At 62.1% G+C, this 66,271-nt stretch overlaps 6 protein-coding genes and 1 long non-coding RNA gene across 14 annotated transcripts; 5 read left to right on the plus strand and 2 right to left on the minus strand.

The window, feature by feature from the left end:
• The first annotated feature begins 846 nt into the window (after window positions 1-846).
• ACKR1 (atypical chemokine receptor 1 (Duffy blood group)) lies at window positions 847-4,051 on the plus strand. Its single transcript, XM_077192170.1, has 2 exons — window positions 847-933; window positions 2,641-4,051. Exons 1-2 carry the CDS (start codon window positions 913-915, stop codon window positions 3,565-3,567), a joined length of 948 nt encoding a protein of 315 aa, XP_077048285.1. The 5' UTR covers window positions 847-912; the 3' UTR covers window positions 3,568-4,051.
• A 714-nt stretch (window positions 4,052-4,765) lies between these two features.
• On the plus strand, window positions 4,766-6,468 carry LOC143696262 (serum amyloid P-component-like). Its single transcript, XM_077192171.1, has 2 exons — window positions 4,766-5,666; window positions 5,848-6,468. Exons 1-2 carry the CDS (start codon window positions 5,603-5,605, stop codon window positions 6,465-6,467), a joined length of 684 nt encoding a protein of 227 aa, XP_077048286.1. The 5' UTR covers window positions 4,766-5,602; the 3' UTR covers window position 6,468.
• A 489-nt stretch (window positions 6,469-6,957) lies between these two features.
• Window positions 6,958-8,083, plus strand: LOC143696263 (C-reactive protein-like). Its single transcript, XM_077192172.1, has 2 exons — window positions 6,958-7,035; window positions 7,406-8,083. The coding sequence occupies exons 1-2, from the start codon at window positions 6,972-6,974 to the stop codon at window positions 7,999-8,001; spliced, it is 660 nt and encodes a 219-aa protein (XP_077048287.1). The 5' UTR covers window positions 6,958-6,971; the 3' UTR covers window positions 8,002-8,083.
• Window positions 8,084-9,495: 1,412 nt separating this feature from the next.
• DUSP23 (dual specificity phosphatase 23) lies at window positions 9,496-11,814 on the plus strand. The gene is made up of 2 exons (XM_077191985.1): window positions 9,496-10,887; window positions 11,629-11,814. The coding sequence occupies exons 1-2, from the start codon at window positions 10,618-10,620 to the stop codon at window positions 11,812-11,814; spliced, it is 456 nt and encodes a 151-aa protein (XP_077048100.1). The 5' UTR covers window positions 9,496-10,617.
• On the plus strand, window positions 11,674-32,650 carry LOC143696231 (transgelin-2-like). Of its 7 annotated transcripts, XM_077191978.1 has the most exons (24): window positions 11,674-11,810; window positions 11,916-12,039; window positions 15,292-15,483; window positions 18,854-19,006; window positions 19,135-19,286; window positions 19,441-19,558; window positions 19,669-19,810; window positions 19,949-20,094; window positions 20,200-20,342; window positions 20,616-20,756; window positions 20,834-20,950; window positions 21,314-21,464; window positions 21,556-21,679; window positions 21,751-21,926; window positions 22,000-22,250; window positions 22,322-22,406; window positions 22,852-23,022; window positions 23,160-23,205; window positions 23,920-25,140; window positions 25,761-25,906; window positions 31,523-31,731; window positions 31,814-31,988; window positions 32,065-32,167; window positions 32,247-32,650. In XM_077191978.1, the coding sequence occupies exons 2-24, from the start codon at window positions 11,943-11,945 to the stop codon at window positions 32,386-32,388; spliced, it is 4,401 nt and encodes a 1,466-aa protein (XP_077048093.1). In that variant the 5' UTR covers window positions 11,674-11,810; window positions 11,916-11,942; the 3' UTR covers window positions 32,389-32,650. The 7 variants fall into 7 exon arrangements, with proteins under 7 accessions (XP_077048093.1, XP_077048095.1, XP_077048096.1 ...); XM_077191980.1 differs by lacking the exon at window positions 15,292-15,483; XM_077191979.1 differs by lacking the exon at window positions 11,674-11,810 and having other exon boundaries at window positions 11,935-14,902.
• A 3,574-nt stretch (window positions 32,651-36,224) lies between these two features.
• On the minus strand, window positions 36,225-46,136 carry LOC143696205 (low affinity immunoglobulin gamma Fc region receptor II-like). Its single transcript, XM_077191904.1, has 7 exons — window positions 46,016-46,136; window positions 44,679-44,836; window positions 44,119-44,139; window positions 43,650-44,030; window positions 42,485-42,714; window positions 42,184-42,297; window positions 36,225-36,953 (listed from the first exon to the last, which is right to left on the minus strand). The coding sequence occupies exons 2-7, from the start codon at window positions 44,725-44,727 to the stop codon at window positions 36,726-36,728; spliced, it is 1,023 nt and encodes a 340-aa protein (XP_077048019.1). The 5' UTR covers window positions 44,728-44,836; window positions 46,016-46,136; the 3' UTR covers window positions 36,225-36,725.
• Window positions 41,097-42,079, minus strand: LOC143696240 (uncharacterized). 2 transcript variants are annotated; one of them, XR_013185665.1, is made up of 3 exons: window positions 41,990-42,079; window positions 41,383-41,404; window positions 41,097-41,155 (listed from the first exon to the last, which is right to left on the minus strand). It is a non-coding gene; the product is annotated as an uncharacterized LOC143696240 (long non-coding RNA). The 2 variants fall into 2 exon arrangements; XR_013185664.1 differs by having other exon boundaries at window positions 41,098-41,183; window positions 41,990-42,062.
• Window positions 46,137-66,271: the final 20,135 nt, after the last annotated feature.

Raw genomic sequence — 66,271 nt, forward strand, 5'->3', positions numbered from 1 at the left:
CCCCCCAACCTTTTTACTCCCAAATGCTCTCCCAGCCCTCCAGAGCCCCCCCAGCCCTGACCCTCAGCCCCTCTCAAATTCCCAGTTCCCCCCAAAGAACAATAAATCCCCAATCCCTGGAGGCTCCCAGCCCTTTTACCCCCAAATCTGCCCCTCAGAGACCCCCAAATCCTGGCCCCCAGCCCTCCCCAAACAGCAGCGACCCCAATTCCCAACCCCTGGAGCTCCCCAGGCCTTTCACCCCTAAAATTGCTCCACAGCCCCTCCCAAACTGTCACTTCCCAGCACTTTCACCCCCAAATATCCTCCCAAATTACCACCAGAACCCCAATTCCCAACCCCTGAGCCCCCCAGCCCTGCTCCTCTCCAGGGACGTTCCTATAAGGATGTCCCTGAAGGCACCAAGGCCACCAGCCCTGTCACCAAGCTGCTCCAATGCCACAGGGTGACCCCCGGGAGCCCTTCCTTCCTCCCAGGGAAAAAACCGGGAAATTCCAGATTCCAGCAGGAGAGGGGGGGTCCCCTCAATGCCCACCCCCATCCTGCACCCCAAACCCCTCCCTGGAGCTGGCACACCCCACCGCCATCCCCGGAGCGCTTGGAAAGACAATTAATCCCTAATTAATTTCACTTGTCCTGCCAAGAACTGATGGTTTCCTGCTCGAGAAATTGTGGCGGCTCCGCGGCTTTCCGGGCAGCGCCATTCCCCGTTTTCCGCCGGCTGCCAGGGCCGGGAGAGGGCAGGGCCGGCCCTGGGGCACCTCTTATCTCCTGCCCGCAGTGCTCGGAGCGGAGAAGTCACCCCCAGACACCTCCTGGCACGTGGGTGCCCTGCCCGAGTGCCCCCCCCCCGGTGCCACCCCCGGTGCCACCCCCAGCACCCAGCAGAGCCCCCAGCCTCGGAGGAGCATCATGGGCAACTGTGTCCCCGCGGTGAGTGACCCAACCCGCCCCAAATTCCTGTCCCTGGTGGTGTCACATCCCCGAGGAGGGCAGGGCTGGGGGGGTCCTTGGTGTGAGGAGGAATATGGGGGTCCCCCTGTGCTGAGGAGGATCACAGGAATCTCCTCCTGAGGGGTTTAGGGGTGTTCAGTGGGGTTTAGGGGATCCCTGGTGATGAGTGGGGTCACAGTTCTGGGCATGATCGTGGGGGTCCCCGGTGCTCAGTGGGGTTTAGGGGATTTTAGGGGTTTAGGAGTCCCCCAGAACTGAACAGAGCTGTGAGAGTCCCCAGTTCTGAGCAGGAATCCCCAGTGCTCAGTGGGGTTTAGGGGATTTTGGGGGTTTAGGAGTCCCCAGAACTGAGCAGAGATGTGAGAGTCCCCAGTTCTGGACAGGATCATGGGAATCCCCAGTGGGATTTAGGGGAATTGAGTGAGGTTTAGGGGATCCCTGCTGCTGAGTGGGGTCACAGGGGGTTCCCAGTTCTGAGCAGAACTGTGAGGGTCCCGAGTTCTGAGCAGGATCATGGGAATCTCCAGTGGGATTTAGGGGTGTTCAGTGGGGTTTAGGGGATCCCTGGTGACGAGTGGGGTCACAGGAGTCCTCAGTTCTGGGCATGATCGTGGGGGTCCCCGGTGCTCAGTGGGGTTTAGGGGATTTTAGGGGTTTAGGAGTCCCCAGAACTGAACAGAGCTGTGAAAGTCCCCAGTTCTGAGCAGGAATCCCCAGTGCTCAGTGGGGTTTAGGGGATTTTAGGGGTTTAGGAGTCCCCAGAACTGAGCAGAGCCATGGGGGTCCCCAGTTCTGGACAGGATCATGGGAATCCCCAGTGGGATTTAGGGGAATTGAGTGGGGTTTAGGGGATCCCTGCTGCTGAGTGGGGTCACAGGGGGTTCCCAGTTCTGAGCAGAGCTGTGAGGGTCCCCAGCTCTGAGCAGGATCATGGGGGGGGTCCCTGGTGCTGAGCAGGACCATGGGAATCCCCAGCGCTCAGTGGAGTTTAGGGGATTTTAGGGGTTTAGGAGTCCCCGGCACTGAGCAGAGCCATGGGGGTCCCTCAGTTCTGAGCAGGACCATGGGTATCCCCAGTGGGATTTAGGGGAGTTGAGTGGGGTTTAGGGGATCCCTGGGGACCCTAAGAGGGATGACAGGGAGTCCCCCATTCTGAGCAAGATCATGGGAGTCCCTGGTGCTGAGCAGGACCACAGGAATCCCCAGTGCCAAGTGGGGTTTAGGGGATTTTAGGGCTTTAAGAGTCCCCAGAACTGAGTAGAGATGTGAGGGTCCCCAGTTCTGAGCAGGGTCATAGGGGTCCCCAGTGGGATTTAGGGGAGTTGAGTGGGGTTTAGGGGATCCCGGAGTGGGGTCACAGGAGTCCCCAGCACCGAGCAGAGCTGTGAAGGTCCCCATTCTGAGTAGGATCATGGGTGTCCGTGTCCCCACATCACCACCGTGCAGGGTCTGTGTCCATCCTCGGGCTCTGCATCCTCCCCGTGTCCCTCCTGACAGAAAACGGCCCCATCCCGGCCCCACCCCGCACCCTGGCTGTCCCCAGCCATGTCCCCCGTGTGTCCCTCCCTGATAATCCGCCCTGCCCTGCCCTGCCCAGCCCTGCCCGCGATCCCGCACCAGGGGCAGCCCCACAGCCGGCACCAGGGCGATGTGGCACCTGCCCGATGCCCACCCCCTCACCCACAGACCCCCGGCATCCTGGAGACCCCGGGCTCCCTGGACCTGGAGGAAATCATGGGCGACCTCTCATACGACAACGACAACGCTTACAGCAACGACACCCTCCTGGACTACGACGCCGCTCCCTGCCACAACAGCTTCTGTCCCCTCTTCCAGAGCGTGGCCCCCCCTTTCCTGGCCGCCACCAGCGTCGCGGCCGCGCTGGCCACCGGCGCCTTGCTGGTGGCCCTGGCCAAGCGTCCCCAAGCGTGGCAGTGGCCGCAGAGCCGAGCGCTGGTGGCGCAGCTGGCGCTGGGCACGGCGCTGTTCGCGGCGCTGCTGCCGGCGCTGGCCGCGGGCGTGGCGCGGGGCTGGCACCTGGGCACGGGGCTGTGTCGCCTCACGCACCTCCTGTGGCACTGGAGCGTCTTCGCCCAGGCGCTGCTGGTGGCCAGCGGCTCCTGCGGCACCGCCTGGGCTCGCTGGGACCCCCGGAGCCGCCGCCTGGCCGTGGCCCTGTGGGCAGCGGCGCTGCTCTTGGCCACTCCGGCCGCGCTGGTCAGCGGTGTGGCGGCGGGCACCGCCTGCGTCCGGCGCAGCGTGGGCATCCTGGCACCGCTGTACCTGCTGCACCTGGCCCTGTGCCTGCTGCTGCTGCTGCTGCTGCCCGCGGGGCTGCTGCTGGCCGCGCTGGCCGTGCCGCGCCTCAGGGCGAGCGGAGCCGGGCTCGCCTGGCTCTTCCTGGGGCTCTGGGGGCCCTACGGAGCGGGGCTGGCCGGGGAGTTCCTGCTGCAGGCCGGGCTGCTGGAGCCCACCTGCGGCTCCTTCCAGCACTTCGACATCGCGCTGGGGCTGAGCGAGGGGCTGGGGGTGCTGCACTGCGGCCTCGGGCCCCTGGCGCTGCTGCTCGCCCGCAGCTGCCGCCGCGATGCCGGCGCTGCCGGGGGCTGCTGAGCGCCGGGGGCTACGGAGCTCCAGGGGATACAGAGCTCCCGGGATTGCCGAGCTCCGGGACTGCCGAGCTCCCGGGAATGCTGAGCTCCCGGGAATGCCGAGCTCCCGGGAATGCCGAGCTCCGGGAATGCCGCGATCTGGGGCTGCCGAGCTCCGGGGGCTGCCCAGCTCCGGGACTGCCGAGCTCCGGGAATGCCGAGCTCTGGGATCGCCGAGCTCCCGGGAATGCTGAGCTCCCGGGATTGCTGAGCTCCCGGGAATGCCGAGCTTTGGGATTGCCGAGCTCCCGGGACTGCCGAGCTCCGGGAATGCCGAGCTCCGGGACTGCCGAGCTCCGGGAATGCCGCGATCTGGGGCTGCCGAGCTCCCGGGAATGCTGAGCTCCCGGGAATGCTGAGCTCCGGGAATGCCGAGCTCCCGGGAATGCTGAGCTCTGGTATTGCTGAGCTCTGGGTAGTACGAAGCTCCGGGACTGCTGAGCTCCCGGTATTGCTGAGCTCTGGGGAGTACGAAGCTCCGGGTCTACGGAGCTCCAGGGACTGCCAGGCTCTGGGCGCTGCCGAGCTCCGGGGCTGCACCGCAGAGCCAAACGGACACCCGGCAGTCAGCCCCGGCCCCTTGGCGCTGGACTAGGACCCCTGGCACCAGACTTGGCACCCTGGATCCTGGGCACCAGCCTGGGCCGCCCAGCACTGACCCCTGGCCACCTGGCACGAGCCTTGGCACCCTGGCATCTGTCCCACAGTGCCCCCACAGCCTCTGTCCCCTCTGTCCCACACGCAACACTGCCCCAGGACCCCCCGTTCCGTGCCCTCTGTCCCTTCCCTTGGGGTCTCAGCCCCCTCTTTGGGGCCGGACCCCCCGACTGCCCAGCACAGAAAGCCCTGGGGTGCCTCAGGCTGCCCGGGGGGGTCACCCCAGACTCCAGGGGGATCCCCGAGGCTCAGCCCCGGCCCCCCCTCCCCAGCTCCGGGGGGGGATTTCGGAAGTGATGGGATTTTTCCATCTCTCCTGACAAGCCAAGAGGATGCAGTGGGAATTAAACACAACAAACACAACTGCCAGAGGCACTCGTCCAGCCCAGTTAATGCCCTGGATGGGACCGGGAGGTGATGGGGGAGACGGGAAATGGGGGGTGTGTGCTCCTCATGCCTCCAAATTGGCAGGAGAAGTTCCTAAGGAAGCTGTGGAGCCTGCGGGGGGGAGTGGGGGCATTTTTGCCCAGAGCCCACGAGGGCAGGGCGCGTGCAGTCACGGGTGTGACACGGGCACAGCAGTGGGGACAATGGGGCTGCTCTGCCTGAGCCAAGCCCTGGAGGAGCTGGGGGCTCATCCCCGCTAAACTGGGGGACTGATCAGTGGGGAATGAGCCCACATCGTCCCCAAAATTGGGGATCCATCAAACCCCTGCAGGGACTCTACACCCCCAGCCCAGCACCATCATCTGGGGCAGGCAAAACTTTCCCCCTTCCCATCTGCCTGTCCCCTTGGGTCACCATGGTCACCCCAGGACACTCGGCCACCCGGTGTCACAGCTCCATCTCTGTCCCCTCGGGCAGGACAGACAGAGCAGAGCCCAGGGTGTGGCCCCGAGCTGTGGCTCAGGGCAGGGGGGCCAGGGGAACCTTTCCTTGCACCCCTCGGATGACCCCAAATCAAACCACATCCCTCCAATGGGGGTTTGCCCTGAGCAGGCACACCTGGGGATGGAGTGTCCAGGGTGTCCCTGTCACACGGGTGGACACATGGCTGGGGTGTCCCTGTCACCCGGGGGGACAACACGCCCAGAACCAAGCTCCGAGGGGAGCCCCGTGCAGGCGGGTGACCCCAGGTCTTGTGGCACGGCCGCGTGATGGCATGAAATCACCCATGCCGGGCATGAAATCACCCACCCTGGGCGTGTCATCGCCCCTCCCGGGCCCGCCAGGCTCCTGAGGATGGGATTGGGTGGGGACATCCCCCCGGCAGTCCCCTCCCCTCCTCGGCCACATAAACCCGGCGGCAGCGCCGCGCCCGCCCGGCTCCAGCACCGACCATGGGCCACCTGCAGCTCTGGCTGCCCGTCCTGGCTGTGCTCACAGGGATCGTGGCCCAGGAAGGTAGGGGGGACACCGGGGTGGGGGGGACAGGAGCCAGCACGGGGCAGGGTCCCAAGGGGACGTGGCAGCAGCTCTCGGATCACTCTCGGCCAGCCGGGCTGGAGGATGCTGGAGCAGGGGACAGCCAGAGAGGGCTGTGGGACACGCCAGCCTCCCAGCAGGTCCCCTGTGTTGTCCCCAGACCTGTACCGAAAGGTGTTCGTGTTCCGGAAGGATCCCAGCGACGCCTTCGTGGTGCTGCAGGCGCAGCTGGAGCAGCCCCTGCGCAACTTCACCGTGTGCCTGCGCTCCTACACCGACCTCAGCCGGCCCCACAGCCTCTTCTCCTACGCCACCAAAGCCCAGGACAACGAGATCCTGCTCTTCAAGCCCAAACCCGAGGAGTACCGCTTCTACGTGGGGGGAAAGTTTGTCACCTTCCGTGTCCCCGAGGGCCGCAGGGACTGGGAGCACGTCTGTGCCAGCTGGGAATCCTCCACGGGCATCGCCGAGTTCTGGCTCAACGGGAAGCCTTGGCCGAGGAAGGGGCTGCAGAGGGGCTACACGGTGGGGGCCACGGCTGCCATCCTGCTGGGACAGGAGCAGGACAGCTTCGGGGGTGGCTTTGACCTCTACAACTCCTTCTCGGGGGAGCTGACCGACGTCTACCTGTGGGACACGGGGCTGTCCCCGGAGAAGATGCGCGCGGCTTTCCTGTCCCTGCGCCTGCCGCCCGCGCTGCTGGCCTGGAACAGCCTCAGCTACGAGGTCAAGGGAGATGTGGTGGTGAAACCCCGGCTCCGGGAGGTGCTGGGGGCCTGAGGGCTGTGGGCTGTGGGGCAGGGGTGGCCTCGGTCCCCGCTGTCCCCTCCTCACCCCTGTCAGTCACACCCATCTCCCCAGCAGCCAGCACCCCTTCACCTCTGCAACCCACCACGAGGAAGGTTCCCCAGCTGGGGACAGGGTCCCCCTGAGTGCCACCAACACCCAGGGCACCCATTCCCCATCCCACACCCCCCAAGCTGCCCCACGGCCGTCCCTGCACAGGCAGGACACGGATCCAGCGGCTCTGGCGCTGCCCAGCCCCATGCAGAGTCAGGAAGGGGAAGGCCCCTCCCCTGGGGACAGGGGGACTGTCCCCAAAGCCAGTCCCCACCACGCTCACACGCCATTTCCCAACAGTCCTGGGGCTTGGGGACGAAGGTCAGTGTCACCACCAGTCACTGTCACTCTTGGGTGTCCTCGGAGCAGCCTCTGAGCAGCTCCAGGTGGCTCCGAGCTCTCCCCTTTCCCACGGTGGTGACAGTGGCCGGGTTCGACGGTGCCATGGGGCCCCTGTGGCTCTGCCTCCTCATCCTCACTGCACTCTTTGGTCCCACAGCCCAGCAAGGTAATGGCACAGGGACACCCTGGGGGGCATGGGGACATGCAGGGGGGGTTATGGGGTCACTGGGGCACCCTGAGTGCTCCCAAAGGGTGAGGGGTGGGGGCAAAGGGGGCATGGGGGAACCCGCAAGGGGCACCCTGAGCTCTGCAAGGGGGGGCCGTGCAGGGCACAGGGGTCTTGGCAAGGGTGGCAGGAGGGGGCACAATGGCAAAGGGGCACCCTGAGGACTGAAATGGGGGTGGGGGGGACAGTGGGGGGTGGCAGGGACTTGACATTCAACACCCTGTGCCATAGCTGGTGGTGTGGCACCCACCCTGGGTGCTAGGTGCCACCTCTGTGGCAGGAACAGCCACCTGTGAGTCACCTCCTGCAGACCTGGGCAGCTCGGTGTTCGTGTTCCCCCGAGAGTCCCAAAGCGCCCACGTGCTGGTGACAGCAAAGCTGGAGAAGCCCCTGAACAACTTCACCGTGTGCCTCAAGTCCTACACCGACCTCACCCGGCCCTACAGCCTCTTCTCCTACGCCACCAGAAAACAGAGCAACGAGATCCTGCTCTTCAAGCCCAAACCTGGACAGTATGACTTCAACGTGGGCAACCAGTTCTTGTCCTTCACGGTGCCTGAAACTCTCGGAGGGGTCGAGCACGTCTGCGTCAGCTGGGAATCCTCCACGGGCATCGTGAGCTTCTGGTTCAATGGGAAGCCCTGGCCCAGGAAGGGGCTGCAGAAGGGCTACACGGTGGGAGTGCCAGCATCCATCCTGCTGGGGCAGGACCAGGACAGCTTTGGGGGTGGTTTTGATGCCAAGCAGTCCTTTGTGGGGGAGATTTCATCCGTGTACATGTGGGACATGGGGATCTCCAGCATGGAGGTCGTGTCAGCCATGTATGACACACCTGGCCAAACCCCCATTTTTGGCTGGAACAATTTCCCCTACAAGATCGTGGGTGAGGTGTACCTGAAGCCCTGAGGTTGTGGGGGGTGTCCCCAATCCCTGCTGTGTAACCCCTTCCCCTAAAGCCACCCAACATTGTATAAATGGAGAAATGTGCTTTTAGGGTTCTGGTGGTCTTTAGGGGCGGGGGAGTGGATTGAGGCCCACCAAGGCACGGCAGGCCTCAGGTGATGGATCCAGGCTCAGAAGCTCCCTAGGGTGAGGATGGAATGGGGGAAGGAACTCCCAGCTCAGGGCCTTGCTCTGGTTTGGAGACATGGGGCTGAGCTGGGGACAGGGCAGTCCTGGGGGTATGTGCACCCCTGGCAGCCCCCAGGCATGGTGGGGCTGGGCTGGGGGCAGAACCCAGGGACCCAGGACTGTTGGGGGGCAGCCCTGGGACAGCCCAGTGTCCCCAAGCTTGGGGAGGTTCAGTCCCACGACCCAGAGCCCTGGGGGTGCAGTCCTGGAGCTCTTGGGGGGTTCAGTCCCATGTCCCTGGGGGTTTAGCCCCATGTCCAGGTAGGGCATAGTCCCACATTCTGGTGGGGGACAGTCCCATGCCCAGGTGGGGCATAGTCCCATGTCCTGCGGGATTCAGACCCAGAGCCCTGGGGGTGCAGTTCTGGAGCCCTCGGGGGGGTTCAGCCCTGGAGCTCCAGGGTTCCATCTCTGTATACTGGGGATTCAGCCCTACAGCCCCGTGTGCCACACAGATCCGGAGGGTCCAGCCTTGAGTCCCACTGGTGCAGTCCTGGAGTCCCGACATGTTCAGTCCTGGATCCCCTGAGGGTCAGTCCCAGAGCCCCGGGCGGCAATCCCGTGTCCCGGGGGCCTCAGTCCCAGAGCCCTGGGGGGCTCAGTCCCCTGTCCTGGGGGATTCAGCCCCCCTGTCCTGGGGGATTCAGCCTCCTGTCCTGGGGGACTCAGCCCCCACTCCTGCAGCCCCCTGTCCCGGGGGTTCCAGCTCGCTGTCCCGGAGGTTCAGCCCCGTGTCCCAAAGCCCCGCGTCCCGGCGCGGCCTCGCAGCCGCGGGTTCCCTCCTCGTCCCCCCGACACCCATCCGACCTCCCCCGTGTCCCCATTGTCCCCTGTGTCACCGCTGCGCCACCTCCGTCGCTCGCTGCGGCCTCTCCCGGCCCAGCTCCGCCTCAGCTCGGGCCCAGCTCCGCCTCAGCTCGGGCCCCGCTCCGCCTCAGCTCCGCCTCAGCTCGGACCCCGCTCCGCCTCAGCTCCGCCTCAGCTCGGACCCCGCTCCGCCTCAGCTCCGCCTCAGCCCGGGCCCCGCTCCGCCTCAGCTCTGCCTCAGCTCGGGCCCGGCCCCTTCTCGCTCCGCCCCGCGCGGCCTCCCCGGTACGGCGGGGCCGGGGGGACACCGGGGCGGAGGGAACGGAGCGAGGCCGGGGCCCAGCGGGGCCCAGCGGGGCCCGGAGCTGCGGCCTGTGGGGACAGGGGGGGCCCGAGCTGGGCCCGGGGCGCTGAACGGGGGTCCCGGGGGGCTGATGGGGTGGGGGGCTCTGAATTGGGGCACCCGGTTAAACTCTGCTGAGGGGGTGGGTGTGAGGGTCCTGACATGAGGGGTGTCGATTGAAGGGTCTGAAATTGGGGTTTGGGGTGCAGGGGATTTTGGGGCATCCTGGTCATGTTCTCTAGGGTGTGGTTTTGGGGGACCCGGGGGTCCTGACATGGGGGTGTCAATTGAGGGGTCTGAATTTGGGGTTTATTTGAGAGTCCTGGCCAGGGGGTACAGGAGAGTTTGGGGTACCCTGGCCACGTTCTCCAGGGTGTGGTTTTGGGGGGCCCGGGGGTCCTGACATGGGGGTGTCAATTGAGGGGTCTGGGGGCTTTATTTGGTGGTCCCAGGAGTCTTGGCAAGGGGGTGCAGGGGACTTTGGGGTACTCTGGCCATGTTCTCCAGGGTGTGGTTTTGAGGGTCCTGACATAGGGGGTCTGAATTGGGGAGTATGGGGGTCTTGACCTGGGGGTCCTGGGGATCTGGCCGGGTTCTCCACGGGGTTGGTTTTGGGGTACCAGGGGTCCTGATGGGCAGGATCTGAGCTGGAGGTCTGGGGGCTTTATTTAGGGCTCCCAAGGGTCTTGGCCAGAGAGTTTTGGGGATGGTGCTGGGGTTTCTGGAGGTGTGGAGGGTTTTCCAGGGGGATGGTGTTGGGGGGCATTAATTTGGAGTCTCAGGGGTCCTGGCTGGAGGCCCTGGGGAAGTGGTAATGGGGTCTGGGGCCCTGAGATGGGGGTCCCAGGGAGTCTGACTTTGTGGGTCTGTCAGGAGGTCCCAGGGGACTGAATTGGGGGTCCCACGGGGCCTGGCCATGTTCCTGGGGGGAGAGGGAGTTGTATTGGGGTTCCTGAGATCCTGGAGGCTTGGCCACGTTTAATGAGGGGGGGGGGGGGGGTTCCTGGGGGTCTCTGGGGACCTGATTTGGGGGCCTGGCCACGTTCTCCTGAGGGTGATTTTGGGGGTCCTGGAGGTGCTGTCCTGGGGGTCCTGGCCAGGGGATCCCAGGGGATCTTTCCTGGGGTCACAGCATCTGAAATGGAGGTTCCAAGGGTCCTGACTTGGGGCTCCTGTGGGATCTCACCTGAGGGATCCGTGGGGTCCCCAGAGCAGCAGTGTCCCCTGTCCCCCCACAGGCGATGGGTGCATTGGAGCCCCCCAATTTCTCATGGGTGGTCGAGGGGCGGCTGGCGGGGCTGGCGATGCCGCGGGAACCGGGGCACTACCGGTACCTGCGGGAGCGCGGCGTGCGACACCTGGTGTCCCTGACCGAGCGGGCCCCGCCCCACCACGGCTGCTGTCCCCAAATCCAGCTACACCGGCTCCGCATCGCCGACTTCACCCCCCCGAGCCCCGAGCAGATCCAGAGCTTCCTGCAGATCGTGGAGGAGGCCAATGGCCGCGGGGAGGTATGGCCGGGGACACCTGGGGGAGAGGACAGCGAGGGGACACCTGGGGGACAGCTGGGGGGTGATACCTGAGGGATACCTGGGGGACAACTGTGGGAAGACACTGGGAGGGGCAGCTGGAGGAGTCTAGAGGGGACAATTGAGGTGGTGACACTGGAGGCAGGGAGATCTAGGGGGATACCTGGGGGAGGACACCAGGAGAGGCACCAGGGGAGGGGACACTAGAGAAGACATCTGGGGGAACAATTCAGGGACACCTCGAGGGTTGGGGGGAGAGCTCAGCAGGGTGACACCTCAGGGGGGTGACGCCTCAGGGGGGAGGAACACCTTGAGGTGGGATTTTTGGAAAGATGGCACCTTGGTGGTGGGGGACACTTTGGAGGGGGTGACATCTTGACAAGATGACACCGTGGTGGGGGGACACCTTGGGAGTGGGGGGAGATGACATCTCAGGGGAATGGCACCTTAGTGGGGGATGGACTCCCCTTGAATGACACCTTGGGAGGGTTACACCTGGAGGGGAACACACACCTGAGGTAGGGCTGTGACACCTGCTGGCTGTGAAATCTCAGGGAGTTGTCACTTCAAGAAGGGACACCTAGGAAGATGAGGGGAGGGGGTGACAGAAGGTGACACCAGGCAGAAATCCCATGAAGGCAGCACCAAAATGGGCATCACCTGTCACTCAGAGGGGCACGTGGGCATCCAGCAGTGCCACCCACTGCTGTGTCCCTGTGCCAGGCCGTGGCAGTGCACTGCATGCTGGGCCATGGCCGGACTGGCACGCTGCTGGCCTGTTACCTGTGCAAGGAGCAGCACCTGGCAGCTGGTGACGCCATCCGCGAGATCCGACGCCTCCGGCCCGGCTCCATCGAGACTGCAGAGCAGGAACAGGCCGTGCTCCGCTTCTGCCAGTGCCTGAGGTAGGTGCCACTGTCCCCAGGGTGTCTCCACGGGGGTCCCCTCCCCATCTGTGGCTCCCAAATGTCCCCAGTCCTCGCTCACTGGTGGCTTTTTCCCCTCCACAGCACTAGCAAGGAGAGCTGAGGACATGGATGGCATCCGTGGAATTGGGCACCCTGAAGTGCCAGGCATGCCCAGCCCTGTCTCTCCACTCCTGCATTAAAGGACTGGCCTGTGGCTTCTCTCCAGGTCTGGTTTTGGGGTACACATTGGGGGGATGCCTGGTCATGGCTCTGCTGGGCACCCCCAGACCCGGCTTCGTTGGCAGCTGCATCTTGGGATTTGGGGTCCTGGCTCTGGGGTCTTGGGTTTGGGGTTCCTCAGGGTTCTGGTTCTGGATCCTGGCTTTGAGCTCCCTCAGGGCCCTGAATTTGGGGTCAGTCAGGGTCCCACTTCTGGGGTTGTTTGGGATCCTGGATCTGGGGTCCCTTGGGTTCCCAGCTCTTGGTTCCTGGCTTTGGATCCTGGCTTTGGGATCCCAGCCCTGCGTCCTGACTCAGGGGTTCCTCAGAGTCCTGGTTCCAGGATCATGGGTCTGGGGTCTCTCAGCGTTGTGGTTCTGGGATTCCTTGGTGTCCCAGCTCTGGGGTCTCGTTCTGGCTTTGGGGTCCCAAGTCTGGGTTCTGGCTCTGGGATCCTTTATGATTCTCATTCTGGGCACTCTCAGGGTCCTGGTTCTGGGGTCATCTGGGGTCCCAGCTCTGGGTCCTGGCTCTGGGTTCTGGCTTTGGGGTTCTGCTTTGGAGTCCTGGCTTTGGGACCTTGGCTTTGGGGTCCCAGCTCTGGGTCCTGGCTCTGGGTTCTGGCTTTGGGACCTTGGCTTTGGGGTCCCAAATCTGGGTCCTGGCTCTGGGGGCCCTCAGGGTGCTGTTTGTGGGGTCCCATGGGATCCCAGCTCTGGGGTGGTTCTGTCTCTGGGGTCCTTCAGGGACCATGAGCAGCCCCCCCAGAGCTGTCACCCGCCAGTGCCCGATGCCACGTGGAGGGTGACAACCGTGTCAGCGCCCGGGGGCCGACCCGGGACGTTGGTGCTTAAAGTGTAGCTTAGCCGGAATTGAGGCATCTCCATCCAAAAATCCAATCCTGGAAATCTCTTCTCAGCTGCTCCTAACCTTGGTGGCATTTAAATCCTGGTTGGAAGCAGTGTCACCGTCCCCGTTTCCGGGCGGGTGGCACATGGCTGGGAGCGCCCCGAGCACAGCTGGGGCCAGCGCCTCAACCAGCAGCTCCACAGTCCCTAAAAGTTCCTTTGGAATGCCACAATGTCACCATCCTCCTTTGGGGACAAGGTGCCAGGGTGGTGACACCGGGGTGGTGACATTGGCATGGTGACACTGGGCACTGCTGGCAATCCAGCTGTGCCCTGCCCAGATGTGACCACTATTGGGAAGGGGGCTCACCACAGGGTATGAGGTCACTCCAAAACTCCAGGGCCACCCAGCTAGCCCTGGTGGCCCATGGTGGGGTTTTGGGGACACCAATGTCCCCCAGGTGATGCCACAGCAAGGCCACGCCAGCGCACGGAGCCATGCGGGGGGCACATACCCAGGGCACAGCCAGTTTGGGGTGCCCAGCCCTGTGTGGGGGCCAGCTCGGGGACAATGGGGACACAGTGGGGACGATGTGGCCGCGGTGGGGACGCTGTGGCCGTGGTGGCAGTGCCGGACAGCGATGTCCAGCCTAAGCTCACATGGGCCAGAGCGGCCCAAAGCTGCTTACGGCAGAATTATTGCCCTTAACCCCGCTGACTCCACGCTGTCCTCAGAGTCCCCTGGGCTCAGGGGGCCAGGCCGGGCCGGGGGGGCTCCATGGACCCCCCACCCCCTCCAAGGAGGGCTGGGCTGGGGGGGCATTGCCCCAGAGCCGCTCCCGGGGCTCCCGTGTGGCCGGGCCGGTGTCACACGTGCGGGGTTTGCTCGTCCCTCGATCCTGGCTCTGAGCCGGGGACACATCCTGGATGTCCCCTCTGTGTCCCCTCCTGTCCCCCCAGGCTGGCGAGTGGCCCAGCTCCGGCTCAGCCTGCAGGATGGGGACATGGCACTGGTGGCTGTCCCCGTGTGGGGACACATTTAGGGTGGGATTAGAGAGCGGGAGCTGGGATGGGGAAGGGCGAGCGGGGAGCACTGGCTCAGGCGGACACACAGAGGGGACATAGGGCTGAACTGCCCCCAGTGCCACCCACCTGTCCCTGTGTCCCACCCAAACCCCACCCACGTGTCCTGTCCATGTCCCATCCATGTGTCCCATTCATGTCCCACCCGTGTGTCCCCTCTTTGACCCACCACAGTCCCACCCTTGTGTCCCATCTGTGTCCCCTGGTTCCATCTCTGTCCCAGCAATGTTTTCCCTGCGTGTCTTGCCCATGTGTCCCACTCGTGTCCCATCTGTGTCCCCTCCATGGTCCCACCTGTGTATCCCACTCGTGTGTCCCACTCATGTCCTCCCTCTATGTGCCCCTCCTGTAGCCCTCCGTGCTTTTCCCGATCCCACCCGTGATCCCCCATGTGTCCCCCCGTGTCTCCCTCGCTTTCCCCCCCATATCCCCCCTCCATGTCACCCACACGCCCCCCGGTCCCCCTGCCCCCCCTCTGGGTACTACATTTCCCAGCATCCCTCGCTCCCCGCTGCCTCGCTCCGCCATTGGCCGCCTCCAGAAGCGCTCAGCGGCGTCTCCTGATTGGCTGTCGCCGCGGCAACGGGCGGCGGGGGGCGTGGCCGGGGCGGCCCCTCCCGCCGTCGCGGGTTTGTTTGCGGCCGCCCGGCGGCGGCGGCCGGAGCCGAGCGGACCCGGACGGACCCGAACCGAGCCGGAAAGAGCCGAAAGCAGGCGGAAAGAGCCGAGCGCAACCGAGCGCGGCCGGCCGGGCATGAGGAGCGGCGGGACGCGGAGCCTCCCGCGCCCCCCGCCCGGGGCCGGTGCCCCCGGGGCTGCCCGGCCGAGCCCGCCGGTCCGCGGGCCCCGGTGACGCCGCGGGAGCCGCCGCAGGGGGGACCTGGGCTATGCGGTGGTGGCTGCGCGCCGCCGTCCTCAGCCTGCTCGCCGGAGCCGGGGGTGAGGGGCCGCCCCGGGGAGCTGGGGGGGTGGCGGCGGGGCCGGTCTGGCCGGTGCCGGGCGGCGGGGCTCGGGGGCGGGAAAAGGGTCCCGGTGTGTTCCGGTATGTCCCGGTGTGTCCCGGCGGGACCGGTCCGTCTAGTGCCGGGTGCCGGGAAAGCGGGAGGAGGCGGGGGACAGCTGGGGACAGCGGGGGCGGGAGGAAGGTCCCGGTGTGTCCCGGTGGGATTGGTTTGGCCAGCACCGGGTCCCGGAGAGACGGGGGCGGGAGGTTCCGTGGGCAGGGGAAGGGTCCCGATGTGTCCCGGTGTGTCCCGTGCCGTCCCGCCCCCATCCCGGTTCATCCCGGTTCGTTCCGTCTCACCCGTGTCCCGGTGCCGGTCCCGCAGGCAGCGGCCGGAGCGAGCCCCGGGCCGTGGTGGGGCGCGTCGGGGGCAGCGCGGTGCTGTCCTGCGGGCTCCTGGGCGCACACGAGGCGCGCCCGCCGCTCTACGTGATCGAGTGGGTCCGGTTCGGCTTCGTCCTCCCCATCTTCATCAAGTTCGGGCTCTACTCGCCGCGCGTGGACCCCGAGTACGCGGGTGAGTGGCGGGGAAGGGGCGGGCGGGGGTTCCCGGGACTCCCGTGGGCTGTCCCGTGTCTCCACTCGCTGTGGTTGGGTCGAACCGGGTGCTGCTGCTGTTGGACCACCTTAATCCCACTCCCGGGGAAGTCGGGGGGCTCTTGCGGGGGTCTCGGGGGGCCAGGGAGGTCCCTGCAGCAGGTGAGTGCCAATCTCCGTCCCCAGGGATAGCAGGAGGGATTGGGGTGCCCAGCCTGGCAGCGGGAGGGATCCCCACAGGGTGAGATCTGGGAGAAACCCCCCAAACCCACCCCCGTGGCTGCTGGGGCATCTCCTGCAGGGTGGCACGGCCGAGCCCCGCCGGTGCCACCGGGGTGCCCCGGGGGCTGCGGGCGCTGCCTCGGCCCGTGCGGGTCGCCTGAAGGTTGAGGCTGGGGAGGGGATTTCGGGGGAGCTGCTAATTGGAGCAAAGCTGGGCCGGGGACGGGCTGGGCGTGGGAGGGGGATATTCGCTGCTTTAGCGGGTATTTAAAGTGAGCGGTGGCAGGGCCAGAGGAATCCCAGCGAGAGGATCCCTGAGAGCACGAGGGGAAAGCCACAAGAGTGTCCCCTGGGCATGGGAAGAGCTGGCAGCCCGTGGGTGATTTGGGCTGAGCCCAACCCCGACGTTCTGTGCCAGAATCCGTGCTCCGACCCTTCCTCGGGGGGCCGGATCATGCTCAGATCACAACCCAAACGCTGCTGCCAAAATTACCCCTTGCTGGGGACAAAAATCCCCTCGGCTGGGACACCCCACTCTCCTGCTGCCCTTTCCCACGAGGGTGCAGATTTTGGGGGATGCTTTCAGCAGCTCCGCCTTGGCTCTGAGGGACCAGCGGTGACAACGAACGCCCCGGGCAGGACAAGGCACCTGCTCTGCTGGGAGGCCGGGCTGAGCTCCTGTTACCTGAGCGCCGAGGGGCCCCGGGGCTGCCGCGGCTCCGGTTACCCAGGAAGGGGCTGGCAGTGCTCTCCCCCGTGTCCCCTCGCCGCCGAGGGCTGCGGGAGCAGATTGGGATCAGCGCTGGGGGAAGGGGCTGCTGGCTGGAATGAGGGCGAGCTGGGTGGGTGGGCAGGGGGGGCTGGCGGCCGTCGCCATGGCAGCGGGGCGGCTCGGTCTTGTTTTCCATCGGCCGGGAAGGGCAGGGGAGGTGGGTGCAGGGCGATGCCAGCCCCTCTCTCCGCCGCTTCCCAGGTGGATCAGATCAGGTGTCACCGCTGCTGTCACCAGTGTCACTCCTGGGGAGATCGGGGGGGGTCCTGGGGACAGGGTGGGCTGCAGCTCCTTCTGTGACAGCACGTGGTGGGAGGGGGTCAGCTCTCCCCTGGGTGCCACCGCCACCCACGGTGACACGAACCACTGTCCCCTGCCCTAGAAGAGGGTCGGTGGTCTCCGGGCTGGCTCAGGCCCCCCCTCCCTGGCTCCGGCCGCGTGGCGGGGGCTGCAGCCCCCTTTGTGTCCCCTCCCCTCCTTTGTGTCCCGCTGAATGTCGGTTGCCAGGCGCGGGGGGATGCTGGGCCACAGGGTTTTGTTTTTGCAGGGCGGTGGAGGAGGAGGAGGGAGCTGGGGCCGGCACAGGGGGATTAGGGGGAGGCTGAGGGGCGTCCCCAGACCGCTCTGATCCCTTCCAAAGGGACCTTTGTTCGGGAGCCGGCTGCTCCCGCCGTGCCTGGGGCTGGGGGCTGGCAGCTGCTGGGGCTTCCCAGAGCTTCCCAAAGCTTCCCAGAGCTGTCCCAATTCCCAGGGCTCGGCGTGGGAGCCAGATCTGGGGTGAAGGCTGGCGGACCCCTCATCCCACAGCTGTGGAGTGAAGGCAGAGGGGTGGGAGACAGCTCTGGGCGCTGCGGGAAAGGTTTGCACGTGTTTGTGTGCGGGGTTCGCACGGCTCAGGGCGAATCTCGGTGCCCAAACCCGCCTGCCCGGCTCCTGCCACTCCTCCTCCTCATCATCCTTGCCAGGCTCGTCTGGCGGGACACGGAATCCGGCGGGACACGGAATCCCAATCCCGCTGCCAGCCGGGGCTCCGGTGCCTCGGGCACTGCGTGGGGACCGTCTGTGACACCGGCTGGGGCTGGCAGCGGGGTTCCCCAAAACTTCCCGTGTCGGGAACCCCTCGGGAAGCTGCAGGTCCTGGGATGCTGATGGAGCATCATGGGCTGCTCCGGTGCTGCCCGTGCCGTGTCCCTGCCGCGGTGTCTCGGGAGCAGGGTCACCTGGAATGGCCCAGGGGTGCCCGGGGTGGCAGTGCCGGGCAGGGGGTGTCAGGGTGGCAGGGAAAGATGGATGCCCACGGAAGGGGGTGCTCTGGACAGTGGGTGCCCAGGGAAGGGGATGCTCAGGATGGTGGGTGCCCCAGACAGGGGGTGCCCAGGATGGTGGGTGCCCCAGACAGGGGGTGCCCAGGACAGGGGGTGCCGGTGCGTTCCTTGGGGGCCGCTGGCCGCGCACCCCAGCCTGGGCTGAGCCAATTGCCCACTGCACCCTGAGCCGATTATGGCTCTGATAATAGCCCGGGGGATTAGCGGGCTGCGGTCGCTCTCGCTGCGGCCCTTATCCCTCTCCTCATCAAAGAGGCCGCGGGGCGTGGGGCTGGCGCGGGGCGAGGACCCCACGGCCTGGGCGAGCCCCGGTCACCGTGTCCCCCCGGGAAGCTGCAGCGAGGCGGGCGAGGGTTCACCGTGACCGGGGCTTAGCAAGGCTCCCAAGGGTGAGAGCGCCGGGGGAGCACCCAGGGGGAGGGAGAGTCCTCGGGAAGGGGGAAAAGGGGCCGGGGGAGGGGTGCTGGGACCAGCGATGCTCCAAGTGCGTGGACCCGCCGTGCTGGGGGACCCCGCCAAGGCCACTCTGCGCGAGGGCGGGTGACAGAGCCACTGTCGCCTCCTCTGCGTTGTCACCCATGTGTGTAGAGTGCTGAACGTCGCTGGGACCAACCTCTGGCACCGCCATTCCCAGCCCCCCGCGGGGCCAGCGTGGGCGGGCGCCCTGGGGAGGGGGTGGCCCCAGGGAGGGGGTGACCCGGGGATAGGGTGGCCCCAGAGAGGGGGTGACCCGAGAGAGGGGTGGCCCCAGAGGGGGTGACCCGAGAGAGGGGTGGCCCCAGAGGGGGTGACCCGAGAAAGGGGTGGCCCCAGGGAAGGGGTGAGCCGGGAGAGGGGGTGGCCCCAGAGAGGGTGACCCGAGAGAGGGGGTGGCCCCAGGGAAGGTGTGAGCTGGGAGAGGGGTGGCCCCAGAGGGGGTGGCCCCAGAGGGGGTGGCCCGAGGAGGGCGTGACCCGGGGATAGGGTGGCCCCAGGGAGGGGATGGCCTGGGGACGTGGCTGTCCCTGAGCCGCTGCCGGTGGCACACACAGGTCGTGTGCGGCTGGAGGAAGGTGCCTCGCTGCGCCTGGACCTGCTGCGTGCCGAGGACCAGGGCTGGTACGAGTGCCGGGTGCTCTTCCTCGACCGGCACAGCACCGACGCCGACTTCCAGAACGGCACCTGGATCCACCTCACCGTCAACGGTACCGGCCCGTCCCACCCTCAGCTGCTCTGCCCGCATCTCCCAGGGCTGGCACTGGAAACGCTGGGCTTCCACACTGAGTTGAGCCAGATCGAAGGGTGAGGGTTTGGATCGGGATTTGCCTTTCAGCACCTCCCACCTTCCTGGAGACCCCCCCTGCGTTCGTGGAGGTGCGGGACCAGGCTGCACTGAGCCTCACCTGCAGGGCTGTCGGCAACCCCCAGCCTGTTGTCACCTGGAAGAGGAGTGACCTGCCTGTGCAGAGCGGGGACACGGTGCAGGTGAGGGTGACAACCCCCCAGTCACCCCTCTGTGGGGTGTGGCCAGGCTCTGCTGCCCATCCCCAGTGTGGTGGCACCTCCTTGCTGCCACCACCCGGTTCACGGGGCACGTTGCCGTCCCTCGGTGGCCGTGCCACAGCTGGTGCCATTGCAGGTGAGCAACGGGACGCTGAGCATTGCCACCGTGGAGCGTGCCAGCGCGGGCACCTACACGTGCCACGCCTCCAGCAAGGAGGGCACCGTCACCCACACCACCCGTGTGCTCGTGCAGGGTAAGGACAGGTGTGGGCACACACAGGGAGCCATGGCATGGTCGGTTTTGGGAGCAGCTGGGGCTGTCCCCTGTGCCCAGCCCTCAGTGCCACTCTGCCCCACACCCCAGGGCCACCCATCATCGTGGTGCCACCCCAGAACGTCACTGTCAACATCTCCCAAGATGCCTTTTTGGCGTGCCAGGCTGAGGCATACCCAGGGAACCTCACCTACACCTGGTTCCAGGGCAGCAGCAACGTCTTCCACCTCAGGTATGGGCTGGCACTGGGGCTGCTGTGCCTCCAAACCTGCCCCCGAGTGCCAGGGACGTGCTGGGGGCAAATCCATCACCCCAGGGCAGCAGGAACAGTCCCAGCTGTGCCACTCCCTGCTGTGCCATCCCTTCCCAGCCACCTCCAGGCTCGGGTCCGTGTCCTGGTGGACGGGAGCCTCCTGCTGCAGCGAACGACCCCGGACGACGCTGGGAAATACACGTGCACCCCCAGCAACGGGCTCTGGAAGCCACCTTCCGCCTCAGCCTTCGTCACAGTGCTCTGTAAGACCCCCTCCTGCACCCCCAGGCCGTAGGGAGCCCTGCTGTGGGGGCTGTGGTGGGAACAGGGGTGCCCCATGGGGACCCCAGCCCCGTGTGTCCCCACAGACCCGGCGCAGGTGACCACCATGCTCCCGGAGACTCACCTGCCCAAGGGCATGAGGGGCGTGATCCGCTGCCCCTCCAGGGCCAACCCCCCGCTGCTCTCTGTCACATGGACGAGGGACGGGCGCCCGCTGGAGCTGGACAAGGTAGGGCCACTCCCACCAGCCTTCCCAAATCCCTCCTGCTCACCCATTCCCCTGTCCCAGCTCCTTCCTAAACCCCTCCTCCTCACCTATTCCTCACTCCCAGCTCCTTCCCACCTCCCCAAATCCCTCCTGCTCACCCATTCCGCTCTCCCAGCTCCTTCCTGCTCACCCATTCCCTTCTCTCAGCTCCTTCCCACCTCCCCAAATCCCTCCTACGGCCACTCCCACTCCCACCACCCTTCCCACCTTCCCAAATCCCTCCTCCTTTCCCAGCTCCCCGGCTGGTCCGTTCGTCCGGACGGCTCCATCGTCATCGCCACGGGCAACGACGACGCGCTGGGGCTGTACCGCTGCACGCCCTACAACAGCTACGGCACCGCCGGCGAGTCCCGGCCCACGCGGGTCCTGCTGAAGGTGAGGAGCCCCTCGGGGTCCCCTCCTGGCTCTGCACCCCCTGCCAAGCCCCCCCAAACTGCCCCTCTGCCTTGCAGGACCCTCCTGCCTTCACGGTGCGGCCCAAGGAGGAATATTTCCAGGAGGTGGGCCGGGAGCTGGTGATCCCCTGCGTGGCTCAAGGGGATCCCCCACCCACCATCACCTGGGTGAAGGTAGGGGCTGCTGCTTTGGGGGGTCAGCTGAGCCCCCCTACCCGGGGCAGAGATTGTTTTTGGCCTCCAGGGTATCATTTCTGGGGCAGTGTCCTTGTCCCCACATCACTCCTGGGGCTGTGTCCCTGTCCCCACTGGGTTCCGTCCCATCACATGATTCCTGGAGGGCCTCAGGTCACTTTGCTTGGCTGTTCTCTAAAACACTGACAAAACCCTGCCCCTTGGTGTCCAAACCAGCCCCAGGGTGGTGGGCCATGTCCCCCTTTTCAAGTCCCCTTGTCCCCCGTGTGGCAGTGTCACAGTCCCAGCCCTGCAGGGGCCAGGTTGGTGGGTACCAACCATTAGCATGTCCATGCCCCACAGGTGGGTAGCATGGGGAAGAGCAGTGCCCAGGTGGATGGGAACAGCAGCCTTGTCCTCCACCCCCTCATCAAGGAGCAGCACGGAGTCTGGGAATGCACGGCCACCAACCAGGTGGCCAGTGTCACCACTGCCACCTCTGTCCACGTACTGGGTGAGCTGCCTGTCACTGGGACGGTCCTGGGGTGGGCAACGTGCTGGCAAGGGTGGTCCAAGCCCCCCAGTGTGACACTGCTGCCCACCAGGTACCAGTCCCCACGCTGTCACCAACGTCTCTGTGCTCCCACTGCTGCTGGCAGCCAACATCTCCTGGGAGCCAGGCTTTGATGGAGGCTACTTCCAGAGGTTCAGCGTCTGGTACACCCCTCTGTGAGTGCCCACCCCTGCTGTGTCCCCCCCAGGGGCCTCAGCTCCCTCTCACGGGTCCCTCCTGTCCCCAGGGTGAGGTACCCACCGCGGGCACACCATGACTGGGTGTCCCTGTCGGTGCCAGCGGGGGCTCAGCACCTTCTGGTGGAGAACCTGCAGCCAGACACCAGTTACCAGTTCAGCGTCCTGGCCCAGAACAAGCTGGGCAGTGGCCCCTTCAGCCAGATTGTCACCTCCGTGCCCAGGGGTAAGGGCAGCTCCCCAGAACACGCCCGGTGCCCCCGTGCCCACCTCGTGCCAACCTCTGCTTTCTCCCCAAGGCTTCCCAGTGACCACAGTGCCTCCGGAGCCACCGGCCATGACCGTGCACGTCTTCCTGTCCCCACCCCGGGCTCTGACTGCCAACGAGACCGTGAGGGGGGTCCTGCTGCGCTGGGACCCCCCTGCCCGTGCCTCGGTGGCCCTGAGCGGGTACGCGCTGGAGCTGCGGCAGGACAAGGGCGGCTGGGAGGTGCTGGAGCGCTCCATCCCCGGCACTGACACCCAGGTGCTGGTGCCAGGGCTCATCAAGGTGAGGTCTGGCTGGGTTAGGGCTTGGTGGTTGCTGTGGCAGCGTGGCTCATGGCTCTGTGTCCTCCCCAGGACGCCTTCTATGAGTTCCGACTGGTGGCCTTTGCTGGCAGCTACATCAGCGACCCCAGCAACACGGTGAACGTGTCCACTGCAGGTGAGGCTGGGCTGCCACGTGGGGACAGAAACCAGAGGTGGGAAACATCCAGATTCCCAAAGGAGAATCCCCTTCATGCTGCTCCCACCACCCTGTCCCTACTGCTAAACTGGGGGCACGGACAGAGCAGGACCCCCAAGGCTAAACCTGGGGCAACAGCCAGAGTGGCTTCAGCCTCAGGAACCAGAGCCTCTCCTCTCCTGGTGCCCATGGCAGTGGGCAGAGCAGCCCTGGTGGGGCAAGACTGTGAGCCCTTGCTGTGTCCCCGTGATGTGGTGACACCAGGGGAGGGCTGTGCCTGCCTGATGGGGTGCCCTGTGTGTGGCAGGGGGCACAGGTCCCACCAAGGGCAGAGCAGCCCTGGTGGGTCAGGAGCTGAGCCCCCCATGATCCTGGTGACACCAGGAGGTTGTGCCTGCCTGATGGGGTGCCCTGTGTGTGGCAGGGATGGAGGTGTACCCGTCCCGCACGCAGCTGCCGGAGCTGCTGCCACAGCCGGTGCTGGCAGGGGTCATTGGTGGGATCTGCTTCCTCAGCGTGGCCGTCATCTTCAGCACCATGGCCGCCTGCATCATGAACCGGCGCCGTGCCGCGCGCATCCGCAAGCGCCGCCAAGGTACCCGGGGACAGGGGACAGGGGACAGGGGACAGGCCAGCCTGGGTGGGGACCGAGTGGGTGCCGCCGTCTCCTCCTCCTCATCACGTTTTGAGTTGCTCGCCGTGTGATCCCCCTGTGTTCTCATGGCCTTCCAGATCCACCACTCGTCTTCTCCCCCAGCAAGAAGCTTCCACCTCCACAGTAAGTCACATCATTGCCACGCTCCCTGCTTGTCCTGCTGTGTCATTGCCGTGGTCCCTCCATCCCACTCCCTTCCTGTCCTGCTCCCTCCATCCCACCCCTTTGCTGTCCTGCTCTCACCATGCCACACTCCCTCCCTACTCCCACCATGCCACATTCCTGCCATGCCATGCCATGCCATGCCATGCCATGCCATGCCATGCCATGCCATGCCATGCCATGCCATGCCATGCCATGCCACACTCCCTCCCTGTCCCTCTCTTGCTATGCCACGTTCCTCCACATCCCATTCCCCCGCTATCCCACTCCTGCCATGTCACACCTCTGGCTTCCACTCCCCCAAATCCTGCTGCCTCTCATCCCACTCCTGGCCATGCCACACTCCCCTCCCTCTCCCACTCTCTCCATGTCATGCTCCCCTCCATCCCTCTCCCTCCTTGTCCCACTCCTGGCCATGCCATGTTCCCATCCCTGTCCCTCTCCCTGTCCCATCCCACGGCGCTCTTCACCATCCCTCTGCCACCATCTGGGAGCACAGGGACAGGCTGGGGACAGCCACGCCCTGCTGCCACTGCCCAAGGGCGTTAGGAGCGGGGTGCTTGCACCGGGGCTCTCCCCTAGTGCTCCCTCCGGGCAGTTTTGGCTGGAGAAAAGCTCAGGAAATGCAGGAGCAGCACGGCTGGGGGTGCTGCAGCTGCTGCCTCTCCCCTGCAGCAATGCTCGTGGCCCTGGTAGCCCTGCCAGCACGGTGAAGCTGAAGCTGCAGCCGTCGCCGTGCCGGAGCCTGCACCAGAGCCTGCTGTGGGGTGAAAAGGCTGGCACCAGCCTGGGGCTGAGCATCGCCGGCTCCCGTTACCCCGCCTACGAGAGCCACGGCCGGGAGCACCGGGAGCACCGGGAGCACGTCCCGCTGGAGCGCATCTGCCGCGGCCCCGACGGCCGCTTCGTGCTGGAGGCCGAGCCGGAGCCGGAGCCGGAGCCTCCGCGGGACCCGCTGCAGCCCTACCGCCAGCTGCCCGCCGAGGAGGAGGAGGAGGAGGACGAGGAGGAAGAAGAGGAAGACGATGAGCCCGTGTGGCACAGGGGGGTCTCGCTGCGCCCCCAGCCCGCGGGGCAGCCCCGCCGGGGCGCCCGGGCCTCCGGGCACCGCCACGGCCGCTACTTCGGCTACGGCAGCAGCAGCCCCGTGGACGAGGCCGTGGCGTTGAGCATCACCGACGTCAGCCCCGTGGCCTCTGCCGCCGCCACCCTGCCTTACAGCGCCGTCCAGGAGCCTCCCCGGCCCCGCCACGGCCCCCCCCGGGACTCCCCGCCCCGCCAGGGCTCCCCCCGGCCGGCCAGCAGCCCCCCGGTGACCCGCGACCCCCCGGCCATCAGCGGCATCCTGCAGTACCTCAGCCTGCCCTTCTTCAAGGAGATGTGTGTGGACGGCGACTGGCCCCCCCCGGAGGAGCCGGGGGAGCCCCCCAGTGCCGGCGCCCGGCCGGAGCCCCCCGCCAGCCCCCCGCGCCCGGGGCGGACGCTGTGCCCGGACTGCATCGACACAAGTGCCAACACCACCTCCCCCCCCGCCACCGCCGCGTTCCTTGAGCCCCCCCGGCTGCCCGTGGGCCCCGCCAAGGCCTCGCTGCCCGGCTCCCCCTCCTGGCCCCGCTCCCCCAGCCCCGGGCCGCCCCCCCAGCCGGCCCCACATCTCCGGACTGAGGCCCCGGGGTGGCCGCCGGACGCTGCAGCCCCGGAGAAGCTCCCTCGGGGCAGCCTGACCAGCCAGAGCAGCGGCCGGGGCAGCGGCTCCTTCCTGCGGCCCCCCTCGCTGGCACCGTCCCTGGGGGGCACCTTCCTGGGCACCCCGGTTGGGGACGGGGGCAGCTGGCACAGCGGGGGCTCGGCAGCCGAGGAGGGACGGGGCAGGATGGATGCTGGTGCCGGGAAGAGGTGAGCCATGGGCAGGGCACTGGGATGAGCTCCTGCAGCGTGCTGGGGCAGCTCCGGGCCTGTCCCACCCAGCTGGCATGGGGTGGCCTGGCACGGAGCCACCTGGCTGCCTCCCGGCCCTGCCGTGCCCTGGGGACACCCCCCTGTGTCCCTGTTCCGAGAGACCCCTCCAGTTCTCCCCAAGCATCCCTGCTGTGTCCCCACATCCCTCGGGCTGGTGCCCCTGATGCTTGTCCCTGGGATCTGAACTTGGCATCTGCCCCTGACACCCATCCCGGGGCACCTGTGGTTTGGGGGTCTCTCCTGGCATTTATCTTGGGGTCTCATGCCCATCCCTGGCATCTGATCCTTCATCCTTTGCCCTGACCTCCATGACTGTGCTGTCATCCATCCCCAGGCTTTCACAGCCATCCCCTGGGGTTTCAGTTTTTGGGATCTCCCCTGGCATTCATCCTGGGGTCTCATGCCCATGCCTGGCATCTGACACCTCATGCTCTGCCCTGGCCTCCATCCCTGGCCTCTCTTACCCATCCCCCGGGGTTTCACTTTTGGGGTGTCCCCTGGAGCCCACCCCGGGGGTCTCACACCCTCGGGCCGTGCCCCTCGCCCCCTCCCCGCAGGAGAAACACCTCGGTGGACGAGAACTACGAGTGGGACGCGGAGTTCGCGCTGGAATCGGAGCTCCTGGAGGCGCTGCAGCTTTACCGGGGCGCGGCCCCGGCCCGGCCCGGCTCCTCCATCGCGCTGCGGGACCTGCAGCGGCACCGTGAGTGCGGCCCCCCCGCGCCCCCCACCCCCGTGCCCAGGGCCCCGTGGCCGCCCCGCCGGGTGCCGCGGCGGGGCCGGACGCTGCTTATCTCCCCGCAGAGCCCGGCTCGGCCCCGGTGAGCTCGGTGTCGGCGGAGGCGTTGGGGACGGGGGGTCCCCCGGAGCGCGGCCAGACCCCCCGGCCCGAGGGGTTGGGGGCGCGGCGCCGCAGGGAGGGGGCCCAGCAGCGGCGGCAGCGGGTGGGAGCCCGCGGGTGCTGCTCCGAGCGCTTCGAGGTGGCCACGCTGCTCTAGGGACCCCCTGGGACCCCTGGGTGAAAGGATGGGCGGGGGGGGAATAAAGAGGCGTGAGAGCAGCTCTGGCTCCTGTTGGCGGGGGGATCCCCAAGGCATCCCGGGTACTGCCACGTCCGCCCTCCTTCTAAACCCCCTCTGTCCCATGTCTTCCACTCCATCCTACCCCCCCCTCCATCTTCTCGGTGTCCCCCTCCCACCTCGTCCCACTCTCCGTGCCTTGTGCAGGCTCGCCCATTCTCCTGTGGCCCCATCTTCCTCATCCTCTGGCCACAGTTTCCCTTTTCCCATTCGCACCTTCCTGGCCCCTCCCTATCAATCCCACCCCCCCATCTTCCTGGTACCCCCCCCCCATCTTCTCGTGTCCCCCCACAAATTGCTCTGTCCCCCCGTTTTCCTCATAGTCCCTCCTCAAGTCTCTGCTCATCTTCCTCCCTTGGGGTGTCCCCCCATCTTCTCGCTGTCCCTCCCCATTTTCTCCGTGTCCCCCCCCCGCCCAATGGGATTTTCCCGCCATCTCAGCGCTGTCCTCCCCATCCTATCCGGGTACCCGCCATTCCTGTCCCCTCTCCAATGTCCCTGTCCCCTCCCGCTTTCCTCAGCCCCCCCCTCCCCTCCCCCTCCCGTTCCGGTGTCCCTCCCTCGGTTCTCCCCATCCCTGGGGAGGGGGCGGGGCCTGGCGGCGGCCCCGAGCGCGCGGGAGGGGCGTGGCCTGCACGCTCATGCCCTTATATGGCCACGGCGCGGGAGCGCGTCACCGAGGGGGCGGGGACAAAGGGATGACATCACCGGGGGGTCGCGCGTGGGCTCCGGCGCGGGTCGCGTCGGGTCACGGACGTTGGTCACCCCCCCCCCCCCCCCTCCCCACATCGGGTCCCCCTTTGTCCCCCTGCCACACCCACCTCATGTCCCCTCATGTCTCCTTGTGTCCCCCTGCCACACCCACCCCATGTCCCCTCATGTCCCCTTGTGTCCCCCTGCCACACCCACCCCATGTCCCCTCATGTCTCCTTGTGTCCCCCTGCCACACCCACCCCATGCCCCCCCATTAGTTCCTCCTGTGTCCCCTTGCCCCGCCCACTTCATGTCCCCCCGTACTGCCATCGTGTCCCCCTGTCACATCCGCCCCTGTCCCTTGGTGTCCCCTCCATCATGTCTCCTTGCCATGTCCACCCCATGTCCCCCTGCCTGCTGCCCATTGTCCCCTGGCCCTGCCCCCTGCTCTGCCCGTGTGTGCCCCTCATCCTGTCCTCTGTCCCTGAGTTTGTCCCCAAGGTCCCCTCCCCGCTGTGTCTGCTGTATCGACCCCCACTGTGCCCTCTGGGGCTCCTGTCCCCAAATCACCCCCTCTGTCCCCTGGCTGAGCCCTTCCAGGATCCTGTCCCAGTGTCACTGTTCCTGTCACCCTTGGGACCTTCCTGCTGCTGCTCTGTGTCACCCTGGGCCACCCCCCTGTGGGTCCTGCCCCTGTGTCACCCCTAAATCTCGTGTTTTGTCACCCCTGGGTCCTGTCCCCGTGTCACCCCTAACCCCACCCCTGTTCCTGCACCTCTGTGTCACCCCCTGACCTTGTTCCCCCCCATGTCACCCCAGTCCCATGGGTCACCCATGTGTCACTCCCTGCCCTGCTCCCCTCCTCCACGTGTCCCCCACCCATGTCCCCAAAGCCACAGGAAACACCACCCAAAATCCCCAGGGGACACCCACAACCCTTAGAGGGGTAAAGCCACCTCACCCTGTGGCACCCAAGGGTGCAGGAGGGACCCAGGGAGGGCAGGGGGACACTTCTGGGCTGGTCCACAGAGTGACAGTGCCATCCCAGCCGAGCTCTGGTGGCAGAACAGAGTGACAGTGCCATCACAGCTGAGCTGTGGTGGCACCAGAGAGTGACAGTGCCATTCCAGCTGAGCTCTGGTGACACCAGAGAGTGACAGTGCCATCCCAGCTGAGCTCTGGTGGCACCACAGTGTGACAGTGCCATCCCAGCTGAGCTCTGGTGACACCAGAGGGTGACAGTGCCATCCCAGCCGAGCTCTGGTGGCACCACAGTGTGACAGTGCCATGCCTGCCGAGCTGTGGTGGCACCAGAGGGTGACAGTGCCATCCCAGCTGAGCTGTGGTGACACCAGAGGGTGACAGTGCCATCCCAGTGGTGGCACCCCAGCCGAGCTGGGCACAGTGGGTGCTGAGCTGGGTGCTGAGGGGGGTGGGGTGATGGGGACACTGCAGCAGTGGCCCTGTCACCGGTTCTGGAGGCGGCCGGTGGCCTCGAGCCCGGGCTTTGTTTGTTGTTTTGGTGGCGCTTGCCATGGAGACGGGAGCGGTGCCAACGCCACCGGCTGTGCTGGCGCCACCGGGGACACTGCGGGTGCTGCGGAGGCCACGTCCTCCCCCCGAGCCTCAGCTGTCCCCCTGCCACCAGAGCCAGGCCCTACTTGTCCCCATCATCGTCACAGCAGGGTCCTGGCACCCACAAGTGCCACTGTGGGGATTGTCCCCATCACAGCCTCGTTCCTTACTGCCACCATGGGAGGTTTTGTCACCACAGCACAGCCCCCACCAAAATCTTCAGGGGGATTATGCCCAGCCTGTCCCCGTCATGGGCACTGTCCCTGCTACTGCAGCCACACTGTCCCCACTGTCCCTGTGTCCCCTGTGTCCCCCCTGTTCCCACTGCAGCCATTCAGGCCCCACCCCATCCTCATGTCAGCCACCACAGCCACACTGTCCCCACACAGCCCTGTGTCTGCCTGTCACCACTGTGTCACTACAACAGCCACCACATTGTCACCTCAGCCACCAGTCACCCTGTGTGGCACTGTCACCACAGTCACGTTGTCCTCACCTCAGCCACCACAGCCACTGCCGTGTGTGACACTGATCACTGCAGTTACCCCCATCCTGACCTCTGCCACCACAGCCACTCTGCCCTTGTCACAATCCCTGCCACCATGGTCACCCTGTCCCCAGCACAGCCACTGTCCCCACCACAGCCACCCTGTCCCTCCCACAATGCCTGTATCCCCTCTGTGGCCACCCTGTCCCCAGCATGGCCACCACAGCCACTCTGTCCCCACACAGCTACTGTATCCCCCTGCCAGCAGGGCCACCCTGTCCCCTAGTGGGCTAGGGCCACTCTGTCCCCTCCCCACCATGACTACCCCATCTTCACCTCGGCCACCACAGCCACACTGTCCCCACACAACCCCTCTGTCCACTTGCCACCACGGCCACCCTGTCCTCATCTTGGCCACCACGGCCACCCTGTCCCCACCACGACCACTCTGTCCCCACCATGACCACTCTGTCCCCACCACGGCCACCCTGTCCCCGTGCCCCCCCGTGTCCCTATTGCGGGGCGGGGCTGCCCCGGGGCGCGGTGCGGGCTCGGTCCCAGCCCTGGCCGCGGATCCCGCCCCGGGGGCGGGCGGTGCCGGGCGGTGCCGGTGACATCAGCCGTGAAAAGGGCGCGGGCGGCGGCATCCGGCACTGCCGCCCCGGGAACGCGGGACCGGCGCCGCAGGTAGGGAGGGGCTGGCACCGGGCACCGGGCGCAGGTGGGCACGTGATGGATGGGGATGGCACCGGGAGCGGCGCGGGCACCGGGAAGGAGATGCGGACCGGGACAGCGACGGGGCGGAGATGGGGACCGGCTCGGGACCGGCCGCCAGTCCCCGGGGCGCGCCCGGTGTCCCCCGGGGTGTCCCCCCGCCCGCCCCGGTAGCGGTTGCGGCCGGACCGCGCCCGCGGAGCCGCCGGGACACGCGGCCGCGCCCGGGAAACGGGACCGGGGTGCGGCTTCCGGCCCCGCCGTGCGGGGAGCCCCGGGGCGCGCCCGCGGGGCTGGCTCCGGTCCCCTCCCCGCCGCCGCCGAGGTGGCCGTGTCCCCCCGCTGTCCCCTCCCCGCTGCTCCCGGGGGGCTCTGGGCACCCCAGGGTGGTCGAGCCCTGGGTACAGCCTGGCCCTGCTGTCCCCGGAGTGTGTCGGGGTCCCCAGGGTGGCCTCGTGCGGGTTGGGGTCCCCTCCCTGTTGGCACTGCAGGGCCTCGGGGGTCCCCAGGGTGGCTCAGTCCCAGCGGGGCTGGGTACAGCGCTTTCCCTGCCAGACCTTGGGGAGAGCTCGGGGTGCCCAGGCTGTCCCCAGAGACCCCCGGGTGGCTGCCCCATTACTGGGACCTTCGCTGCCCCCACGATGGCCGGAGGGTCCCCAGCCCAGCCGGGCTGGGCGCAGCCCCCCCCTCGCGGAGTCCGGAGGTCGCCGGGGCAGCGGGGCTGGATCCGGGTGTGTCCCCATCCCGCCTGGGCAAGCTCCGGCTGGGTCGGGAAATGATCCCAGTTCCAGCTCCTCTTTGTTTCCCAACGCCTTGGCCCCCGGCCGGCCGCTCCCCACGCCACTCCCCGCGGGGTCCCCGTGCCCCAGGCCTGGCCCTGGAGACCCCCGCGGTGGCCCAAGGCTTTGGCTCTGGGGGCAGACCCGGCTGGGCTCGGTTTTCCTCCTGTCCTTGAGGGCAGCGCGTCCTGGGGCTGCTCCTGGTGACGGGACCCTCGAGCTGGGTGTGTGACAGGGGTGAGCTCAGCCTGGCACCCCCGGGTCCCCGGGTGTGGGCGGGGCACCCCCTGGGCAGCAACTGCCACATGTGCCCAGATGGGACAGGGACACCGGGGCACGCAGGGCTGCCTGCACGTGTTCTGGCTTCTCGGTGCCCCCAAATGCCAGCGGGGAAGGACAGGGCATGGGGGCAATGAACGGGGGGCAGCCTCATGTGCCCACCACGGCACTGGTGGGCAGAGGGCACAGAGAGAGCCCAGGGGCTCAGGAACCCTGGCTGTACGGGCAGGGCCACTCTGCTCACATCCCCTGTGGGCATTATCTCCAGCAAGGGTGGCACCGCTCCAGTGGCACCTTGGCACAGCACCTGGCCAGGGGTGGGGTCTGGCTGCCCCGCCGGGGTGGGGACACCGCCGCCATCAGCCCTGGCCCCACGCTCCTGTGCCAGTCCCGGATCTGGCTCTGGGCCCGAGCAAACGGGCGAGATCTGCAAACAAGCTCCGACCGGCCCCCGGTGGCTGCCAAGCCCGTGCGGGGCCGGGCCACAGGATGGGGATGCTCAGGGTGGCACAGAGGATGCTGCCCACCCTGCTGCCCCTTGGGTGGGCACAGAGCCAGCGCCTGCTCCCGGCCAGCTGGGCAGGAAGAGGGCAGAGCCTGGGCAGTGCCTGGCATGGGTGATAAGGCTCCACGCCGGACGTCCAGGCAGGATGGGGCTCACGGGGTGGGTGCCCCGGTGCCAGCAGAGCCAGTGACGGGTGCCATCCCCGCAGACCCCCCTGCCGTCAGCATGGCAAACCGGGGCCCCTCGTATGGGCTGAGCCGGGAGGTGCAGCAGAAGATCGACCGGCAGTACGACCCCGAACTGGAGCAGGTGCTGGTGCGCTGGATCCTGGCGCAGTGCGGCGGTGACGGCGGCAGCGCGGTGGCACAGCCGGCACCCGGCAGGGATGGCTTCCAGCAGTGGCTGAAGGATGGCACAGTGAGTAGCCCCGGGGCCAGCGGGGCAGGGGGTGACCGTGCCACACACCTGAGCCTAACCCTGTCCCTGTCCCTGCCTGCAGGTGCTGTGCAGGCTCATCAACAGCCTCCACCCGCGGGGACAGGCGCCCGTGGCCAAAATCCAGGCGTCGGCCATGGCCTTCAAGCAGATGGAGCAGATCTCGCAGTTCCTGCAGGCGGCCGAGCGCTACGGCATCGCCGCCACCGACATCTTCCAGACCGTGGATCTCTGGGAGGGTGAGTGACCCAGAGGCCGTGGGGTGGGACGGGGATGGGGATGGAGATGGAGCTGAGCCTGCTGTGGGTTCTCCAGGGAAGAACATGGCGTGTGTGCAGAGGACCCTGATGAACCTGGGCAGCCTGGCCGTAGCCAAGGGTGATGGGCTCTTCGTGGGAGACCCCAACTGGTTCCCCAAGTAGGTGCTGGGGTGCTGGAAGGGCAAGAGGCCGGGCTGTGGGGTCCCTTGGGGATGCTGACACCCGCTGTGCCCGCAGGAAGTCCCAGGAGAACCGGCGTGTCTTCTCCGAGGACAAGCTGAAGGAGGGGCAGAGCGTCATCGGGCTGCAGATGGGCACCAACCGGGGCGCCTCGCAGGCTGGCATGACGGGCTACGGGATGCCCCGCCAGATCCTTTGAGCCCCTCCGGACCCCCCAGGCCTCTGCCTGCCAGGGGCCCCCCCCAAACTGCCTTAACCCCCGCCGTGGACCAGCCGGGTGCCCCCCGGCCCCAGTTTTGTCAGGACCAAAGGAATTTTTTTATTAATATTATTTGGCTGGGTGGGTGCGGTGCTGCTGCGCCCACCCCACCGCCCCGCAGTGCCTTGGGGGCTGCTGGAGGCCCCCCCAGCGTGTTGGGGAGCAACCCCTGTGCCCCAATAAACGGATCCTCTTCTTTCCAGGCCTGGATGGTCGTGATTTGGGGCTGGGGGAGGGCAGGGGGGTCCTGCTGGGTTACAAGGGGGGGACCCCGGTCTGGGGGTAGAGGGACCCCATGGCTGCGTGGAGGGGCGGGGCCACGACCAAGGGGGCGGGTCAGGAGGAATGGGCGGGGCAAGAGCAAAGGGGGCGGGGCAACGAGGGGGCGGGGCTGAGTTGTCGCTGTATCGCAGCGCCCCCTGCTGGCCGGCATTGATCCCCGCAGCGCCCCCTGCTGGCCGCGGTTATAACTGCACCAAATATGAAAAACCAGATTTTTTCCCCCTGGGCAGGTGGGAAAGTTCTGGTTTTGTGTTGTTTGTTCTGTTCCGTTTATTTTCTACTAAACAGCTGTTATTCCCTTTTCTACATTTTCCCTGAAAGCTTTGTATTTTTGAAGTTATAATAATTTGGAGGGAGGGGTTTTCTTTTCCATTTCTGCCCTCCTTGGCAGATATTTGTCTTTCAAACCAAGATGCACAGGAAGGAAAGAATTCCACCCAAGAATTCCCAGTTCTTGGAGCAGCTGAGACGTGGCCTCCAAGAATCCAAGGGTAGTCAAAGCCTTTTGGTCTGGGAGCAATCCTCGGATGTTTGTTATTGATAAAGAGGGACTGGGAAAATGAGCAACACTTGCCAGCTGTGGCTTGATTAAAATGACCTAAAACCTTCAGAAAACTAAATCAATATAAAAGATGGAATATTCCTGGGTCTCACCTCCAGTGCCAGGACAAGGAATGGACAAAATCAGCACAGGAGGATTGTGCAGGAGATAAAACCTGAAAGTGTGAAGGTTCGGCCAAAGGATGAAACAGAGTTTGGGTGTTGACCTCAAACCAATAAAATGACAAATAAAGGGGTTCTCCTAACCAATTAAATCCCCTAAAATATGGGGAAAATAGGCATTTCCCTTAATTTAAATCTCTCAAATGATGGGGAAAGCGGGATTTTCTCAGTTTAAACCCTTAATAAGGGAAGGCAACAGGGTTTCCCCCTCACTTTAAACCTTAACATGATGAAAAGAGGGGTTACCCTAAATTCAACCCCAAAAAATGCCATCGCCAAAGGATGTGATAATGACAATGATAGAACCGTATAAAATCGAGGTAAAACACCCAAAATAAGCACCGTAGTTCAGAATATCGAACAGCAGGTGGCAATCCTATCCACGGAAAATATAAAGGACCAAAAAATCCATGAAATTCTGAGTGACTCTGAAAAACAGAGATCACTACTTAGAAGTATTAAAAGTTTAGTAAGAGGAGAAAAAAAGGACCCAGTGCTGGGGTGCTTTTAAGAAACAGTCAAAGAGCAACCAAAAAGCTTAAATAATTTTCTCTATATAGAGTAATATTGCTGGGATTACATGCCATCTAGTGGATGGCCTTAGATGTTTTTTTTTTTTAGTTACACAAAAGTCTTTTCACATCTTATGTTTTTCTAAGGTCTATAGTAAAATATGTGCATCACAGGATTATTTCTATAAGTGATACATAGATATTATATTGATTGCACTACTGTTTCTACGAGCAAAAGAGTGCATACTTACAGCGATATATTAATAATATAATATAATAAATAAAATATAATAGTATATAATATAATAAAACAGTATATAATAGTATATATTACATTGGCATATCATATCATATTATTTTATAATATAGCTAAAAAGAGTTATAACTTGTACGATATCTAAATACTTAGGATCAATAACAACGTGCAAAAGCAAATACATTAATGCAAAAGCCACAGGAGCCATGGGATGGGGACTCCCAGTGTCCCCCAGTGTCACAGCACGTTCCCATGGATGTCACTGGTGTCCTGCAGTCGCCCGTGTGGTCCTGGCAGCTCTGCCTGGGTCACCTGGGGGTCCTTGGGGGGGACAGTAAGGGACACCTGGCTGGGGGTGACACCCATGGGTGACATGTCTGTGTCCCCAACCATCCCCCATACTCACCCCCTGCCCCCTCGGTGTCCAGCCCCTCCCCCTCCTCCAGGGGATAAGGGGGTTCTGGGGGGGCCCTGTGGGGATAAGGGGGGGTCTGAGGGATGTCTGGGGAGGGGGTCAAGGAGAGCCATGGCTGGAGCTCCCCACTCACCTGTCCTGGGATTTCCTGAGAGCTGCAAGAAAAAGAGGATGGGGTGATCATGGGATGCCCTGGGCCCCAACCCCACTTGGGACCTTTAAATGCCCACTGGACCCCTGAGCCCCCACCAGACACTGATTTCTACTGGACTCCCAGGCCCCTGCACCCCAAACCACCCCTGAGGAGCTCCAGAACACCTGAGCCACCCAGGTATTCCAACCTCCTCCCCAGGACCCCTGAACTGCCTTGGGACCCTGATTCTTCACACAACCCCTGAGCACCCCACAAGCCCCCAAAAACCCCAAGAATGGAATGCAGAGAAGCCTCCAAACAGCTCCAGGATCCCCGGAGAGCTCTCAACATCCCTGCACAACTCTCCAACACCTCCCTAAAAGCCCCCAGGAGATGCAAGACTCACCCCAATATTCCTCAGGGCCCTTCTTGGCACAGCCCAGGACCCTCCAAAATGCCCCAAACCTGTGAGCACCCCAAGCAAAGGTCAAGGGGGGCTCAGCTTCCTCCAGGTCAGGAGCTTTGGGTGATGCCCCAAGTCCCCCCCCAGTGTGTGGGGCTTCCCCCCAGTTCCTGTAGGACCTCGGGCCCCCCCATTGTCACCCACCCCGGTGGTGCCAGCAGTGACAGCCCCTGATGACAGCCAGGAGCAGGAGCAGGAACAGGAGGGTCGTGCTGACATTCACAGCCACTGCTGGGGACAGAGGGGACACCTTGGGGTCACCTGGAACCCCGGGGGTCCTCAAAACCCTGGTGACCCCGTGTGACCCCACCTGTGACCCAGGGTGAGCCAGGTGTCACCTCCAGGGCCAGCTCAGGGCTGAGTGCCCAGAACACGCGGTACCCGTCCTGTCCCAGCTGGTTGGTGGCCATGCACTTGTAGGTGCCTGAATCTCCCACTTCGATGTTCCTGAGCTCCAGGAGGGGACCTGGGCCACCTCCTGCCCATTGTGCAGCCAGGTGAAGGTGACAGGGGCTGAGCCCACCTGCACTGAGCAGTGCAGGGTCACGTTGTCACCTGCATGCACCTGGCGTGACAGGGGACCAGGGGTGATGGTGGCATTGGCCACAGGCACTGTGGGGACAGAGACGGGGCTGGCACCGGGCGTGGTGGGATGGGGGTTGCCATGGGGGGGTCACCCCCAGCCCGAGGGTCCTGCTCACCCAGGACAGTGACATTCATGGGGTCACTCTCGGCCACGCTGTCCCCGTCGCTGACCCGGCACCGGTACTGGCCGCTGTCATTGTCCCCAGCCTGGCTCAGCTCCAGGCAGGGGCCGGTGCCCAGTGGTGCCCCCGAGCCCTCCCGGTGCCAGGAGAAGGACAGGGCACCTGTCCCCATGGCCCCTGTGCAGCTCAGCTCCAGGCTGTCCCTGAGTGCCACCTGTCCCCCGGGGGGCTGTGCTGACAGGGACACCCCTGAGAGCGGGACCCCTATGGGGGGACACAGGAGGGTTTGGGGACCCAGGGGAGGTGAGGGACACAGGAGGGGAAAGAAGGGGATTGGAGGGGAGCAGAGAGGATCCCAGTGAGCAGAAGGGGACCCTGGGAGGCACGTTGGGACCTGGGGACAATGGCGAGACCCCGTGGAAAGGGGGAGAGACCCAGGCAGGGATGGGGAACCAGATGAGAGACAGAGGAGCCTCAGTGAATGATTTGGGGTTTAGAGATGGGCGGGAGGACCCAGGGAAGGCACAGAGACCAGAGGGTGGAGCAGGGACCTTGGAAGGGGTGGGGAATCCAGGGAGGGCTGGGGAGGACAAAGAGAGGGATGAGGGATCTGCAGGGGGAACTGGGCAGTCATGGGGGAAACCAAGAGGGACTTGGGAAATTTGGGGTGACCCAGAGAGGAGTAAAGGGAGGGACGAAGGATTCAGACAGTGGTGGGGAAACCCTCAGAGGATGTCGGGCTTCCCTGTCCCCATCCCTGCACTCACTGTGCACTGTCACTGTCACTCAGTTCGACATGCTCCACAGTGACACCACCCGGCCCGCGCAGTGGTAGAGGCCACTGTGGTGCAGCTGCAGAGGGGACAGGGGCAACTCGGTCCTATCATGGAGCCCCTCCAGTTTCCTCCCCTCGTGGTAGAAGGACACCAAGGTGACCGTGCTGTTCCAAGAGCCCCGGCAGCGCAGTGTCACCGTGTCCCCCTCCAGCAGCAGCAACGCCGGCACCTGCAGCACCAGCCAGTCTGGGGGACAGAGGGGTCCTGTCACACCCGATGGCACCATGACTCCCCATTCGGTGACACCCAGCACAGCAGGGGTCCTCATTTCCCACATGGTTTTCCCCACTCTGGGATGCTCTGGGATGTCCCCAGAGCAGGGCACAGGCTCAGGTCACACAGCAGGTGACCCATGGAGCGGAGCCCACCCAGAGCCCTCGAGGTCCCTGCAGGTGCCAGGCTGGGGACACCCAAACCCCCCTCACGATTTAAGACTGTTACGGGGGGGCTGAGCCCGGTGCCAGGTCTGCCACACTCATAGGTGCCACTCTCAGTGACACTGAAGTTGTCACGTTGCTCCTGGCCCAGTGCTGCACATCCTTGTACCAGGTGGTGGCACCGGCGGTCCCCGAGCCCTGGCAGGTCAGGGTCACCCGGTCCCACAGCACCGCCGGCCTCCAGGGGGGCTCCACCAGGAGCTGGCTGGTCTGGGCCCCTGCGGGTGACAGGGGACACCAGCCTGCCAGGGCCACTGTGGGGCTGGGGACAGCGGGGTGGGGCCATGGCATCCCCTGAGGACTCACCAGCGAGGCCGAGGGTCTGGGCTGGAAGGGAGAAGGGACAGGGCTGGGTGGGGGTGGCACCGTGGGGACAGCAGCATGAGGGCATGGGGTTTAGGGGCTGTTCCCAAAAAGTCTCAGTGGGGGCACTGGTGTGGCACAGAGGTCTTGAGGACAGGGACACAGCAGCCAACCCTGTCCTAGCACAGGTCACCCCTGCCAGCCCCACAGACACATCCCCATGGCCCTGTGCCCATGGTCCCATTCCAGTGGCACCTGTCCCCATGGCCCAAACACATGGTGCTTGTCCCCTTGTCCCTGTCTCTGCAGCCCTGTGTCCCTGTCCCCACAGCTGCCCCAGCCCCAAGGTTCCTTCTGCCACATCCTTGTCCCCTCCATCTTCATCCCCCTGTCCCTGTCCCCACATTCCTGTCTCCTGTTTCTGTCCCCAAAGCTACCCCACAGCTCTGGTCACACTGCCTCCATACCCTGCTGGCATTGGGGACATCAGGGGACCCCGCAGCCCCCCTGTGCCCCCTCCCCTCCCCATCCCCAGGGTGTCAGGCCCATGCCCGGGGCACTCACCCCACAGGAGCAGCGCCACCTTCCCGGCCATCCCGGTGTCCCCAGCCATGTGCACTGGCTGTCACTCGCTGCCGGAGGTGGCTGTCCCATGGGTGGTGGCTCTTTGGCCAAAGGGGAAGGAAGCGAGGTCCGGTCTCATCCCCATGTGTAGGTGGCACCTGGTGGGGGCAGGGTGGCCACAAGCTGGGCACAGGCTGTGGGCAGGGTGGGGACAGGATGGGGACAAGGCTGGGTGGGACACAGTGGGACATGGGGCTCCCAGGAGTGTGGGGTCCTCAGGGGGTTTGGGGATGTGGGGATGGGTGTCCAGGGGAATGGGGGGGGTCTCAGGGATGGGGTCCCTGGGAATGGGGGTGCTGAGGAGGGGGAGTCACTGGGAATGGGGGTCCCCAGGGCTGAGGGGATTCAGGGATGGGAGTGCCAGAGGAATGTGGGCTCCAGGGATTTGGGGTCATGGGATGGGGATGCTGGGGGAAGGGGGGATCCCGTGGCAATGGGGGTTCCTGGGAGAATCAAGGTGCCAGGGGAAGGAGGATTTCAGGGGATGGAATGAACAGGAGAGGGTTCCTTGGGAATGAGGGGTCCTGGGCCATGGAGATCCTGGGGAATGTGAGTACTGGGATACGGGTTCCAGAGACGGGGGGACATAAGAAATGGGGTACCCATGATTTGATTTCCAGGGGAATGGAGGTCCCAGGGATGGGCAATTGCTGGATGGGCCCATAGGTCTCAGCTCCTTCCCTGGGATCCTCAGATTTTGGGTCACCCAGAGCCCAGCACAGCCCCCACAAGGTGCCGGCGCCCTGGGGGTCACCCAAAACAGATTCCGAGAGGCTCTGGGTCTGTGGAGCTGCTGCAGAGGTGAGAATTCTGTTGGTAGAAAAAGGCCTGGCTGTGGTTTGCTCAGCCCTGCAAGAAGCACAAAGCCCAAAGGGAGCCCAAGCAGTGGCTCTAGGAGGGGCTTTGATGGTTTTCAGAGCAGGGCTGGCTGGAAAGTGCCCCTGCAGGGGCGGGCACCTGTGAGGGAACCAGTCCGGAAATGCAGCAATTGTTCATTTGTTCCTCTTTATAAGGGACAGAGAGAACCACAAAACTACTGAACAACCCACAACATTCTGCTCAACAGCTTGACCCAGACCATCCTTCTTGAACAAAACCTGCGGCATTCTGGAACCTCCTGGAAAGAATGGGTTTGGGTTTGGAATGTGTCCACCAGATAAGAGGGAAAGCTGTGGGAATACCGAGCAGGGGCTCTGCCCGCGGCCCTGGTGGGGCAGTGGGGAGTGACCCTGTCTGGATTCCAGGTGTCCCCAAAGCTGCTCCATCCCTGCCCTCCTCACCTGAGTGAAAGGCTGAAGGTTTGCAGGAATTGTGGTTTAAAGCCACCAGAGGTGCTGCTGTGGACCCGAGACCTGCCTGGGGTCAGGCGCTGCCTTCCTTCCATTCGGGATCATGGAGAGCGGTAGCGGGTGTTGTGCAGGGCGTGTGCCTGGCCCCGGGACACTGCTACGCTGCCAGTGGGCACTGGGATCCAACCTGCTGCCTTGGCGGCTTCTGCCCGCTGCCGGTGGTGGTGCCGGGACCGATTGGTGGCCGTGAGTTTGCAAAAGGAGCGATTTGCCCTCCTCCCTCCCGCCCGAGGCCGCCATGGCCCCTGAGGGGATGGAGCTGGAGCGGGGCGCCCCTGCTGGCCGGGAGTGCTCCCTGCAGCGCCCCCTGCTGGCCGCGGTTATAACTGCCACAAAAACCAACAGCGCTGAGCGGGAGGGAAAGTTCTGGGTTTGTGTTGTTTGTTCTGTTCTGCTTTATAAATTTCCTAGGAAACAGATGTTATTCCCTTTCCTACACAATTACCTTGAAGCCCCATCATTTTTGAAATTAAAAAGATTTTTAGACATGGGTCTTCTTTCCATTCCAGGAACATTCTCACTTTCTTTGGTAGATATTTCTCATTTAAATGATTTGCCAGCTGCTGGCTTCCAGCGTGGATGGGACAGACACGCCAAGAGAAGACACGGTCAGGGACTTGGCCACCTCATGCTTTGTCCTTTAAGCCAGTTGGGCCACCAAGGGCCCTCTCCATAGCTGGCACTTCTGATCATGCGGCCACTCAGGAGCTGGCTTTGGCAGAGCATCCCACTGTCCCCAGTGTGCCATGGCTGACAGACTGATGGAAAGGCGGGGCCCTGTCTCACCAAAAGCAAGGCCTGACCAGCCCGGGCCACACACAGCTGTTCCAAAATGTCTCCAGATATCAAACTTTTCCTGTCTCTGACACCCCACCTTTTGCCATGGCCTGATCCTGACTGCCCTGGAAAAGGGGGAGGCTCCAGAACCCCCACGGGGCCTTTGTGACATCCTGGTGTGGGGAACAGGGCAGAGGAGGTGTTTGGGACAGGGGAGAAGAGGATCCAGAGCCTCCTAAAGGCTTTGTTGGCCATCAGAGCAAGGAAGCTCGAGGGCCCTGCCAGGTTCCTGTGGTGGAGGAAACGTGCTGGGGACAGCGTCTGGGGTTTGTTCCTTATTGGGGGCTTTCCCTGGAAATCGTTTCTTGTCTGACTGTTTGGAGGCTGAACCTTGTTTCTGTTTCTGTTGGTTTTGTTCTCTCGTTGGTGATTCAGGAAATTGTTCTTCTCTCAGCCCTTTGGGATCTTTTGTGCCTCCACTGGGAGGGTGAGGGGCATCACCCCCTGGTTTTTAGTGCAGCCCAGAACTGGAGAATCCCATTCCCAAAGCCCAACAAAGCTGAACAAACACCATCTCTGCCAGTTTAACCAAAAAGCTGCATTTTGGACCAAATAAGAAGGAAATGGGTCCTGTGCCCCCTGGCACTGGGAGGAGCCTGGGGGGTCATGGGTGTACTGGATGCACTGGGATAGGGAAAGGAGAGCACTGGGGGCCCTGTGCAGCCCCCCTGACTCGTGATCATCACCCCAGGCAGGATGGGCCACAATGGGAGCCATGGGATGGGGACTCCCAGTGTCCCCCAGTGTCACAGCACGTTCCCACGGATGTCACTGGTGTCCTGCAGTCGCCCGTGTGGTCCTGGCAGCTCTGCCTGGGTCACCTGGGGGTCCTTGGGGGGGACAGTAAGGGACACCTGGCTGGGGGTGACACCCATGGGTGACATGTCCGTGTCCCCACCCATCCCCCATACTCACCCCCTGCCCCCTCGGTGTCCAGCCCCTCCCCCTCCTCCAGGGGATAAGGGGGTTCTGGGGGGGCCCTGTGGGGATAAGGGGGGGTCTGAGGGGTGTCTGGGGAGGGGGTCAAGGAGAGCCATGGCTGGAGCTCCCCACTCACCTGTCCTGGGATTTCCTGAGAGCTGCAAGAAAAAGAGGACGGGGTGATCATGGGGTGCCCTGGGGCCTTTCCCCACCTGGGACCTTTAAATGCCCACTGGACCCCTGAGCCCCCACCAGACACTGATTTCTATTGGGCTCCCAGGCCCCTGCACCCCAAACCACCCCTGAGGAGCTCCAGAACACCTGAGCCACCCAGGTATTCCAACCTCCTCCCCAGGACCCCTGAACTGCCTTGGGACCCTGATTCTTCACACAACCCCTGAGCACCCCACAAGCCCCCAAAAACCCCAAGAATGGAATGCAGAGAAGCCTCCAAACAGCTCCAGGATCCCCGGAGAGCTCTCAACATCCCTGCACAACTCTCCAACACCTCCCTAAAAGCCCCCAGGAGATCCCAGAGTCACCCCAATATTCCTCAGGGCCCTTCTTGGCACAGCCCAGGACCCTCCAAAATGCCCCAAACCTGTGAGCACCCCAAGCAAAGGTCACAGGGGGCTCAGCTTCCTCCAGGTCAGGAGCTTTGGGTGATGCCCCAAGTCCCCCCCCAGTGTGTGGGGCTTCCCCCCAGTTCCTGTAGGACCTCGTCCCCCCCCATTGTCACCCACCCCGGTGGTGCCAGCAGTGACAGCCCCCGATGACAGCCAGGAGCAGGAGCAGGAACAGGAGGGTCCTGCTGACATTCACAGCCACTGCTGGGGACAGAGGGGACACCTTGGGGTCACCTGGAACCCCGGGGGTCCTCAAAACCCTGGTGACCCCGTGTGACCCCACCTGTGACCCAGGGTGAGCCAGGTGTCACCTCCAGGGCCAGCTCTGGGCTGAGTGCCCGGAACACGCGGTGCCCGTCCTGTCCCAGCTGGTTGGTGGCCATGCACTGGTAGGTGCCTGAATCTCCCACTTCGATGTTCCTGAGCTCCAGGAGGGGACCTGGGCCACCTCCTGCCCATTGTGCAGCCAGGTGAAGGTGACAGGGGCTGAGCCCACCTGCACTGAGCAGTGCAGGGTCACGTTGTCACCTGCATGCACCTGGTGTGACAGGGGACTGGGGGTGATGGTGGCATTGGCCACGGGCACTGTGGGGACACAGACAGGGCTGGCACCTGGCAGGGTGGGATGGGGGTGCTCTGGGTGGGGTCATCCCCAGCCCGAGGGTCCCGCTCCCCCAGGACGGTGACATTCAGGGGGTCACTCTCGGCCACGCTGTCCCCGTCGCTGACCCGGCACCGGTACTGGCCGCTGTCATTGTCCCCAGCCTGGCTCAGCTCCAGGCAGGGGCCGGTGCCCAGTGGTGCCCCCGAGCCCTCCCGGTGCCAGGAGAAGGACAGGGGACCTGTCCCCATGGCCCCTGTGCAGCTCAGCTCCAGGCTGTCCCTGAGTGCCACCTGTCCCCCGGGGGGCTGTGCTGACAGGGACACCCCTGAGAGCGGGACCCCTATGGGGGGACACAGGAGGGTTTGGGGACCCAGGGGAGGTGAGGGACACAGGAGGGGAAAGAAGGGGATTGGAGGGGAGCAGAGAGGATCCCAGTGAGCAGAAGGGGACCCTGGGAGGCACGTTGGGACCTGGGGACAATGGCGAGACCCCATGGAAAGCGGGAGAGACCCAGGCAGGGATGGGGAACCAGATGAGAGACAGAGGAGCCTCAGTGAATGATTTGGGGTTTAGAGATGGGCGGGAGGACCCAGGGAAGGCACAGAGACCAGAGGGTGGAGCAGGGACCTTGGAAGGGGTGGGGAATCCAGGGAGGGCTGGGGAGGACAAAGAGAGGGATGAGGGATGTGCAGAGGGAACTGGGCAGTCATGGGGGAAACCAAGAGGGACTTGGGAAATTTGGGGTGACCCAGGGAGGAGTAAAGGGAGGGACGAAGGATTCAGACAGTGGTGGGGAAACCCTCAGAGGATGTCGGGCTTCCCTGTCCCCATCCTTGCACTCACTGTACACTGTCACTGTCACCCTGTTCGACATGCTCCACAGTGACACCACCCGGCCCGCGCAGTGGTAGAGGCCACTGTGGTGCAGCCGCAGGGGGGACAGGGACAACTCGGTCCTATCATGGAGCCCCTCCAGTTTCCTCCCCTCGTGGTAGAAGGACACCAAGGTGACCGTGCTGTTCCACCAGCCCTGGCAGCGCAGTGTCACCGTGTCCCCCTGCAGGCACCTGCAGCACCAGCCAGTCCGGGGGACAGAGGGGTCCTGTCACACCCGATGGCACCATGACTCCCCATTCGGTGACACCCAGCACAGCAGGGGTCCTCATTTCCCACATGGTTTTCCCCACTCTGGGATGCTCTGGGATGTCCCCAGAGCAGGGCACAGGCTCAGGTCACACAGGAGGTGACCCATGGAGCGGAGCCCACCCAGAGCCCTCGAGGTCTCTGCAGGTGCCAGGCTGGGGACACCCAAACCTTCCTCACCATTTAAGACTGTTACGGGGGGGCTGAGCCCGGTGCCAGGTCTGCCACACTCATAGGTGCCACTCTCAGTGACACTGAAGTTGTCACGTTTCTCCTGCCCCCAGCGCTGCCCGTCCTTGTACCAGGTGGTGGCACCGGCGGTCCCCGAGCCCTGGCAGGTCAGTGTCACCCGGTCCCACAGCACCACCGGCCTCCAGGGGGGCTCCACCAGGAGCTGGGTGGTCTGGGCACCTGTGGGTGACAGGGGACACCAGCCTGCCAGGGCCAGCATGGGGCTGGGGACAGTGGGGTGGGGCCATGGCATCCCCCGAGGACTCACCAGCGAGGCCGAGGGTCTGGGCTGGAAGGGAGAAGGGACAGGGCTGGGTGGGGGTGGCACCGTGGGGACAGCAGCATGAGGGCATGGGGTTTAGGGGCTGATCCCAAAAAGTCTCAGTGGGGGCACTGGTGTGGCACAGAGGTCTCGAGGACAGGGACACAGCAGCCAACCCTGTCCTAGCACAGGTCACCCCTGCCAGCCCCACAGACACATCCCCATGGCCCTGTGCCCATGGTCCCATTCCAGTGGCACCTGTCCCCATGGCCCAAACACATGGTGCTTGTCCCCTTGTCCCTGTCCCTGCAGCCCTGTGTCCCTGTCCCCACAGCTGCCCCAGCCCCAAGGTTCCTTCTGCCACATCCTTGTCCCCGCATTTTCATCCCCCTGTCCCTGTCCCCACATTCCTGTCTCCTGTTTCTGTCCCCAAAGCTACCCCACAGCTCTGGTCACACTGCCTCCATACCCTGCTGGCATTGGGGACCTCTGGGGACCCCGCAGCCCCCCTGTGCCCCCTCCCCTCCCCATCCCTGGGCTGTCAGGCCCATGCCCGGGGCACTCACCCCACAGGAGCAGCGCCACCTTCCCGGCCATCCCGGTGTCCCCAACCATGTGCACTGGCTGTCACTCGCTGCCGGAGGTGGCTGTCCCATGGGTGGCGGCTCTTTGGCCAAAGGGGAAGGAAGCAAGGTCCGGTCTCATCCCCATGTGTAGGTGGCACCTGGTGGGGCAGGGTGGCCACAAGCTGGGGACAGGCTGTGGGCAGGGTGGGGACAGGATGGGGACAAGGCTGGGTGGGACACAGTGGGACATGGGGCTCCCAGGAGTGTGGGGGGCTCAGGGGGTTTGGGGATGTGGGGATGGGTGTCCAGGGGAATGGGGGGTCTCAGGGATGGGGTCCCTGGGAATGGGGGTGCTGAGGAGGGGGAGTCACTGGGAATGGGGGTCCCCAGGGCTGAGGGGATTCAGGGATGGGAGTGCCAGAGGAATGTGGGCTCCAGGGATTTGGGGTCATGGGATGGGGATGCTGGGGGAAAGGGGGATCCCGTGGCAATGGGGGTTCCTGGGAGAATCAAGGTGCCAGGGGAAGGAGGATTTCAGGGGATGGAATGAACAGGAGAGGGTTCCTTGGGAATGAGGGGTCCTGGGCCATGGAGATCCTGGGGAATGTGAGTACTGGGATACGGGTTCCAGAGACGGGGGGACATAAGAAATGGGGTACCCATGATTTGATTTCCAGGGGAATGGAGGTCCCAGGGATGGGCAATTGCTGGATGGGCCCATAGGTCTCAGCTCCTTCCCTGGGATCCTCAGATTTTGGGTCACCCAGAGCCCAGCAAAGCCCCCACAAGGGGCCGGCAGCCTGGGGGTCACCCAAAACAGATTCCGAGAGGCTCTGGGTCTGTGGAGCTGCTGCAGAGGTGAGAATTCTGTTGGTAGAAAAAGGCCTGGCTGTGGTTTGCTCAGCCCTGCAAGGAGCACAAAGCCCAAAGGGAGCCCAAGCAGTGGCTCTGGGAGGGGCTTTGATGGTTTTCAGAGCAGGGCTGGCTGGAAAGTGCCCCTGCAGGGGCGGGCACCTGTGAGGGAACCAGTCCGGAAATGCAGCAATTGTTCATTGGTTCCTCTTTGTAAGGGACTGAGAGAACCACAAAACTACTGCACAACCCACAACATTCTGCTCAACAACCTGACCCGGACCACCCTTCTTGAACAAAACCTGCAGCCTTTTGGAACCTCCTGGAAAGAATGGGTTTGGGTTTGGAATGTGTCCACAAGATAAGAGGGAAAGCTGTGGGAATACCGAGCAGGGGCTCTGCCCGCGGCCATGGTGGGGCTGTGGGGAGTGACCCGGTCTGGATTCCAGGTGTCCCCAAAGCTGCTCCATCCCTGCCCTCCTCACCTGAGTGAAAGGCTGAGGGTTTGCAGGAATTATGGTGTAAAGCCACCAGAGGTGCTGCTGTGGACGCGAGACCTGCCTGGGGTCAGGCACTGCCTTCCTTCCATTCAGGATCACGGAGAGCGGTCGCGGGTGTTGTGCAGGGCCTGTGCCTGGCCCTGGGACACTGCTACGCTGCCAGTGGGCACTGGGATCCAACCTGCTGCCTTGGCGGCTTCTGCCCGCTGCCGGTGGTGGTGCCGGGACCGATTGGTGGCCGTGAGTTTGCAAAAGGAGCGATTTGCCCTCCTCCCTCCCGGCCGAGGCCGCCATGGCCCCTGAGGGGATGGAGCTGGAGCGGGGCGCCCCTGCTGGCCGGGAGTGCTCCCTGCAGCGGCCCCTGCTGGCCGCGGTTATAACTGCCACAAAAACCAACAGCGCTGAGCGGGAGGGAAAGTTCTGGGTTTGAGTTGTTTGTTCTGTTCTGCTTTATAAATTTCCTAGGAAACAGATGTTATTCCCTTTCCTACACAATTACCTTGAAGCCCCATCATTTTTGAAATTAAAAAGATTTTTAGACATGGGTCTTCCTTCCATTCCAGGAACATTCTCACTTTCTTTGGTAGATATTTCTCATTTAAATGAGTTGCCAACTCCTGGGTTCCAGTGTGGATGGGGCAGACACCCCAAGAGAAGACACGGTCAGGGACTTGGCCACCTCATGCTTTGTCCTTTAAGCCAGTTGGGCCACCAAGGGCCCTCTCCATAGCTGGCACTTCTGATCATGCGGCCACTCAGGAGCTGGCTTTGGCAGAGCATCCCACTGTCCCCAGTGTGCCATGGCTGACAGACTGATGGAAAGGCGGGGCCCTGTCTCACCAAAAGCAAGGCCTGACCAGCCCGGGCCACATGCAGCTGTTCCAAAATGTCTCCAGATATCAAACTTTTCCTGTCTCTGACACCCCACCTTTTGCCATGGCCTGATCCCGACTGCCCTGGAAAAGGGGGAGGCTCCAGAATCCCCACAGGGCCTTTGTGACATCCTCGTGTAGGGAACAGGGCAGAGGAGGGTTTGGGACAGGGGAGAAGAGAATCCAGAGCCTCCTGAAGGCCACTTTGGCCATCAGAGCAAGGAAGGTACAGAGCCCTCCCAGGTTCTTCTGGTGGAGGAAACCTGCTGGGGGAAATGTCTGGGGTTTGTTCCTTTTTGGGGGCTTTCCCTGGAAATTGTTCCTTGTGTGACAATTTGGACTCTGAACCTTGTTGCTGTTGCTGTTGGTTTTATTCTCTCTCATTGCTGTTGCAGGAAATTGTTCTTCTCTCAGCCCTTTGGCATCTTTGTGCCCCCACGGGGAGGGATTGCGGCAGTTTTTAGTGGCAGCACAGACGTGAGTGGGTGCCCATGGGTGGGGACCCCCAGTGCCCCCAGTTCCCCCCAGTGTCACAGCACATTCCCGTAGATGTCACCGGGTTCCTGCGGTTGCCCCTGGGGTCCCCGCAGCTCCACGTAGGTCACCTGGGGATCCTGGAGGGTGGTGGCACGGGGGGACGCTGCGAGAGACACGGGCTGTGGGATCTGGGTGGGGTGACACTGGTGGGTGACGTGTCCCTCTGCGTGTGTCCCCCCCGTACTCACCCCCTGCCCTCTTGGTGACCACGACGTGGGTGTACAGCACCTCCCCCTCCTCTGGGGGGGCCGGGGGATCCGGGGGGGCCCTGAAGGAACAAAGGGGATGTGGGGGAGGGAATGGGAGAACTTGGGGGTTGTGGTAAAAGGGGAGAGTGTTGTTTGAGCCCCCCACTCACCTTTCCTGGTTCTTCCTGGCAGCTGCAGAGGAAAGAGGGGAGGGGTGACTGTGGGGTCCCCAGGGCCCTGACTGCTCTCAGGATTCCTGAACTCCCATGGGACCCTCAGTCTTCAACAGGACCCCCATGCATCTCTGGAGCCCCCCAGAATTCATGAACATCCTCAGTGCCCCGAATCAACTCAGCCTTAAGTACCCAAGTCCCAGGAGGGACAGAGACCCCCCCAAACACACCCAGGGCCGCTGCAATTACCCCCAGCATCCCTGAACAACCCTCCAGCACCTCCCCAAGCTCTACAGCACCCCCAGCCAATGTCACAACTCTGGGATTGTGAATGCCACAATCTCGTTCCCCAATTATGGGGGCCTCTACAGTCCCCTGGGACCCCTGTCCCCCCATTGTCACCCACCCACACGGTGCCACCAGTTCCAGGCCACAATGACACCCACGAGCAGGAGCAGGAACGAAAGGGCCCCACCAACCCCTGCGGCCACTGCAAGAAACAGAGGGGGACACATCAGGGTCACCCATGGCCCCAGGGGTGCTGCACTCCCTGGTTACCCTGTGGGACCCCACCTGTGTCCCTGTGTGTCCCTCTGTCCTGCGGTGTCACGTCCAGGGCACCGGGGGTGATGGTGGCATTGGCCACGGGCACTGCGGGGACAGAGACAGGGCTGAGGGCACAGGGAGGGGCTGGCAGCCGGTGTGGGGGGACAGGGATGGGGGATGGGTGTGATGGGGGATGTCAGGAATGGGGTCATAACACAGAAGGGTGTGGGCACAAGGGGAGTAATAGAAGGAGCAAGGAAATTTTTGTTGGGGACTTGGAGATGCCCAAACAGGGGACCCGAGATGTCTGTGGGGGCTCCCTGTGCCCATCCCGCACTCCCTGTGCACCATGACATGGAGCCTGGTGCTGCTTTTCAACACACCCCCCCCCCCCTCAGGGTGCAGCTGGCAGCTGTAATTTCCCGAGTGGGAGACCCCTAGGGCGGGCACCAGCAGCTGTGGGGACCCCTGTGGGTCTCCCACCATCTTCCTGTCCCGGTAGAACACGTGCAGGAGGGGGGCTCGGGGCCGCAGGGGGCTGGGGGTGCTGAGGCAGCTGAGAGTCAGGGGGGACCCCTGAGTGGGCTTGGGGGGACCCTGCAGCACCGGCACCGAGAAGAGCTCAGGGAAGGAGAGGGGAGAGGGAATTTTGTCCCCGAGTCCCTGGGGAGGGGCTGTGGGGGTGTCGGGGTGGGGACTTTGTGGTGCTCACTGTGCACTGTCACTGTCACTGGTGGTGACTCCCTCCACCCCGAGGATCCCACCTTGCCCCTGCAGCTGTACTGGCCACTGTGGCTCAGCTGCAGAGGGGACAGGGACAGCTCAGTGACATCGGGGAACACCCCCAGTTCCTTCCCCTCGTGGTAGAAGGACACCGAGGTCACCGTGCTGTTCCAATAACCCCGGCAGCGCAGTGTCACCGTGTCCCCCTCCAGCAGCTCCCGTGCCGGCACCTGCAGCACCAGATCATCTGGGGGACAGAGGGGATTCATCACATCACAGGGATCTCAAGGGTCCCGCTGACATCGGGACCCTCACGGAGTCACACCCAGTGCACCAGAGGTCATCAATTCCACAAACAGGGTCCTCTCGCTCTGGGATGATCTGGGATGTCCCCAGAGCAGGGGATGGGCTCTGGTCACACAGGAGGTGACCCATGGAGCGGAGCCCACCCAGAGCCCTTGGGGTGCCTGTGGGTGCCAGGCTGGGGACAGCCAAACCCCCCTCACCTTCTGAGACAATCACAGGGGGGCTGAGCCCAGTGTCGGGTCTGTCACACCGGTAAATGCCTTTCATGATGACACTGCGGCGTTCAGGTACCTTCTGTCCCCAGCGCTGCCCGTCCTTGTGCCAGGTGGTGGCACCCGAGCCCTTACAGGTCAGGGTCACCCAGTCCCACAGCACCGCCGGCCTCCATGGGGGCTCCACCAGGAGCTGGGTGGTCTGGGCACCTGTGGGTGACAGGGGACACCAGCCTGCCAGGGCCAGCGTGGGGCTGGGGACAGTGGGGTGGGGCCATGGCATCCCCCGAGGACTCACCAGTGAGGCCGAGGGTCTGGGCTGGAAGGGAAAAGGGACAGGGCTGGGTGGGGGTGGCACCATGGGGACAGAGGCACGGGGGCAGGGGGAGTGGGGGCTGTCCCTGAAAAATGTCTCAGTGGTTGCATTGGTGTGGCACAGATGTCTCGAGGACAGGGACCCCACAGCCCCCCTGTGCCCCCTCCCCTCCCCATCCCCAGGGTGTCAGGCCCGTGCCCGGGGCACTCACCCCACAGGAGCAGCGCCACCTTCCCGGCCATCCCGGTGTCCCCAGCCATGTGCACTGGCTGTCACTCGCTGCTGTGGCCACCGCTCCCCTGGCTGGCGGCTCTTGGGATGAAGGGGAAGGAAGCGAGGTCACGTCCGTCCCCATGCGTAGGTGGCCCTTGGTGGGGGCAGGGTGGCCACAAGCTGGGCACAGGCTGTGGGCAGGGTGGGGACAGCCTGGGGACATGGTGGGGGATGCTGTTGACAGGAGTGGGGGGCTCAGGGGATTTGGGGAACCAAGGATGGGTGTCCAGGAGAATGGGAGTCCACTGGAATTGGGGTTTCCATGCCTGGGGGGGATTCAGGGATGGGGGTGCTGTGGGAACATGGTCCCCAGGGATTTGGGGTCATGGCAAGTGGGTGCCAGGGCTGGGGGTGCAGGGGGAAAAAGGGGACCCTCGGGAATAGGGGTTCTGGGGAAGAAGCAGCCCATGGGATGGGATCACGGCAATGGTGGGGCTGGGCAATGTCAGTCCTGGGATGGGGGTCCCCAGGGAGGAGAGACCAAGGCAATGGGGGTCCCATGGTTGGGTTCCCAGGGGAATGGGGGTGCCAGGGATGGGCAGTGGCTGGGTGGCCACGGGGGTCACAGCTCCTTCATGGGGTGCCTCAGATTTTGGGGTGACTCAAAGCCCAGCACAGTCCCCACCCTGGGGCACCCCATGGCTCTCCTGGGAGGTTCTGTGTCTCTGCCCCACTCACCCCTGGGCTTTTTCCTGTCTCCCCGCATTTCCTGGCTGAACCATCCCAGGGAACAGCTGGGAGAATCCCAGGAAGGGAAAAAAGGGGTTGGGGGGTGCAGGCAGTGGTTTCAGGGCTGTGGGGGATGGGGCTCCCTGTCTGTGGCCCCCCAACTCTTTCTCTTTCCTGCAGCGGTTTGTGCTGAGGCAAGGACATGAATTCTGTCCAGGGGGCACATCCAGAGGGGTCCAGCCTTTAGGGAAAAGGGCAGCTCTGCTGTGCTGACACCCGGCTCTTGTCCCAGGCTCTTGTCCCTGGGAGCTCCTCCTCGTTCTGGGGGTGCCACATCCTTGGGGATTCCTTTCCCAGAGGTGGCACATCCTGGGGTCCTCTGTCCTGGGTGGGCCTTGAGCATTCCCGCTGTCCCCAGTGGGGCCCTGTGACCTCTGGGGTGCCCAAACTTAAGGAGGCATCTTTTATGACCTTGCCCTGATGATGGTAAATCCCAGGATCAAGCTGGTTGAATTCCCTGATGCCCAATTGCTTGGGACAATTTTGGGGTCATATTTTGGTCTCAGATTTTGAGATGACTCAGAGCCCAGCACAGAGCCCACCCTGGGGCACCCCAGGCTTGTCCTGGGAGGCTCTGGGTCTCTGCCCCACAAATCCCTGGGCTTTTTCCTGTCACCCAAATTTCCTGTCTTAGCAATCTCAGGAAACACTTGATGCCAAATTGACTGTGACAAAATTATACAGCCATAGAAAAAAGACATAAATCTTTTCCTATACCATTATTTTCCCAATAAAAAACAAACTCCTCAAAAATCAAACTGACAAGGTATAAAATGCTCTGGTTTATAGAATCCTTTTAAACATTGCTTTCCCAACAAGAGGAAATCAAAACACAATAAAAACACAAATAAGTGGACAGAAAAACCACAATAAAACCACAAACAAATCACAGTGAAATGAGACTTTTTGGTTCCCTTTAGCAGCCCCCTGCGGCATCTCATAGCAGCGTTTGCTTGTGGATAACACAGAGGGTGGAATCTCCCTGAGTGTCCAACAGCTCCATGGGATTGTTCCCTGCCTGCTGGGCAGCAACCCAGCCCCTAAGGAAGCCTTTTCTTGGGCCATATTAAGGAACTTGTCCCATTTTTCTCATTCCCACCCTGAAACTTGTTTGACTTCCCATGGAGGAAGGGGAGAAGCTCTGTCCATGCTTGGGACAGTGCACAGGAATCTGTGGAAATGTCCCTGTGTGCCTCAGGGTCTGATTCCCTGGTAAATCCACTCCAGCCTGCCCTGAATTCCCCTGCCTGGGCACTCCCTGCTCCTGCTGTGACACCCCTGTTCCCCAGCCCCTCGTGTGCAGCCCCTGCTCAATATTTCCACACTTTTCCCTCTCTTCAGGTGTGCACATCCAGAGACAAACATTCTTTCCATGAAGTTCCAAAAGGCAGGAGGTTTTGTTCAAGAAGGAGGGCGCAGGTCAGGTTGTTGAGAAAATCGGTGTGGGATTTGCAGCAGTTCTGGGGCTCTCTCAGTCCCTTGTTGAGAGTGACAAAATGATCAATTGCTGCATTTCCGGACTGGTTCCCCCACAGCTGAACCTGCAGGGGCAGTTTCCAGCCAGCCCTGCTCTGAAAACCATCAAAGCCCCTCCCAGAGCCACTGCTTGGGCTCCCTTTGGGTTTGTGCTTCTTGCAGGGCTGAGCAAACCACAGGCAGGGCCTTTTTCCACCCACAGAATTCTCACCTCTGCAGCAGCTCTAAAGCTGCCAGAATCAAAGCCAAGGGGGCAGGGGGGACCCTCAGGTGCTGGCTGCCACCTGGGGCTGGGCAGAGCAGGGCTGGGCAATGGCCATCCCTGTGCAGTGGGGCTGGGCCATGGCTGGGCCCCAGCCTTGCATTGACAGGGGTCCCCAGGATGTGCCACCCCTGGGACAGGCACCCGGCCAGGAATGTGCAGGGACATTTCTGGAACTGCCACCCCTGGGACAGGACCCCCCATACCAGGATGTGTCACCCCCTGGGACAGGATCCCCCCAGGACAGGAGCCTCTGGATGTGCCCCCCCAGGACAGAACCACCCCCCCTTTCCCATCTGACTCTCAGCACAAACGGCCTCTTCCTTCTTGTCCAGGAAAAAGGAAAGTGAAAGTGTTGAGGGTGCACAGCCCAACACCTCCATCCCCCACAGCCTCCCCACCCTTCCCTGCATCCCCTGCTCCCCATTTTCCCCCTACCCTGGCTCCCCCCAACCCATTCCCTGCTCAGGTGCTCCCAGGGATTGCTGAGCCAGGAACGGGGGCAGAGGGGACGTGGCACAAAAGTGAGGAAAATAAGGAAAAAAAAGCAATAAAAACACAAAAAAGTCAAGGACAGTGGAGGGCACAGAGGCCGAGCTACCCAGGACCCCCATGTGATGCCTGCACAGGAAACAAGCATCCCAGGGGGGCTTTGCTTGCTCTGGGTCACACCAAAATCTGAGGCACACAGGGAAGGAGCTGAGACTCCTGAGCCCATCCAGCAACTGCTCATCCCTGGCACCCCCATTCCTCCTGGAATCTAAACATGGGATCCCCATTCCTTATGTCCCCTCATCCCTGGGACCCCCATCCCCGTACTGACATTCCCCAGGATCTCCATGGCCCAGCACCCCATTCCCAAGGAACCCTCTCCTGCTCATTCAGTCCTCTGAAATCCCCCTTCCCCCATGACCTTGGTTCTCTCAGGAACGCCATTCCCATGGACAACCCCCATTCCCCCAGCATCCCCATCTCATGACCCCAAATCCTGGAGCCCACGCTCACCTGGGACTCCCATCCCTGAGTCCCCTCAGTCCTGGACACCCCCAGACCCATGACTCCCCCTCCTCAGGAACCACATTCCCCTGGACATCCATCCCTGGCTCCCCAAACCCACCGAGCCCCCCACTCCTGCAAACCACATCTCCCACCTTGTCCCACCCACCTTCATCCCCATCCTGTGCCCAGCCTGTGGCCACCCTGCCCCCACCAAGGGCCACCTATGCATGGGGACGGACGTGACCTCGCTTCCTTCCCCTTCATCCCAAGAGCCGCCAGCCAGGGGAGCGGTGGCCACAGCAGCGAGTGACAGCCAGTGCACATGGCTGGGGACACCGGGATGGCCGGGAAGGTGGCGCTGCTCCTGTGGGGTGAGTGCCCCGGGCACGGGCCTGAAACCCCGGGGATGGGGAGGGGAGGGGACACAGGGGGGCTGCAGGGTCCCCTGAGGTCCCCAATGCCAGCAGTGCCAGTCCATGTTAACCACAGTGGATCTTGGTGGCACTGGGGATGTAGGGTGGCTTTGGGGACAGGAATAGGGGGACAGGAATTTGGGGATGGGGATGTGGGGACAGGAATGTGGGGACTGGCACCTTTGGGCTCAGGTAGCTCTGGGGATAAGGACAAGGGAACTGGGATGCAGGGGCAGAAAGCAACAAGAACCACGAGGATGTGGCCATGGGGATGGGATCATGGGGTTGGGATCATGAGCTGGTGGGGGTGACCTGGGCCAGCATGGGCTGTGTCCGTGGTGTCCTCGTGCCAGGGGTGTCCACAGTGTCCCCATGTTCTGCCTCAGCCCAGGGTGGCCTCAGTGTCCCTGTTCCCAAGGTGTCTGTGCCACAGGGATGTGGTGCACAGGTGGCTTTGACACAGACATGTCCCCCTGCCTCTCCAAATCTTTTTGAGACCACCCACACACACTTTCCCACAAGAAATGCTGTCCCCACAAGGACAGTTTTTGGGGACAGCCACCACACCCTGTACCCTGGTGCCTCCTTCCCTGCAGTGCCACCCCCACCCAGCCCTGTCCCTTCTCCCTGCCAGCCCAGACCCTCGGCCTCGCTGGTGAGTCCTCAGGGGATGCCATGGCCCCACCCCACTGTCCCCAGCCCCACAGTGGCCCTGGCAGGCTGGTGTCCCCTGTCACCCACAGGTGCCCAGACCACCCAGCTCCTGGTGGAGCCCCCCTGGAGGCCGGCGGTGCTGTGGGACCGGGTGACCCTGACCTGCCAGGGCTCGGGGACCGCCGGTGCCACCACCTGGTACAAGGATGGGCAGCGCTGGGGGCAGCAGGGACCTGAACACCTCACTGTCACCAGGAGTGGCACCTACAAGTGTGACAGACCCGGCACCAGGCGCAGCCACCCCGTGATAGTCTTAGACGGTGAGGGGGGATCTTTAATGATCAGGGTGGCCCCTGAGAGGTCAGAGTGGGCTCCACTCCATGGGAGGCCTCACACCCCTCATGTGGCGAGAGCCTGTGCCCTGCACACAGGGACATCCCAGTGCAGCCCAGTGCACTCCAGAGCACCCAGATGTCCCTGGCGCTATGGGCACCCACCTCAGAATGGTCTCATCAGAGAGATGTGACCTTCCTGTCCCAGAGACCACTGGTGCTGCAGGTGCCAGCACGGGCACTGCTGGAGGGGGACACAGTGACACTGCGCTGCCGGGGCCGGCAGGAAAACCATCTCAGCAGGGTGCGATTTTACCAGGATGAGAAGGAGCTCAGGGGGTCCCTCAGGGGAACCGAGCTGTCCCTGTCCCCCCTGCAGCTGCACCACAGCGGCCGCTACAGATGTGAGGGCTTGGTGGGGTCCTGGCAGCCACGGTCAGCAGCAGTGACAGTGACAGTGCAGGGTGAGAAACCCCATGGCTCGAACTCCAATATCTTGACAACCCCAAAAGCACAGCCCAGTGGATTCAGAGCCACATTCCTCACCTCCCTGTCGTAACGGCGGGAGAGATGCGACACACCATATGCGATGAATAGCAAATCTCGAAGTTTATTGAAACTCCACACATATTTATATTAGTGTTAATGAAGCTTATGCATATTGCAAAATCTGAGCTCATTATTGGTTAAAGCACACTATGATCAAACACACCTACTTCTATCTCTTAACAATTATTTTGCTTCTATGTGTACATTCTTCTAATTTCTCTACCTTGGGATAACTACATTTTCTGGCAAGCAATTTTCTCCCCCGTCTTCCCGTTTTAGAGAAGGTCACTGTGACCTTCGTCAGTAACTAGGCACCGGTTGCTCAGTTCCCAGCTTGTTTCTCTTACCCTTATCCATCGGTATCACATCGAAATGTCCTTTCTCAGCTAACCAATTATCCAAAAAGCTCTCTACATCTCCCCTGTTTTTCTGTTGAACAAGCATAGTTTGATTAAATGCAGTAGTTATCATCTTTCTCACCATATTCTGTAAGCATATACAAAAACAAGGCAAGACTAATACTAACAGCAAAACTACAATAGCTACTACAATGCTAACCTTAATAAGTGAACGTAACCATGATCCTAAGTTTAAAGATTTGAGCCATCCATCAATACCAAGGCCTGATCTGTGTGAAGCCTTTGTTTCAGTGAAGTCTAACATATCAACAAAGTCTTTCAGCATCTTGGTTAAACACAGGAAACAGAGAAAAATAACTCAGAACTAACTCACTTATAAAATATTAAGAAATACAAATCAGATGATGTGTTTTAGATCGGATATTTGAGACAAATAAGCAGTGTAGAATAACTCATGTGCTTGTGAATCTCCTTATGCAAAGCCAGTGAAGAATTTAACACATGTGAGACAAGCTACAGCTCACACTGGTTATTTTCAGAGGAAAAAAATATAAGAAGTGATGGAGAAGTTACAAGTTGAGTCAGGTGCTTAGAGTATTGCAGGTTTGCTTTAAATTGAACAGGTACAAGAAATATGTTTCTAAGTAAAAAGGGACGTTAATGCTGTGGTATGATTTTTTAAACTCATATTCTCTTTCAGATTAAAATGTAAATTAAATGAGAGAATATTTTAAATGACATATTGTGTTCTCACTTGGACAAAGAAAAAGGATAACAAATAAGTACAAAATACTCTTTGTTCGATGTTACAGGAAAAGCTAAGCAACAGTTTTCCTGTAGACTGAAATCATTATTCAAACAATAGAATGAATGTTTTCTAGGCCTCAAACATCAGTGTTTATGCTTTATGTTTTAAAAGTCAATTGATGCTTAAACAGTAGGGATGAATATATTCTTTTTGGTAATTATTTATCAAAATTGTCCACAATAATAATAATAATAATAATAATAATAATAGTATTAATATTATGGTTGGAAGTCTATTATATATTTTAGTATCTGTTTTGAGTGGAAGTTTTGTTGTTTTTGTTGTTTGGAGGGAGTTGTTTTTTTGTGCAAACTAACATTCAGGTTAAATTATAATTCTAAATGTTACATGACATCCAGTCAGTTTTCTAAACATATAATGAGTAACAGTTGTTTGGATTTTCTTCTTGCATCTGTGTAAGCAGTTATAGCATCCGATAAGGACTTTAGTGATCTTTTTGGGCATTAAATCTAACTCCACTGTCCTATCACGACCCTTTTTGAGCAAATCAGTTAAAATGTCAATTTTCTGAAGAAGGGTTTTATGTTGTTGAAGTGGAGGAGATATCCATTCCAAGGCCCATATCTCCCCCGTTTTTCTGTTATGCTAAGTAAGTGCACCCAGTAAAAAATTTTTGTCTACACCAAACTGTCAGCTGTACAGGGAGATCAAAATCATGTCTCTGAACACTGCCTTGTGTAACACAGTCTAATATCTGCTGCAGTGTCTTAACCTGTTCAGGGGTTATACGAACAGGCTGTGCTGGATTAGTTCCCTTTAACAAAGGTCAAAGTGCATCTAACAGTTCATTGTTCGATTCGCATAGGTGGAAAAAGAATATACAGCATAATAGAACTCTCCCCTACATAGCCAGTGTCCATTATTCTAGATAAAACAAACAATCCCAACACTGTAGCCGAGAAATGCCCTAAAAGCAAAACTCTCACAGATAATCCATCAACAATGAGTGGTCTCTTTACTCCCGTTGGGACTTTTGTGGGTGAATAGTCACCAAAGTCACTGTCTGCTGCTGCTGCTAGGTCCACTCCGAGGCTCCCGGCGGTTGCGGGCTGAAGGCAGGTTTAGCCGAAGTGGTGATAGCTGCTATCTGTGTCCGGGCGCGGAGAGCTGGTGGCCGGGAAGCAGAACTGCGCTGGGCAGCCGCGGGGCGGGCGGACTCACCGGAGCCCGCTTCCGCACGGGGGGCGGGAGGCCCGTCCTGCCGTCCCCCCCTCGGCTCGGGGACGGGGCGGCTGCGGAGCGGTGCTGGCGGCTGCGGAGCGCGAGGCGGCCGCGCTGCAGCTGCTGAGTCGCCCAGGGCCGGGGCCGGCACGAGCCTCTCCGGCGGGGCGGCTGCGGGCTGTGCGCTGCGGCAGGGCGGCGGAGGGTGCGGGTCCGGAGCGGGAGGAGGCGGAGGCGGTGCAGGGTTTAACACCGGGGCAGGCGGCGCAGACGGCACGGCTGGAATACGCGCGGGGGGGCTGCTGCCCGCGGAAGAAGCCGATAGCTGCAGGGAGCTGCTGTTTAGAGCAGGAGCTTGTATCGGCGGGGACCCAAACCAGTCTCTGCAACTCCTGTTGCTTTCACGGGCTGCACTAGTCTGCTGGGCAGCTCTTTCCTCTGCCTTGTATTTCAAGAATTCAGCATGCATGACTCGCCATAAATTTCCCAACTCTTTCGCGATCTTATCCTCATCTATGATTGCACGCCACAGCTTATCCCCGAATATACGCCATTCCGACAACTCATGCACTGTATGCGGATTACGAAAAAACCCCTGTGCACACCCATTAGCTAACAACCCAGGAAGTTCTTTCTGTAAATCTATCCCTCTAATCTGACGCCCTCGTAAAAAGTCAGTAAATAAATCATATGCTGCTTGCCTGTCTTTATCCATTTTAACGACGATTGCGCGCTTCTTGCGGCTCTATTCAGGTCCGGCAGCACGTAGCAGCCGGGCTCTCCTCTGAGGTCACCCGGGGCCGGCACCTTCCCTTTTTCAGCGGTGCTTATTGCCTTCCCCAGCCGCGAAAGGACCTGCACTTGACTTTTACGCCTCCGACCGTGGCTAGTCCCGAAGGAACACGTCCGGGGTCACCATTTGTCGTAACGGCGGGAGAGATGCGACACACCATATGTGATGAATAGCAAATCTCGAAGTTTATTGAAACTCCACACATATTTATATTAGTGTTAATGAAGCTTATGCATATTGCAAAATCTGAGCTCATTATTGGTTAAAGCACACTATGATCAAACACACCTACTTCTATCTCTTAACAATTATTTTGCTTCTATGTGTACATTCTTCTAATTTCTCTACCTTGGGATAACTACATTTTCTGGCAAGCAATTTTCTCCCCCGTCTTCCCGTTTTAGAGAAGGTCACTGTGACCTTCGTCAGTAACTAGGCACCGGTTGCTCAGTTCCCAGCTTGTTTCTCTTACCCTTATCCATCGGTATCACATCGGAATGTCCTTTCTCAGCTAACCAATTATCCAAAAAGCTCTTTACACCTCCCCTCTCCTTCCCTGAGCTCTTCTCGGTGCCAGTGCTGGAGGGTCCCCCCACACCCACCGAGGGGTCCCCCCTGACTCTCAGCTGCCTCAGCACCCCCAGCCCCCTGCGGCCCCGAGCCCCCATCCTGCAAGAGTTCTACCAGGACGGGCAGGTGGTGGGGGGCCCACAGGGGTCCCCACAGCTGCTGGTGCCCGCCGTGGGGGTCTCCCACTCGGGGAATTACAGCTGCCAGGTGCACTCTGAGGGGGGGTCGTGCAGAAGAGCAGCGCCCGGCTCCGCGTCACAGTGCGCAGTGAGTGCGGGGATGGGCATGGGGAGCCCCCACAGCCTCCTTGGGTCCCCCACAATGCCTGGCATCGCCCAGCCCTCCCTGATGTCTGCTCTGGGGTACCCGACCTTTCTCGGATCCCTCCCGGTCTGAGCACTCCCGTCCCACCTCGCCCGGTGCCAGCCCTGTCTCTGTCCCCACAGTGCCTGTGGCCAATGCCACCATCACACCCAGTCCCCTGTCACACCAGGTGCGTGCAGGTGACAACGTGACCCTGCACTGCTCAGTGCAGGTGGGCTCAGCCCCTGTCACCTTCACCTGGCTGCACAACAGGCAGGAGGTGGCCCAGGGTCCCCTCCTGCAGCTCAGTGACATCAAAGTGGGACATTCTGGCACCTACCAGTGCATGGCCACCAACCAGCTGGGACAGGACGGGCACCGCGTGTTCCAGGCACTCAGCCCTGAGCTGGCCCTGGAGGTGACACCTGGCTCACCCTGGGTCACAGGTGGGGTCACATGGGGTCACCAGGGAGTGCAGGACCCCTGGCGTGATGGGTGACCCTGATGTGTCCCCGTCCGTTTCCTGCAGTGGCTGCAGGCGTCAGCGGGGCCCTTTTGTTCCTGCTCCTGCTCGTGGGTGTCATTGTGGCCTGGAACTGGTGGCACTGTGTAGGTGGGTGACAATGGGGGGACGGCGGTCATGGAGAGAGTTGGAAAGTGCCCAACAGAAGGGGGGCCATAGGGGGGCACCCACAGCCCCTGACTTGGGAGGGGCTGAGCCCCCAGTGTCCATGGCTCAGAGCCCTGGGAGCTGTTGGAGGGTCCTGCAGGGATGTTGGGGGTTCTATCAGGGGTTCCCCTCCCTGCCAGGCTCGGGGTTCTGGGGGCTCAGGCTGCTGGTGCAAGTGGGGGCGCATCAGGGATACTGGGGGGCCTGGGGAGGATTGTGTGTCTGGTGGTGGTTCAGCATTCCCAAGGGTGGATGGGGGCCCCTGGATCTCCAAAGTCACCCCTCCAGTTTTCCTTCGCAGATGCCAGGAAGCACCAGGAAAGATGAGTGGCAGGCTCCAGCCATGATACACCTTTTACCCAAACCCCCAGCACCTCCCATCCCCTTCCACACACCCCCTTATTCCCACAGGGCCCCCCAAGACCCCCTGGCACCCCCGCTGGAGGATCCTCAGGCGACGTACATGGAGCTGCAAAGGCAACCGTGGGAGCCCAGTGACATCTATGACAATCTACACCAAAAGTTGTGATGCTCTGGGAAGCGGGAGGCACTGGGTGACACTGGGGGTGCTCCCTCCATGGCTCCTGTGGTTGCCCATCCTTCCAAGGGAGGTGGTCATGGGTCAGGGGGAGGCTACACAGGGCACCCTGTGCTCCCCATTCCCCCTCCCACTACCCCCAAGGGCTCCCCCATCCCTTTGCTCGTACCTGCAGGGGCTCTCCAGCCCCATCCAAGTGCCCAAGTACCCTCAGGGACTGCCCCATTCTCTCCTCACAGTGCTTGCAGTACACCCAGGGCTTCCCCATTCCCCCTCCCACTACCCCTGTCCCATCCCACTGTAAAAGGGGGAGTCGGGGAGGATTCTTGCTGAAAGGTTTGTCAGATGAAAATGAAGCACAAACACAGCAATATTATATCTGAGAACTGTTTCTTGATAAAGGAGGGTAAGGGTTCTTACTGAAGGGGGAGAGAAGGGAGTAGAAAGGGAAAAGGACAGAGAGAGAAACAGAAGACAGGGACAGCGTTACCACAAGAAGCCCGGGCACTCTGTGGGCATCAGCTCGGCAGATGGAGTGTGTGTGCTGCAAGCCAGGACGAGCCCACATGGCTTTTGTGAGTGGCTGGGCGTGATTTCCAAGGACGGCCCCTGCGTGTCTCTGGCATTGTGAGCGATGGCTGCAGGGGCTGCTGCGGGCTGGCTGCGGGCTGGTGCTGGGCACTGGTGGCTCTGGGCTGGCTGCCGCGGGCTGGGGCTGCCGTGGGCAGGTGCAGCAGGCTCGGGGCTGTGGGCAGTGTGGGAAACGCGGCAGAGGCGGCGGGTGGGTGCAGGCAGCATCCGCTCCATCGGGGAAGCAATGAAGGAACGTCCAGGAGGAGCAGGAATGAGCTGCCTCGGGGAAGCAGCGAAGCAGGGAAGAACGGGTGCAGACAGGGAAGAAGGACCACCGGGAGGAAAAGGTGAAGGGGGGGGAGTATCGGTGATATTTTTGCCTGACAACTGGGAGGAATGATGCATCTGACTCCATCTTTTCAGAAGGCTAATTGTTTACTTTATTATGCTATATTATTCTATGCCATATTACATTACATCTAAACTGAATCTGCCAAGCACTCAACTGCCCTCCACTGCACACAATCTCATGACTGTCAGCCAACAGTCCCCACACACACACATCTGGATTCAATTGGTCAGTGAATCAAAACACTCGCACCAGAATCCAGTTACCAATTCCCTTCAGGTAAACAATCTTCCACAATTCATTCCACTTGTGAAAAACACAGGAGCAGTAAATGAGATAAGAACTCTTTGGATCATTCTTTGCTTCTCTCAGTGCTTCTCCCAGGTTCAGAGAATGTCAATCCCACAGGGGAGGAGGGCCAAGCTGACCCTCTGAGCAAGCCCCTGATCCCTCCAAGAAACCCAAAGCAAAACGCTCCTGTTGTGTCACAGTTTGCTGCTTTGATTTGCAAAGGCTCCTCCCACAGCCCGATTTCCCGGGCTTTTTTCCCCAGACATTTTTCCCGGGCATCTGTCCCACCAGCCTGTGCGGGTCACTGACAGCCAGATCACTGAAGCTTTCTCTCCCCTGATTCTCTGTTGTGTGATGCCTCGCCAGGGACAGGGTTCCCAGCACATGGACAACCACAGAGTAATTTTTCACCTCATGTGTAGCATATGTTAAGACATAAATTCAGATTTGTTCTTCTTAACCCCCATGTGCTTAGTGGCTCTGCAATCCCCCTCCCAGTGCTCCCACTAAGGTGGCTTACTGGTGCCCGTCCCAGTTCCAAAGGGGTACAGGACCTGGTTCCCTGCTCCTGGGACAAAAATGCAGCTCTTTGGTTAAACGGGCAGAAATGGTGTTTCTTTGTTCTGCTCTGTCAAGGCAGCTGAACAAGGTGGGAACCTCCATTGGAATGGAAAATACAACCCCCATCAATCTGAACTATTGTAACATTGAAATTATGGGGCTTTTAGGCAAAGATGTGAGAACAGGAATAAGAGCTCTTTACCGGTATGTATTATGAGAAACAAGTAAATGGAAGTTGACTTTTGCTGGATATTATATGAATTGATATTACATTATTGATGATATTGTTGATTAAATATTGTGATGTTGTTAGTGTTGGGACAGTGATGTGTATTGTGGAGTGGCTGATGTTGTTGGGGTGTCCATTTAAGACTCGGGCCCAGCCTGGGCCCAGCCATGGCCCAGCCCCACTGCACAGGGATGGCCATTGCCCAGCCCTGCTCTGCCCAGCCCCAGGTGGCAGCCAGCACCTGAGGGTCCCCCCTGCCCCCTTGGCTTTGATTCTGGCAGCTTTAGAGCTGCTGCAGAGGTGAGAATTCTGTGGGGGAAAAAGGCCCTGCCTGTGGTTTGCTCAGCCCTGCAAGAAGCACAAAGCCCAAAGGGAGCCCAAGCAGTGGCTCTGCGAGGGCCTTTGATGGTTTTCAGAGCAGGGCTGGCTGGAAACTGCCCCTTCAGGGGCAGCTTTGGGGGAACCAGTCCGGAAATGCAGCAATTGATCATTTTGTCCCTCTTGGCAAGGGACTGAGGGAGCCCCAGAACTACTGCAAAGACAACAACACTCAGCTCAACAAGCTGTAATAGGCCTTCATTCTTGAACAAAACCTGCGGCCTTCTGAAACCTCATGGAAAGAATGTTTGGCCTCAGGCTGTGGTCATCAGATAAGAGAGAAAAGTGTGGAAATATCGAGCAGGAACTCTGGCCATTGTGGGGAGTGACCCTGTCTGGATTCCAGGTGTCCCCAAAGCTGCTCCATCCCTGCCCTCCTCACCTGAGTGAAAGGCTGAGGGTTTGCAGGAATTGTGGTGTAAAGCCACCAGAGGTGCTACTGTGGACCCGAGACCTGCCTGGGGTCAGGCGCTGCCTTCCTTCCATTCGGGATCATGGAGAGCGGTCGCGGGTGTTGTGCAGGGCGTGTGCCTGGCCCCGGGACACTGCTACGCTGCCAGTGGCCACTGGGATCCAACCTGCTGCCTTGGCGGCTTCTGCCCGCTGCCGGTGGTGGTGCCGGGACCGATTGGTGGCCGTGAGTTTGCAAAAGGAGCGATTTGCCCTCCTCCCTCCCGCCCGAGGCTGCCATGGCCCCTGAGGGGATGGAGCTGGAGCGGGGCGCCCCCTGCTGGCCGGGAGTGCTCCCTGCAGCGGCCCCTGCTGGCCGCGGTTATAACTGCCACAAAAACCAACAGCGCTGAGCGGGAGGGAAAGTTCTGGGTTTGAGTTGTTTGTTCTGTTCTGCTTTATAAATTTCCCAGTAAAGAGCTGCTATTCCCTTTCCTATGCTTTTGCCTTGAAGCCCCATCATCATTTTTGAAATTAAAAAGATTTTTAGACGTCGGTCTTCCTTCCATTCCAGGAACATTCTCACTTTCCTTGGTAGATATTTCTCATTTAAATGAGTTGCCAGCTGCTGGCTTCCAGCGTGGATGGGACAGACACCCCAAGAGAAGACACGGTCAGGGACTTGGCCATCTCATGCTTTGTTCTTTAAGCCAGTTGGGCCCTCTCCCCAGCTGGCACTCCTGGTCACCCGGCCACTCAGGAGCTGGCTTTGGCAGAGCATCACACTGTCCCCAGTGTGCCATGGCTGACAGACTGATGGACGGGCAGGGCCCCATCTCACCAAAAGGAAGGCCTGACCCACCCCTGCTACACACAGGTGTTCCAAAATCTCTCCAGACATCAAACTTTTCCTGTCTCTGACATCCCACCCTGTGCCATCGCCTGATCCCGACTGCCCTGGACAATGGGGAGGCTTTGGAACCCCCACAGGGCCTTTGCGACATCCTGGTGTGGGGAACATGGCAGAGGAGGGTTTGGGACAGGGGAGAAGAGAATCCAGAGCCTCCTGAAGGCCACTTTGGCCATCAGAGCAAGGAAGGTCCAGGGCCCTGCAAGATTCCTGTGGTGGAAGAAACCTGCTGGGGGAAATGTCTGGGGTTTGTTCCTTATTGGGGGCTTTCCCTGGAAATTGTTCCTTCTGTGACAATTTGGACTCTGAACCTTGTTGCTGTTGCTGTTGGTTTTATTCTCTCTCATTGCTATTTCAGCAAATTGTTCATCTTTTGGCTCTTTTGGGATCTTTGTGCCCCCATGGGGAGGGATTGGAGCAGTTTTTAGTGGCAGCACAGACACGAGTGGGTGCCCATGGGTGGGGACCCCCAGTGCCCCCAGTTCCCCCCAGTGTCACAGCACATTCCCGTAGATGTCACCGGGTTCCCGCGGTTGCCCCTGGGGTCCCCGCAGCTCCGCGTTGGTCACCTGGGGATCCTGGAGGGTGGTGGCACGGGGGGACGCTGCGAGAGACACGGGCTGTGGGATCTGGGCGGGGTGACACTGGTGGGTGACGTGTCCCTCTGCATGTGTCCCCCCCGTACTCACCCCCTGCCCTCTTGGTGACCACGACGTGGGTGTACAGCACCTCCTCCTCCTCTGGGGGGGCTGGGGGATCCGGGGGGGCCCTAAGGGAATAAAGGGGATGTGGGGGAGAGAATGGAGAGCTGTGAGGTGGGGGTAAAAGGGGACTCATGTCGGAAGCCCTTCACCAACCTTACCTGGTGCTTCCTGGCAGCTGCATAGGAAAGAGAGGAGATGTGACTGTGGGATCGCAGGGTCATGAACCCTCCCAGGACTCCTGACCCCCCACGGGACCCTCAATTTACAACAGAACCCTCAAGCATCCCTGAAGCCTCCCAGAATTCGGGAACCTCCCCAGTGTCCCCAGCCAACTCAGCCTCAAGAACCCAAAGCCCAGCAGGGACAGAGACCTCCTAACTGCCCCAAGGGCCTCTGAGAGAACCCCCAGCATCCCTGCAGGACCCTCCAGCACCTCCCCAAACCCTAAAGGACTCCCAGACAATGCCCCAATTTTGGGGCTGTGGGTGCTGCCCAATTAATGTCCAACACTGGGGGCCTCTACAGCTCCCTGGGATGCCTGTGCCCCCATTGTCACCCACCCACACAGTGCCACTGGTGCCAGGCCACAATGACACCCACGAGCAGGAGCAGGAACAAAAAGGGCCCCACCGACCCCTGTGGCCACTGCAAGAAACAGAGGGGAACACATCAGGGTCACCCATCACCCCAGGGGTCCTGCACTCCCTGGTGACCCTGTGGGACCCCACCTTTGTTGCCGTGTCCCCGTGGTGTCACCTCCAGGGCCAGCTCAGGGCTGAGTGCCCGGAACACGCGGTGCCCGTCCTGTCCCAGCTGGTTGGTGGCCACGCACTGGTAGGTGCCCACATGTCCCACATTGATGTCCCTGAGCTCCAGGAGGGGACCCTGAGGCACCTCCTGCCCGTTGTGCAGCCAGGTGAAGGTGACAGGGGCTGAGCCCACCTGCACTGAGCAGTGCAGGGTCCCGGGGTCACCTGCAAGCACCCGGTGTGATTGGGGACTGGGTGTGATGGTGGCATTGGGCATGGGCACTGTGGGGACAGAGACAGGGCTGGCACCGAGTGAAGTGGGAT

Source organism: Agelaius phoeniceus, chromosome 31, assembly GCF_051311805.1.
Source record: "Agelaius phoeniceus isolate bAgePho1 chromosome 31, bAgePho1.hap1, whole genome shotgun sequence".
In the NCBI taxonomy this organism is placed as follows: Eukaryota; Metazoa; Chordata; class Aves; order Passeriformes; family Icteridae; genus Agelaius; species Agelaius phoeniceus.

Excerpts from the sequence above, each read along its gene's own strand:
- ACKR1 (XM_077192170.1), top strand. The coding sequence starts at position 913 with ATGGGCAACTGTGTCCCCGCG. Across the intron at positions 934-2,640 it reads TGGGCAACTGTGTCCCCGCG|ACCCCCGGCATCCTGGAGAC; the intron begins GTGAGTGACCCA and ends CCTCACCCACAG.
- LOC143696262 (XM_077192171.1), top strand. The coding sequence starts at position 5,603 with ATGGGCCACCTGCAGCTCTGGCTGCCCGTCCTGGCTGTGCTCACAGGG. Across the intron at positions 5,667-5,847 it reads AGGGATCGTGGCCCAGGAAG|ACCTGTACCGAAAGGTGTTC; the intron begins GTAGGGGGGACA and ends TGTTGTCCCCAG.
- LOC143696263 (XM_077192172.1), top strand. The coding sequence starts at position 6,972 with ATGGGGCCCCTGTGGCTCTGCCTCCTCATCCTCACTGCACTCTTTGGT. Across the intron at positions 7,036-7,405 it reads TGGTCCCACAGCCCAGCAAG|ACCTGGGCAGCTCGGTGTTC; the intron begins GTAATGGCACAG and ends CACCTCCTGCAG.
- DUSP23 (XM_077191985.1), top strand. The coding sequence starts at position 10,618 with ATGGGTGCATTGGAGCCCCCCAATTTCTCATGGGTGGTCGAGGGGCGG. Across the intron at positions 10,888-11,628 it reads AGGCCAATGGCCGCGGGGAG|GCCGTGGCAGTGCACTGCAT; the intron begins GTATGGCCGGGG and ends TCCCTGTGCCAG.
- LOC143696231 (XM_077191978.1), top strand. The coding sequence starts at position 11,943 with ATGGCATCCGTGGAATTGGGCACCCTGAAGTGCCAGGCATGCCCAGCC. Across the intron at positions 19,559-19,668 it reads CACCCGTGTGCTCGTGCAGG|GGCCACCCATCATCGTGGTG; the intron begins GTAAGGACAGGT and ends CCCACACCCCAG. Across the intron at positions 31,732-31,813 it reads AGTGGCTGAAGGATGGCACA|GTGCTGTGCAGGCTCATCAA; the intron begins GTGAGTAGCCCC and ends CCCTGCCTGCAG.
- LOC143696205 (XM_077191904.1), bottom strand. The coding sequence starts at position 44,727 with ATGGTTGGGGACACCGGGATGGCCGGGAAGGTGGCGCTGCTCCTGTGG. Across the intron at positions 42,715-43,649 it reads CCCAGAGTGGGGAAAACCAT|GTCCCCTGTCCTTCTCCTGG; the intron begins GTGGGAAATGAG and ends CCATGGGGACAG. Across the intron at positions 42,298-42,484 it reads CCCCCATCCCACCCTGCCAG|CTCAGGAACATCGAAGTGGG; the intron begins GTGCCAGCCCTG and ends CCCCTCCTGGAG.